This window comes from Serinus canaria, chromosome 1, assembly GCF_022539315.1.
Source record: "Serinus canaria isolate serCan28SL12 chromosome 1, serCan2020, whole genome shotgun sequence".
In the NCBI taxonomy this organism is placed as follows: domain Eukaryota; kingdom Metazoa; phylum Chordata; class Aves; order Passeriformes; family Fringillidae; genus Serinus; species Serinus canaria.
Window position 1 is genome coordinate 34,567,994 of NC_066313.1, and position 56,892 is coordinate 34,624,885.

Below are 56,892 nucleotides of genomic sequence, written 5' to 3' on the forward strand. Positions count from 1 at the left end.
GTTTATTTTTTTCATTTTCATGTCTACTGTTCTTCCTATTTAACCAACCAGATTCTGCCACGTCTTTATTTAACCAACCATTTACTCTAAAGCGTATAATCAAACCAGGAATTCTGAGAACTTACAATTGATTCAGTGTCCAAACTTTACTTTTACTTCCTCTCCAATAGCCAGGAGAGAGCAATCATGTGCTAGGCAGAAGATGAAAGTTTATAATAAATGCCTGTATTTTGAAACTTGTAGGGGGTGGGGGGAAAGTCACTTGGCTTTCACTTAAAACATGTGATAATGAGATTAACCCTGAAGTGTATTTTGTGTGTAAATGCATCTTGTGTAGGAATGGGGAAGGACATTGAAGGGTGCGCTGTAGCAGAAGTCAGCAGTGAAGCATTCCTGGTGGAGGGAAGGAATTCCTTTCATACACAGGCCTTTGGAGGGGTCAGAGAGAACACTCCATGCACTGAAGCATAACGCTGATGTTCTCCTGCTGCTCTGTCACTATGCTGCTATTTGCCCTGGCTTTTCTGCTCGTCATCCTTCAGCCGTCCGCTGGGCAGTTCCCCAGAGTCTGTGCGAACGTGCAGAGTTTGCTGAGCAAGGAGTGCTGTCCCCCCTGGGATGGAGATGGGTCCCCCTGTGGGGAGCTTTCCAGCAGAGGGTCCTGCCAGAACATCCTTCTCTCCCAGGCTCCTCTGGGACCACAGTTCCCTTTTTCAGGAGTGGATGACAGAGAGGACTGGCCCTCTGTATTTTACAACCGGACATGCAGATGTGAGGGCAACTTCATGGGATTCAACTGTGGGGAGTGCAAATTTGGCTTCTCCGGGCTCAACTGCACTGAAAGGCAAGTGAAAACAAGAAGAAACATCTTCCAGCTCACCGCCAGTGAGAAGAACAAGTTTCTTGCCTATCTTAACTTGGCGAAGAACATCCCTAGCCAGGACTACGTTATTGCTACGGGCACGTATAGCCAGATGAACAATGGCTCCAACCCCATGTTCAGAGACATCAATGTGTACGATCTCTTTGTGTGGATGCATTATTATGCCTCTCGAGACACGCTCCTAGGTGGGTCCAATGTGTGGCGGGACATTGATTTTGCCCACGAAGCCCCCGGTTTCCTGCCTTGGCATCGTGTCTTTCTGCTGATGTGGGAACGTCAGATCCAGAGGATAACGGGTGATGAGAACTTCACCATCCCCTACTGGGACTGGCGAGATGCAGAGGACTGTGAGGTCTGCAATGATGAGTACATGGGTGGCAGACATCCCACCAACCCTAATTTACTCAGCCCAGCATCAATTTTCTCCTCGTGGCAGGTAAGAACCAGGGAAAGGGAATGACCCCATCTGATTTTAAGCACCTAGATGAGGTGCACAAGATGGGGGTTTAGCCCTACTGCCTTCCCTTAGATACTCCTGGAGAGAAAGGAGGCGATACCAGCAAGCAAATCAGATTTTTAACAGTTCATTTGTAACTTTGTCTCATTTCTTTCTGACTGTAGGATTTAGGTTGTTTAATTAAGAACATAAAAGTGAAGTTGAAGGGGGAAAGTTATGCTTTTGTGTCCAAACATGGCCTTTAGCAGGTTAAACAAGCTTGACTCTGGTGTGCCAGTTAGGTGAGAGAAGCAGGATTTATGCACATAAATTTCTAGCACCATTGCAAAACAGTGGGTGACTGAATGATGGAAATAGAAGCAGGTGCTTCAGAGGTTTTTCAGGCACTCTACCCCTCTCCCACTGTGTTCCTCCCATCCATGAGTTAAAAACTATCAAATTTAACTAACCTGCTTTCAATGTTAAACAAACAGACAAACAAGTAAACCAAACGTTAAGAGCAGAGAAGAATCAGCTGTATAATTCACATCAGTAGTCCAAAGAAATAGAGAAGAAATAATATCTGTTGCTCAAAGGAGCTGAGAGGCAAATACAAAAGGGAATCTTGGCAATTAAAAGCACTTCAAATGAGGCCATAAAACACGGTGACATTACATCTACATGTAAGTGATAAGGTCCCATATAGCTGAACTATGGTGTCCTACTGTAACACTGTGGGCTTTTTTTGTCTCTTGCTCATCCCTGCCACGTTGCCTAAAATACAGTGACAAAGGTCTATCAGCTTTAATAGACACACTTCATCATGACAATAGCAACAGTTGCTTCTGGTGTTGAAGTCTGTGATTATGTTCATCTAAATCTGCCTTCCATTTATTTCTGCAGCAGCAGCCCAAATGAAGGTTGGGCAGTTTTAGTGATTTAACAGAGTGAGAAATTCAAGCGGCTCTGGGATATTCTGGCATATTACAAATCAGCACCCAACTGGGCTTACTGGGCTGGTTGTGCTGTATTTAGTCTTGATTTGTGCCCTCTGAATAATATAGGGTGGGAAGACCTCTAAATTCAAGCATTTGGAGATAGGGTAACAGAGCTATTTAAGCTATTCTGTGGCATACCTTTTTCTCCCTCAGACAGGAATCATTTCAGAGACCATTCCCAGGAGAATGTTTGCATAGAGACACCCTGTAAAAATATTTTATTGACATAAACATGAATTATTGGGTGTCACTTGGCCTCAGTGCCTGAGAAATTTCCTGAACACTTTTAACTTAGTGTAGACATAAAATAGATAAGAATACAAATATGCATTTTCATCCCATTTACTAAAATTCTTCTTATTTCTAACAAGTTGAATCTGGATCAACCCTACTAGCTTAAGTAGATTGTATTGTCAGAAAGAAGTTGATTTTATGCTGTTCTGCACTGAGCTGAATAAATGGTTGTGTGAAAAATGTACATGTGGGGAAGTGGATAAAATGAAACCAGAATTGCACTGGTTACATGTGTCAAGCAGAGCTATCAATACAGTATATTGGATGAGATAACCAGGGTAGGAGGAGAGAGGTAATACACAGGAATCAGCAAATTTACTAGCAGGATTTTCTAAAAGACATGCAGTTATCAGGGAGTTGTGTTTAGTTGTTTTTTGGTTTTTTCCAAAGGCTTTATTGTGCCTAGAATCTTAAGTTATTTTTATCTTGGCAATAAATACCCAGAACATTTATGATATATTTAAGTAATAGTCAGGTTAAAATTTATTATTTAAAATTAGTTCCCACTAATAAAGTCTTAAAATAAAGAGGGGTTTTTTTTATGGAACAAGTTGTTCAAACAGATATTTTTGTATAACTTTAAGAGGTGCAGGAATAAAAGGTATGCTATGTTTAAAACACATTCAGTGTCAGTGTACATAGGTAAGAGCACTTAAGTTGTTTGCTGACGTTTTCCAGGTATTTTCTGGAAATGCTTATTACTTATATTTTTCAGCAATTTCTGGAAATGTGACAATTTTTTCAAAATTTCCAAAATATGTGATAACTTTACCTTCAAATACTAATATTTCCCTCTAATATCTTCCATCTATTATGGCTCTCCCAGCTTATCCTGAGAATGAATGAAAGAGTTTGAAGAGATCAGCATTTTCAGTCATGAGTTTGGGCTAAAGATATTTCTTTATTAGCATTGAATCCAGATTTTAACAATTGCTTAATAGGGAATAGCAGTCAATACAGTAACTTTGAGTAGCACAAAGTAAGAGATCAAAATATCACTCCAGAAAATAAAAAGAGAACAAAAATAGCCTTAGCTTGAACCTGAAAACAGCCACAGATCTGCTGCAGAGTGCTCTGATTATCTATGCTCTGTAGCTAAACAGCATGAGGGGGAAAAAAAAGAAAAAAAGAAAAGAGGAGGATCCAGAAATGTGAAGGAATTTGAAGGAGTTTAACAAGAATGCTTTCAGCAAGCATTCAAAATAAAAAGAGGGCAAGAGTAACCTTGGAATAGCACATCAATAATATGGTGTCCTTTTTAGAATTTTAAGTGTCTTTACAATGCCTGCTATGTTAGGAAATGGTTTAGATTTATTTTAAAAAAGGTAAAGTGCCTATTTGCAGAAAAGCATCTCTCTTTCTTTCTTTTTTTTTTTTTAATCCCAAAGAAAGGAGAAAATACTTTATTCCATTGAAAGGTTGCCATAGCAACATGGATACCCATGAATACATGCGGAAATTCTTGCTTTCACCTTACTTTTTCTTCAACATGCTGCTGTTACCACTTGGCTGAGTAAATTATCCATTGACATTTTTCTCATATTTGTCATCTAAGTGACACTTCTTATTCCTGCCTCTTTTTTACTAGCAAGACTATAAGGAATATTTACTGGTTTTGTTTGTTTGCTTAGCTCATGTTTTAGGGTGGGTGGGAAGGGTTTTCTCATGTTTTCAGTTACTTGTTTGTGATGATTCAAGTGTTACACTCAGCATTAGGACTGCATGAGACATACTAATGCTTTAGCAATTTTTGCAATTCTATGTCAACTTACCAAAAAAATATACAGGAATTGGAGATATTCCATTACCTTTTTAGAGGGTGGTTTTTTTTGTTTCAGTGCTCTTTTCTGTAACTATTCAAAATAATGTATTTGCAAAAAAAACCCCAAACTAATTGAAAATGTCCCTGCTCATGGCAGGGGTGTTGGAGTAGCTGACCTTTAAAGGTCCCTTACAACCAAAACTGTTCTATGATTCTAAGTAGTAGGAGGTTAAATTTTTCTCTCTTCTATGCTAGAAGAAACGACTGAAGTCAATGGAGTTGCAGATGCATAAAAGCCTACTGCAAATTAAAAGCAGAATCTTTCTTCTGGCAGTTAATGTTAGAGTCTGGGAATCCCCACCATGTGCTAGACATAGGATGAAGAAAATACAGTTGGAGAATCTAAGTGCTGTTTCAGTTTGCTGTTGTGGTAAGCAGGATACACCACCAACTTCAGCTCCCTCTGTTCTGTCTCTCCTAAGACTTGAGAGAAGCAATTGCATAGCATGGAGAGCTGGCTGCTCTCACATGTGCTGGGGTAAGCCTGCTGCAAATTCTTTGTTGCAAGCATGGAAAGTTTCCCTTAGCACTTCATTCCATATCACCCTGAAGAACCACTTACACAAAAGCAAAGCTACTACAAAAGAGAAACAAGTTACACAAATAGAAAATTGATAAAATGCTTCTGAACTAATAATGACAGTACTTTAGATCCATTACCTGAAAATATGGCTTCATAAGAAATATGAATTCAGCTATTCAGACACAGTTATTTAATTCTAAGTACATTTTATCAGGAAGCTGTATTGCTAGGTGAATTGTCTGACAGCGTTATTTGAAAGATTATTCTACATCTACCTTTAAAAACAGCAGGAAATTTTCAGATATACAAAGCCAGAAGCCAGCACTTCTTGATTCTTAGATCAGAAAAAGTCTTACATCCATCTGCTTATGGACACCCAAAGAACTCAAAAACTTTAGCTTTTATTGCAACTTAATAGATGGTGGTGCCAGCTACGGGCTGGTACATTAAAAGCAAGAGCCCAAATAAAGCAACTATAAAGAAGGAATTTATGAAGTGTGTTCTCAACGATATGCTTACAGGGATTATAAATTTGAAACATTTTCTGTTAGGAAGAGGTTCTTCTTCACATGCCACCTCAGGGCTGCAGCAGGAGGGTATCACAATTTGTGCACAGCAGAAGCAGCCACTTGGGTTCCCTCAGCCTCTGTGTCCCTGTGACAGGCTGTCCACAGGATCAGGTGTGGGTGACAGTGGAGCTGGGTCCCTGGATGCTTGGCTTTTCACTAGTGTACAGCCATGCTTCCTCAGGAGTCACAAAAGGTAAAAGATAAAGAAGATACACCTCTAGAGGTGTGTAAATCAATAGCTAGGTCGATTTTGTAAAAACTGGGGTTTGTTAATAATTCACCAGCAGAAGAATCTTACCATTTCTCTCCAGAGAGATGTGTCTGAGTGATTTCACAGTAGACATGGAGACAGCAGCAGTGATGGTACAGCCTGGAGACAGCTGCAGAGCTGTCAGACCAGGAGGTGCTAGTGAGTGCTTCATCAGTAATTGGTGACAGACTCCAGCCCAGCACCATTTAGAGGTGCTTAATCAGCTATGGGTTGCCCTTCAGTTCTGGGCTGCCTTCATGCAAAAAGGTGAAATTCAGCCAGCTTTTGCTGAAGGCTTAGAAAATACCTTGAAGTCACCAGGTTTGTTTTAATGCTGTCAGTTCATGTTTGTCTTATCTCCTTTTAGTTTGAGTTTCACAGCTCCCCCAGTTTATGTATGCACCATAAGGGGAAGAAAGAAAATTAAGGACCTCACCCTCTTAGATGTTTCTTAGAATTTCTTCAAGGTTTTGCTTTGTGTATTTTCTTTTCTTTAAATTCTCTTTATCCTTTTCTTTTGATTCTCTGCATGTTTAACTTTTCCATTCCTGCCAATATTCAGCAGCATATGAAGAACCAGATATAAGTATGCACAATCTCTTCAAACCCTTTTGGTCTGCTACAGATACAGCACCTTTCAAAGTTCCAGCTGTAAAAACAAGGTCCCAAGATACAGCTTGTGTCTGGGGATTTCCTTGCATTTTCCCAGTTTGGGGAATAAATGGCTTCTGGATGTCACTTAATTAGGATTAAATTATGCCAGGCCCTAATGCAGCCAAAAAAAGAGAAAAAATTAAACCTCTTTATAGCTGCCAACTGTTTTAAATCCAGTGTGAGAGCTGTGCTTTAATGAGATTCCCAAGCAAGGTTGTGAGAGTAAGTGGAGAAAGATAGAGAAAGATAATGAATCAGTAAAAAATATCTTTTGGTTCCATAACAAATCTCCATTCTGGACTCCATCTCAGGAGTCCAACTTCATGTGGGAGAAAAAGGTGAGGGGAGGTGTGAAAAAAGGCAGTGAAGTGCCTACATCACATCTCTGTGGCTGACACACACCAGCAAGTCAAGTGGCTGCTCTGACTGCAGTCTGAAGTGATTCTTTTAGGCTATCTAATCTGCAGCACAGCACTATGAAAATGTGCTCCTACAGCTTCTGGAGGGGGGCTCAGTGGCCTCAGGGGAGAGGCAGCACAAGGGATCAGTTCTGAAGGACACAGAGGTGTGGATTAGCCCTTTGAGTAGCTCTACTGCCCCAATGAACTGAGGAACTTCAGATCACTTCGGGAGTGAGCACCTATTTTGACACCACAGAGAATCCTCTTTTCCCAAGTTTAGGTATATATTACCAGTGTTGAATGCCTTTGTAAGCACAGCTCTAATAAGCAAAAGTAACCCCAAGAAATCTGTCACAAAATTTCACAAAGCTTTGAATTTAAAGATTGCAGTCAAAAGACTGAACATCACTGAAATCTTCTGTGAGGCAGTTCCCTTAATTTTGGCACAGGGGCTGGTCTGTGCAAGCAGTTGCAAACTAAAAGACAAAAGGCTTTCCCATTTGCCAGAGGTGTGAGACAGTAGCCTCTACAGTCTGTTTTCTTAGAGAGAAACACACAGAGCTGTGTTCAAGATCTCAGCTGCAGTGCACAGAGGGATATTTTTTGCTGGGTGCCACAAGGTCCAGAAGTGATGCTGCATATTCTGGACTGCCATCTACTGGTGTTTGCTCTGCTCACTACTTACATAAGCTTTTTCTCAGAGTATCTTCCTGACAGTTTCCCTGGGACTGGCAAATTCACACAAGCGGGTCCAGCTGGAATTTGAAGATGTGTCCAGGGTGAACTGAGAACTGAGAAATTTGATCAGGGAATAAAATACCATGTTTTAACCAACATGTTTACACTAGAAAGTATTCCTGCTGAAGCAAAATAAGGCAATGGTGTGACCTATTTTATGTGTGCTTTATGCAGATTACATCCAGAAAGAGCCATTTGACTGATCTATTATCACTCACACATCACATGACTGTTAAAACAGCAAATTATAGTTTCAGAATAGGCCCATAATTATATTCACCTAAGTTAAATATTTCTGGTTAAATTTATAACCAGGCCTTTATTTTTAGTTCACAAAAAGGATTACAGGCAAAAGGTTACAGACAAGCACTTTCATTCCTGGGACTTGTGTTGTGGCATTTCTTGACTATGACTTTCCAAATGCCTCTTAGCATCTGGCTTCTGTTTAGGATGAATTTGGTTAGTCAGACAGTTAATGAAGGGTACACTGAGAAATAAATGGAAAAGAACATTAACACTCTAAAAATTTATAAGCCTCATGATATTACAATTACATTAAATCCCACTGAAATGGATAAACCGAACAAAGGGGAGAAGTTTTTTTGTTTAGAGATATATTTAAGTTCATTCTTGAAGATTCCCTGCCTGAATATCTGAAAACTGGGTCTTGAACACAGCATGTAACTCCTCTTTAAGACACAATAGAGATACATCCCTAGGGAAGAGGGAAAACGATGGAAGATAGGAGATGGCAGGATGGAGAACCCAGGAGATATGAACCTAGATAGAGCCCATAGGAGAGGTAGATACAAAATCCACACACAGGAAGCTTCTGAGCCAAGAAATAACAGAGAAACAGGTTGAGCTTCACCAGGCAGGACACATTTGCCTTCATCACTAATGACTTCTAGGGACACAGAATGGTACTTTTTTAAAAACAAATTACTACAGCTTCTCCTGAACCATCCACCTACTTTCCTGCTAGTGGGAATCAACTCAGTAACACAAACTAATCATAAAACCAGCATAAACTATGGTTTGTGTTTATCACTGTGGGCCTCTCCTTTCTTGGTGTGGATTCTTAGAAGAGATTCTTTAGAGACACACTCCTGACCCGAGTCCCTCTTAGAGGTGCAATCCTGACCCATTTGGTGAGCTTCTGAGGGAAATGTGCTCGTGCGACTCTCTGCTGGAAAACTACCTACAGCCTCCAAGGGCTCCTCAGTAGTTTTAACAGAGATGGACAGATTGCAGTTAACAGAGCAGGATCTAAGGGTAAATTGCTCTGATAAGCTTTCTTATATACTCCCAAAAAAGAGGAGAATAGTTTTTTCATCATATTCATATTCATAGAAAATTTATCATTTAAGAACTCCAGGTTCTTAAGGACTCTGTGTTATATCACCAGCTTCATCAAACATTATCTATGAATTTGTCATCAAATCACTTACAAAAGGATTCATCTGATCTCCTTCCACTCCTTCAAAAGTTTGTTCAGCAGCACATCCACTTGCCTTTGGCTCTGTCTTTTGTTAGTTCAGAAGCACATCTGAGCCTCCAGGGTGTGATTCATCCCACCCTAATGCAGAAATAGAGCATTAAGTTGAACACTCTTAATTTTGCTTCCCTTGCTAACTGCAGTTCAGAGACAGTTTCAGCATTGATTTTTTTTACTCATTTTATTTCATTGACTTAGTCAGTGGAGAGAGTTAGGCACCCCTAGAGGTAAGTACATCTTACCTACCAGACATCTGGTTTGGGAGAGCTGTATCACACTCAGGAGATGCCTCCCTCTCCTCTGACTGCAGAGGTCACCCTGAAGTGTTGCTTCAATCTCACGCTTTCTATGTAGCTAGTATGTGTGAAATGAATCTCCCACCCACTTCCTTCAACAGAGAATTCCATGTCTTCCTTTTATCTCATTCAAAGCAGAGATGATTGCTTTCACTCACCTTCTTGTTTATTGTTTTGGTCCATGAAATAGAAATATACCTTCAGGATAAAAGAAGTTAAGGTTTCAGTGTTAGGTGTTTTCTCCCCTATGATGTTTCACTCACTAATGAGACCTATTCTTTCCCTATCCCAATTTCTCATTAACCACATTGATTACTTGCTAAGTGCAGAGTCCTGTGTTTTAAAGGGGTCTCTGGTGGTTTGGAGTTTTACTTGTTTTGGTGTTTTTTCCAAAGGAAAGCAAAACAATAGACAGAGTTTGATTCAGAGTCTCAACATTACCTGCTGATAAACAAAATAACTTCTGGGAATTCTGAGATGTCGTTGTTCTATGTCATTCTCATAGACCCACCATTGAACTACCTTGCTCTTCCAGGAGACTCAAAATGGACTAGCAGCTTCTGCAGATCATCTGACAAATGATGGCTTTGTGTGCCATTGTAATTGGACTTTGTCTATGAACCCACAACATTTATATAAATTATGCTGGATTCTGGCAGTATTTTACATCTTTCTCCATCTCTCTGTTTAGGATCCTTTCTTAAAATCCTTCACAACAATATTTCAGTTGGTGTTACAAGTTCATCTCCACAACACTTCTAGGAAGTACAGCAGCAAATTTTCCCATTTAATACATGTAGCAGCATTGACACATAGAGAAAGTAAGTGTCCATTTACCCTGAAAAAGCACACACAGATATTTTCATAATATTTTTTTTTTCATATTTTAAGTCAACATTTCCCACTCTTACTATACTGGGTAAAAAAAAAAAATCTGTGATTATGGCTTTGTTCAGTAGCTTGCTGAAGCCAAAAATCCTCCATTTAGAAAATTCAGTAGCAGATTTACCTCTGTGTCTTGCTGCTTTGGTGGGTAACATTGAATTTAGCCTCAGTGAGTTTTCAAGAGCATGAATGATTTGATGCCTTTGTCTATATGGGTAATTTCAGATCCAGATCAGTGTATTACTTCAAAATGTGCACTGTATTAGAGGGCTGTTTTCTATTAAATAACCATATTATATTTAAATCATACACATAAAACATAAAAACCAATACATATTCTTGAAACAAACTTCTTGCATTGTACACTTCTTTTGTTCTTCAAAAAAAAAATCATCCAAGTACCTCTTGTTTTTTTTATAATTGAAACTCCTCTAATAGAAAGTGTTTTATCCAGGTAATCTGCACTCGGTCTGAAGACTACAACAGCCAACAAGCTTTATGCAGCGCCACAAGCGAGGGGCCTATAAGGAGAAATCCTGGGAACAATGATAAATCAAGGACCCCAAGGCTACCATCCTCAGCTGATGTCGAATTTTGCCTTTCTCTGACTCAGTATGAATCTGGACCCATGGATAAAATGGCCAATTACAGTTTCCGAAATACTTTGGAAGGTAACGTGCTTGATTCTGTTACACCATTTCCAGCTGTAAATTGATTCTCTCTGGGCTTAGAGTCTTCAAACTCCGGGCAGTTTGAATTGATTTGGTGAAGGATAACTGTAAATAAAAGAAAAAGTTATGCTTTCACCTGGAATAGCAGAAGACAGAAAGAACCACATAAAAGGCATTTGATAACAAAGTAGACACTAGACTGGATCAGCCCCTAAGCCTGTTAGGAGATACTGTCTCCTGCTACAGCCAGCGCCAGGCACTGCAAAAAAATACAGCACAGCAGAAAAGGAGAACATCCAATAACCTGCTTGTGCACAACCATGGGTAACCCCCTAACCATGGAGGGTGCATGTTTGCCCTAGAATTCACTGTCTTCCAGGGACCAGGCTGGATAAGAAAAGTGAAAGAGAATGTTGCCAGCTGGCATGTTATGTCTACATCATTCCACTGTGAACTCCACAGCAGACTTTTTCCCAAACTCTAAGAAACATGGGTTAAGTTATCCCTCAAAAATGACACTTCGTATAACTTCAAAAAGAATTTAGTGGTTTAGTTATCCAGCTATTTAACCTGTTTTGAATTTTCCTAATTGGCTAGTAAGCAAAAGTTCTTTACTAAAAGAAATTCTTAATTATCTGTCCACTAAACTCTTTTGAATCTTGTAAAATTACAAATAAGCAAGGATAACATGTTTTACATTTAACAATAAAGATATTTCTACAATATCAGGTATCAGCTGAGTTAAAAGTGATCTACTTTTGATCTCTCAGAGCTTTTGGTTTTCAAAGAACTGCAAAAGGGCATACAATACAAAATAGGAGTGGGAGTGAGGATAAGAAAAGAGTCATAAAGATGATAAGAGGGATGAAGCAACTCTTTTATGAAGACTGAGAGAGATGAGGTTCAGCCTGCAGAAGAGAAGTCTCCAGGGGTAAATAACTGGGATCTCCTAGTACATTAAGGGGACTTAAAAAAGAAGGGAGAGGGACTTTTTATATGGGCAGATGGAGAGAGGACAAGGGGCAATGTTTTTAAACTGAAAGAGTGAAGGTTTAAATCAGATACTAGGAAGAAATTTCTTTACTCAGAAGATGGTGAGGCACTGGCACATGTTGAATGGAAAAGCTGTCCCATCCCTAAAGTGCTCAAGGCCAGGCTGGTTTGGGTCCTGGGCAGCTTGATCTAGTGAGTGGCATCCCTGCCCATGGCAGAGGGGTTGGAAGGTCCTTTCCTACCTTCACCATTCTATGATTCTAAAAAAGTTTCAATATGTTCCATCTAAGTCTTAATGCAATGTGGAATGCCATAAAGCCTTTTTGGGAAAAGTGGACCATTTTCTTTTTTAAAAATAATCAGAAATTCAGATTTTGTCCGTTGCAGCCTAGAAAGAATCCAGACAGTAATTGTCTACATCTCTAAATGCAGCTGCATTTTCTGTCCCTGAAAACAGAAACTACAGGAAGTATTGGAAAGAAAAAGGTGACCTAACTAAGTAGAGGTTTGCTTACATTTTACTCCACAAAGTGTGTGAATAGATGCAAAGGATTAGAGAAAAAGGAATCAAAGTAAACAAGCAATGAGTTACTGAGGACCTACCATCATACTGCTGGTATTGCAAACAAAAGCAAAAGCAGTCTGTAAGAGTTTTTTATTTTGTTTTTTAACCTGAATTATTTCAACACAACTTCACACCACAGGACCACAAACATTTCTGCAACCAGCTTATTTAGATAACAAGATACTGAATGGCACTGAAGTCATGGCTAATGTTGAAAAAAGATGGGGGAAAGTTTTAGAAGAAATTTTACTGAAAAAAATCCCTTATAATTGCATTAAATCATTCCTTAGAAATGGCTAGTTTCGTTTTTTGTTGTGTAAAAATGCCAAGCTTATATTGGTGACTTGCATTTACTGTCTCTGTGCCTACTTCTTCATTGTGTTCTTACAAATGTGTTAGGACCTTTGTAGATCCTAACATTTTGTTCCTTTTCAAAGCAAAACATTTTTCAACCCTTCTTTACTTATTTGCACAATCTTGTGCCAATACACCTAAGGTCAAATTCTAATTCTTTTTAGATCATAAGGAAATCCAAAGTGCATTGACCTTAATAGAGTTACTCCAGGTTTACGAAAGGTGAACAGAACTAAGCCAGTGACTGTAATTGAGCAGTTCCTGATTTACACCAATATGAGATTTACACCTCAGTTTCAGTTCTGTAATGAAAAATACTTGTGATCACATAGAACATCCCCTTCTGGGCAAAACTTAATGTTTTTTCATTCTTCAGTGCACTGGAACAAAGGCTGAAACTTTTAACCTTCAAAGGGGCAAGTATCAGCATCATTGTGAGCAGATGACAACAAGGCAGATGAAATCTCTGTTTGACTAACATAAAGTGCTGCTGCAGAGACAGAAATTATGTCACTGAAGAATTTATAGCGCAACGTCCATAAACAGAAAAGGTCAATATTGTTCAATAAAACACTCCCATGAGGCTGTGCCCATGAATTGCTCTCTCTGTGACTGACCAGATTCTGCTAGGAATGAAAAACAACAGGTTAAGAGCAGCTTACACTTTGCCCCTGGAAGCAATTATTTTAAATAGGATTCTTTGATTCGTGGTCCTAACTGGGGAACATGGCAGAAGAACATTGAAAAATTCTAAAACCCTGTATCACTCATTATTCATGAATTAACTCATGACAAATGGTATCAAGCCAAACCATGTCATAGCATACCATTGTCTGTCACAATTATGTATTGTTACTGCTATTTTGTCACGAAATAACTGAATAAAACATCAAACATTTCAAAATGTAATTTCATTTCAAAAGGACATTTTCCCTTTTTTTCTGAAATGAGAAATTTTCATCTGGAAAACTTTTCTCCGTATGCTCACAGTGATCCATAAAGCTATAGAAAAAATGGTTTCTAAAAATGAAGTTAGCCAACAGAAAACTTCTAATCGAAAAAGTTTCAGGCTACAGCCAACATTCCTCACCCAGCTTGAACCTCCACCCCTAGGTAAAATTATGCTGTGCACTGAGAAAATGTTGTCTGGTTGCAAAGAGTCATTGCTAGAGAACTAGAAAGATTACTCAGCACAGATCACATTGAAACTCTACCAGAGAAATTTTAAGAAAAAATAAGTAGATGGTGACATGATCTAAATTAGATAATCACAAACTTTGATTTACTCCAGTCACATGGGTCAAATTCCATGGATCTTGCAGCTAGCACACTCTAGAGAGATTACAGTAATAACACCACCTGAGAAAGTATGTAAGATTTAACCCTGAAAAATTTCCTGTGAATTTGCCAATGGCATAAATACTGCAGAATTAGAAGCTAGAAGAACATCACTAACTTCAAAGAACTTCGAAAATACGGCCTTAAAATTCTTATACTCCTCCTGTTTTAATGCAGATGCATCTATCTGGTCTGAACTTCTCTAAAATGGGAAAACTTTATTAAAGAAAAAAATCATACTCAGGGAGAATGGGAAAAAGTTGAACTCAGAGAACCATAGAATCATTTAGACTGGAAAGATGTTTAAGATCATTGAGTGCAACAATAAATCCAACACTGTCATGTCCATCACTAAACCATAGAATCACAGGATCATTAAGATTGGAAAAAGTGTCTAAGATCTCCAAATCCTGCCATTTTCACTATTAAACCATATTTCCAGGTGCCATATACAGATGTTTTGCAAACACTTCCAGGCATGGTGTTTCTGTCACTTACCTGGACAGCCTGTTCCAATGCCCAGCCATCCTTTTCAAGCAGATATTTTTTCTAAAATCTACTCTAAACTTCCCCTGTGGCAACTTGAGGTAACTTCCTCTTCTGTTGCTTGCTGCCTGTGAGAAGAGGCTGACCCCCATCTTGCTTCACCCTCCTTTCAGGCACCTGTAGAGTGATCAGGTCCCCTCTGAGCCTCCTTTTCGCCAGGCTAAACACCCCCAGCTATCTCAGCAACTCCTCACAGAACTTGTGCTCCAGACCCTTCCCCAGCTCTGTTGCCTTCTCTGGACACGCTCCAGCCCCTCAATGTCCTTCTTGCAGTGAGGGGCCCAGAACTGAGCACAGGATTTGAGGTGAGAACTCAGTTGTGCTGAGTACAGGGGAGAGTCACTGCCCTGCTCCTGCTGGCCACACCCTGGCTGATCCAGGCCAGGATGCCATCGGCCTCCTTGGCCACCTGGGCACACACTGGAGCAGCTGCTGTCAACCAACAGGTCTTTTTCCAATGGTGGCTTTCCGGCCACTCTTCCCCAAACCTGTAGCATTCATGTTGGGAACCACCATTTCACCTGGATGAACCTCATACAATTTTCCTCAGCTCATCAATCCAGCCTGTCCAGATCTCTCTGCAGAGCCTTATTCCAGCCCAGAGGAGGGCAATGGGGTAGTGAAGGGTCTGGAGCTTCTGAGAGAGATGAAGTTGTTTAGCCCGAGGAAAAGGAGGGTCATGGGGGACCTTAACACTCTCTGAAAGTAGGTTGTAGCAACGTGGGGTTGGTCTCCTCTATCCAGAAACTAGCAGCAGGATGAGGGGACACAGCTCCAAGCTGTGCCAGGAGAGATTTAGTTTGGTTATTAGGAGGAATTTCTTCACAGAAAGTGTGGTTAGACATTGGAATGGGCTGCTCAGGGAGGTGGTGGAGTCTCCATCCCTGGAAGTGTTTAATGAAAGACAGGACACGGCACTCAATGCCATGGTTAAGTTGACACTGGATATTTGGTTGAATTGGATGATCTCAAAGGTCTTTTCCAACCTCATTGATTCTGTGATTCCTGGCCTCCAGCAGATGAACCATCCAGCTTAGTGTTTTCTGCAAATTGACTCGGAGTGCAATCAATCCCCTCAACATGCAACAAACAAAGCAGAATTTGACCTTTAAAGTACCAGCTGTCCTTTCCACTGGCCTAGAAAGTCTCACAAAACTAAAATTTATTTCATCAGAAAGACTGTTTTGCAGTTGAGAAAACCACTTGCAAAACTGTTATGGATATCTAAATGATGCTAGGGATGCCAGAGATGCTAAGCAGTTCCCCAAGATAATTAAAGCAGATAGGATTGTTGGAATGGATCCTCCATTTGCAGTGCTAATGCTCTCCAGGCTCTGCATACCTGCTGTTAAGTGTAGTTACAGCACTTCAGCCAGTGGCAAAGGAGCAGCTGAGGAAAACACTACCTGCTTTCTACATAAAGTTCTGCACTTGACTGATGGTGCATGGATGTCTATGGTCCCTGATAGCAGATTGAAAAATCCATAGTTAATGTAATTAAGTGCTCTTTTAGAAGACATACACCTGAGCTAATTGCATGCTGAATGAGAACCACCTATATACCATCCTAAAAACTATCAGGCAGCCTTAATTTTTGAGTGGCATCATTATTTTCTATTATAATAAACTTTTCTTTAAATTTCCACCTGATTTAATTCAGCCTGGCTCAGTAAAGTTACTTGAAATGCACTGAATCACTGTTGCTGATCAACAGTGTTAGGAGCAGGAGCAGAACAAGGTTTATGAAGCCCTAAAACTGATATTTTTCTTTTCCAAATCACTGGAGAAACTTCACTTCAGTGATGCATGTCCTGATAGCTATTTCTGATGCACCATAATCAACCAAAGGTTTATAAGAATGTCTCAATGTTACAGCTTCCTATACTGGCCAAGATGATTTAACAGCTCACTGCAGACTCCTCCATCCATTTGTCAGTCGCCCTCCCTCCTTTTTTTGGTACCATCACTTGTCTTCATCATATCCTTATCTGTGAGTCTGCATTTTAGGGGCCTGGGATAAAAACCTGAGATCCCACACTCCAGGGTAGTTTCCTGCCAGAATAGTCAGTGAAATCAGTTCACAAAAGGACTGACGAGGTAAAGTTAGTGCAGAGGAGAGGAAGGCACAGCATGGGGCAAGGCAGCTGGAGGAAGAAGAGTTCCCCTATACTGAGACGAAGAACTCTTCTTTCAGCTCGCTGCTTGTATCTGTAGTTTCACATCTGCTTTAGAGGTGATTTTACTGCAGCTACCTCAGCTACCCTGTACTCTGAGAAAACTTTGAAGTTTTCACATGTTCTTTTTGGGCGACTCCACTCTAGCATGTCATCCTGCATAACTGATTGTACTGAAGTGTTTTAAAAAGCCTAAAGAATAAGACCCAAGCTAATAAGTCACAGTGACATCGCATCATGGCTTTATTCCTGCTAACTTACAAATTTAAAAGGAGTTAAGCTATATGGAGTTGAGATCAGATGTTAGAACTTCTAACGTGTGGGGTTAAACATGACATCAACTTTGACACTGAGTGGCTGCACCCCAATTATCTGGAGCTGGAGGGTGGGGTTGCTCAAGCTGTTCCAGTGCAGAGATTTTGATGATTAAGATAAATTACTTATGTGCAGATGGTCCATGAAAAGCTGTCCAGAGCCAAAATGAGTATTCAGTGTATTTTTATGAATGATTAGATCAAGTGTTTAAACTGCATTAAGAAATGTAAGAAGCATCCAAAGTCTGATATCAAACATATAGCTGTCTATCCAGACCCTGCAATAAGTTTTTTCCCCTTGAACATACTTAGATACTTAATGCAGTAGAACATAAGTGGAAGAATTGCTTCAGAATGATACACAGATGTATGCTATCCATACATATGTTAATGTTCACAGAAATGTCCCAGTATTGCCAAATTGACTGATTCCAATAACCATGTGCAAGAAATCCAAAATTGTGGCCACTTCTTCCTGTGAGTTCTGGACAGACTGTCAGACTGTACATACATTCTTTATAAGTAATATTTTACTCTGGTTTTTCCCCTGATTTGATAGCTAAAAAACATAGCATTCACCATCCTGCAGATTTCTGTGGGCCCAATTTTCACTTTGAGAACTTCTGTCCTTTGCTGTTTAAGTGACCAAACAGACTCTGGAATCCTGGTCCATATCTGATGTACTTAAAATCTGCAGGTGTTAATGTGTTCTTTGTTTCCCGAATCCAGACATGCTTTGCCCTAAAGTTTACAATATTCAAAGCAAGCCAACTCTACCTTGTCCAAATGTCCTAATTATATTTTCAACTCTGATTTCCCCTGAATTTTTCCAAAGCTTTGTCATATTATAGACTCAGAAAGATGGATGGCTATTACTGGATTTTTGGTTCTTAGGTGCTATAGTTATTATTTGATTCTTCTTATATATACCAGTGGGTTTATGCCAGATGCTCTCCCCTTGTTTGAAGAAGTTGACTGACAATAAAAGGCCCAATGAGGGGATTCAGACTGGCAAAGCAATGCAATAATTTCACACAGAAGATCAGAGTTGGGTGTAAAACTCAGGTTTCCAAGTTCAGAGTATGACCCTACTCATAAGGCAACTCTGGCCACATCTCAATCAATACCTTGTCTGACTCAGAGAGGAGCAAATCCAGAGCAAGATAGATGAAACTGTGGACCCAAATTCCATGTTGCAAGTTAAGGTTTTCACAGGGAAGGGGTTTTTTCATACTGGCTGTAGTTTAGTCTCCTGAACTGAACACCCACTGATAGCTGGCGCATTTTAGATTTTCTCCAAAGGGAATCCAGCTAGCAAAGTCAGCAATTGCCCCGTGGTGTGAGTAACAGTGTCAAGTAGCAAGACTGTTGGGAAAGTCGCTTCAACAGTATATTACTGATTCTCATTCAAATGCTAGTTCTTCATCCAAATAAGTTAATAAAGCAAGTGTTCAAAGTCCATTAGGAATTTCCCATAGATAAAAGCTAATATCTTTATTTTCTCCACCTTGCAGATATGATAAACTAAAGCAATATTTGGGAAAGACTGAGGATCAACACAATGACCATATTGTTCACAGTTCTTTTTATTTGATAATTAAATTGTGAAGAAGTTTTAATGTGCCTCTATTGAGCTTCCTCTTCCTACAGCTTATAGAAATTGTGAGAAGCAGACAACTTCAGTAACCAAACAAAAAAGACAGATATGAGAGACTTTGTGGCACGGATTAAGTATCAGAACTACCATCAGGTTCAGAAGCAGACTGGGAGGACAATATTTCATTCTCTTTCTATTCTCTGGGGAAATCCCAGAGAAGGATCAGATGGTTGAGTTGACTTTTGCTAGGAGTCCTTGCAAGTAGGTTGGAAGCATGGCTGATGGGATGGTGAGTAGGGCTGTAACTTCGGACTTAAATATAGACATGCTATCAAGATAAAAACTAATGCACAAACTCATCTTCCAGTATTTCCTGCTTGGGAGTTGGTCTGTGCAAACTCTTCCTAAAGCCCATCTTTTATGTGTCCTCCAAAATAACAGCAGTCCACAGACTTCCATCCTGCAAGTCTGACTGTAAAAAATGATTGATTACTCACCAAATCCTTCTGTAGAGGTTATAGATTGTATTGTGTTGGCTCCTATCAATAAAAGAACGTGTTCTGTAGAGGCAAACATTAATGGATGACTGAGTATATTATGAGATAAAATAGCCTGTTTTATCTTAGGAGCCTGTAAGTACAGAGATTAAAAATGGAAATAAAGCAAAAAAGTTTTCTCACATAAATAAATGTCCATACATAAATGTCTGTAGGGATTATGTTGCATTTTATCAGCCAGACAAAATAGAGCAAGAAATTTAAAAATATAAAGCAATTAAGCAGTACATTTGCTGACATGCTGCATTAGCTACACGGCAGGAGTTTTAATTTAGCTTATTTTAATTTCATCTTTGCTATGCCTTTGAAATATATTAGCACTCCTCTACAAGTTTTCCTAAGCTCTTGTCTAAAAAGCTGAATATAAATGAATGGAAAGCAAGCACTTTGATCTTCACTGTTACTGGAAAAGGAATTATACACATTGTCATATCAGCATATGATTTTCTCTGCAGGCTTTGCTGATCCTCAGACTGCGATATCGAACCCGGCACAAAGCGGTTTGCATAACGCCCTTCACATCTACATGAACGGCTCCATGTCCCAAGTACAAGGCTCTGCAAATGATCCTATCTTTGTCTTACACCATGCATTTGTGGACAGGTAAGTTTCATTTTCCTTAGTAAAACAAATTCATTATGTGGTGGTTTTTTTTTTTTTTTTTTCAGTGAGGTTTTCACCTGCATTTCAAAGAGTGCAAACATTTTACATTTTTTTGCACACACATTTTCAGACATGTAGAAAGGAGCTGTGCTGTTATTTGGAAGGATGTGTCTTTCCTAACCAGTCTGTATGTTCACTGGATTAAATATGATTTGATGAGTTGACAAATGCACTCAGCTTTTATTAAAAAGGTAAAAATAGTCCTTCAATGATGTCACAATGATTAATATATATGAATGTGTATGTCAGGAAGTTTGGATCAAAAGTGAGTGACTCATTTTAACACGACTATAATCATTTGGAGCAATTCCTTTACATTCTAAATGTCAGGGCTGTTTCAGTTTCTATTCCATAAGGAAAATCTAAGCCTGCTATTCATAAATAAAGGGGAAAAATTAGTATTTAAGTGTGACAAACAAAATTCTGACTGTTTCTTGATGAAAGACAAGAGTACAGCTGTGCATAATGAAAGGAGAGCAAACAGAAGGATATCATGTTTATTAATAAGAAAGGGTAGGAGAACACAGCTTTGCAAGAAACTGTTGAAATTGCTACATTAAGGGCAACATTCCCAGATTTCATTTCTGTGCCACTATAGTACATGTGAATGGCTACAAACAATTTACTCTGGACTGCATTTACACCAAATTGTGATGACTAAAGAGCAATTAAAAAAAAAAAAAAAGCTTAGCAAAGAACTGTAAAAGCCACACAAACAACACTTGCTCTGGCGCAGTTTATATTTTCTTATCTATCTTCTACTTTTTCTCCACTAATTACTACTTGACTACTGCATTGCTTAAGGCAAAAAAAAAAAAAAAATACAAACTTCCATAAATCTGCATGTTCGGAAACCTACTGTCTGAGACTGCCTGCATGCAGCAAGGTGCCTGTTGAGATGAAGACCAAAATGGTTTCTTCCTTTGGGCCACTGAGGCATGCAGCTTAGGAGGGATGCAGATTACAGCTTGCAAAGATCATCTTGCAGTCTCAGGCAGTTCACACTGAAACTCTTATATAAAACTTTATCTGATTTACTAAAAACCTAGTAGGTGTAAAAAGACTAAATTCAAGTTGGGCTTTTGCTCCTTATATATATTAAAATATAAGAGGACTGAAAAAATAATACCATTTATATCTAATAAAAACCTATTTTATATATATATATATATATATATATATATATATATATATATAGATATATATATAAAGTTATATTAATGAGCCCAATGATTATATTACCCATCCAAAAATGAGGCATCAAGTAAGGCAGGTCACCCAGGCATCAGTGGAATTGTTCCTTCAATGGCTGACTTACATGTCTTCTGCTCCTTAATCGTAGGGTATAATTAGCCTTCTGGAGGTGTCAGTTTTGAAAATCTTTTATGTGAAAAGCTTTTCTTGAGGACATTTTAAACCTTACGCAGTGTAGATTAGCTGTGATTTAGCATATCCATGCATTGACTACTTCACAGGATGGATGGATGAGGGTTTCAAGTGTGGTTACCAAGCTCAAGTTGGTGCCTGGAAATCAACTTTCCAGCATCTAGGCTATTAAAAAAAAAAAAAAGATCACTTGAATACTCAGAGAAAAGGAACACAGAAGAGAAAAATATTTTGGGCCATATCAAAATAATTGTTTTCTTTAGACATTGACACTTGCAGGAGACCTTTGCACCTCTTAGCTCCTACTCATTGCAGGCTTAAATAGCACCTTGGTCTTCATGCTGACCCTTTCCACTGAGGAATTCAGCCATAGTCATTATGAGTCTCTGGAAATAATTCTTATAACTGTAGTTGTTATCAATTTTAAGAGGTAAAATTATTTGTAAATGATAACCTCAATAAACTGTACTAGTGTTGAGAAAATAAACCACTGCACAGGCTCTGTGGGGACAGTGAGATATGCATGATGCAACCTCATCCCATCTGTGGCAGAAAGGCACCACCAGTGCTCTGCAGCTGCTGTGAATATGGGCCTTAGTACACACAGATGTAAAATCTGAGAATAATGCTGCCTTTTGTGTAGGTGACAGAAATGCATTAGCCTGATTCGGGTTACTTAGCATCTCTATCTGTGACAGATTAATCATGCTTTTAGTTATAATTAATAAGTAGGTGACTGATAGGTACATACAGTGCATATTAGAAAATCCTGTTCCTCTCCCACATAGACCTGAAGGGCTGCAAAGAAATTCTTTTCTGAGAATAGACAAAGAGGGAGACAGTCTCCAGAACAGCAGAAGCACATTTTTGGTCCTTATCAACTTTTTCTCATTAGGGCAGAATACTTTTGAGCTGACTGCTAACATTATATTGGGCCAATGGGCTTTTAACTAACTTTTCAAGTGTATCTTCTGATGAGAACAGCAACCACAGTTCTGCTGGGTTTGCAGAGGCAGGGAGCAGCTCTGTGTCAGGAAATCAAGAGTGGTCGCGCACTTTGAGCATCCAAGTAGGATCCCACAGAGAAATTTCTTCACCCCACTGCAAATTCCTTGGGTGAAACCCAGCATGCAGCTTTCTCTCCCAAACTTTCATGCCTTGGAAATGTGTTTCCTTCCCATTGATTTCAATGAAGCCTTTGAGGAGCTGTGGATCTGAGCTTGAGCTAACCCATCTGTACAGTGGGAGATATTAGTTGCCTACGCAGCAGGGATGCTGTCAGGCTTAATGTATTAATGGCTGTGAAATGCTCAGTTACATCCATAATAGGAGTGATAGCAATAAGGCAATAGATCATTGGAACTGATTGTGCATGGAAACATATGGTACAGAGGAGGATAAACAAGTGTATACGGAGTCTGCTGACAGGTGTGAGCCAAATGTTAGGAGCTGCTTTCTAAACTGAGCAACAGGCAGCCTACCATCTGCTGTGCCTCACCTTCCCTGCCCAGGCCTGATGCAGGAAGGGAGGGAAGGATAGATGAAGCAGAGGTGCAGTTGAGATGGCACACGTGAAAGAATAAAACATTGGCTTGTAAACACTTCCATTTTTTTTTTTTTTAGGTCATTTCCTCTCAGTAGTGCAGATGTGTGCAGGTACCCAGGCAACAGCTTTCTTAGCAATGATTAATCCAGCTCCTTGCCTTCCTATTTGCTAGAAGATGTAGGGATCAAATCTCAGTGTTTGGTAAAAGCAGGTGACCACCCTAAAACGTATTGTTAATTCAATTGCCTAAAAAAAAAAAAAAAAAAAAAGATGCAACAAAATATACATTCAGCAAAAAACAAGAGCTTTTTTAGCTCTCTGAAGCATTTCTCTTAATTGCAAATCTCTTCACTATTCAGATATGCTCTACAGTCAGCACAAGGGAATAACAAGGGAGGAGTCAACCCACACAAGCTGTAAGGAGCAGCTGCACAGGCCATGAAAGCACGAGCCCACAGTCCCACTTGAGATCACTGAGGTGTTTTCTGTGCTCAGAGAAGGAACTCTTTCCTCTCTGCTGGATCTTTTAGACATTTCTTCTCTAGAGGCATGTAGTATCTTCATCTGTTCACCTTGCACTTCTATCATTTGAATATTTCAGCTTTCTTCTCATTTATTTCACACCTCTATAACTCTGGGTTTCCACACCACAACCCAACAATTTCCTTTAGAAGAGCTAAATAGCAACAGGGAATAGAAGTTGTCATTAAAGATCTCCTTACAGCTTTATGCCCATGCAGCAGCTAATGCAATAGAGCCTCAGTCCTCTCTTGTTGCTAAGTTCTGCAGCAATGGGCAGGGTTTATTACAATAACGTGGATGGCTTCCAAAGGCCCTGCTTTTAGAACAAGCAATTTAGAAATAATTTGCTGAAGACACACAACAGAGGTGTAGGATATCAATCTCTCACCTCTCTAAAGCCGAGTATTTGTTAGACTATTTGCATATTAGTCTAGAGCTGGATCCAGATTGCCAGTTCTTGTGATGCCATTATTACAAGACCTGTTTTCTCCAGCTATCATAAATAACTGCACAGCTCAGAGTGCTGCTGCAACCACCATCACATCAACTCAATGCTCTTCTTAACTCCAAGTGTTCTTCTCTGTCCCTACCCTTCTGCTGCTCTCTTCACGTCTATCAGCTGGTTTCTGTTGTGAAGGCCCTTCACTGCTGAACCCCAAAACGTTGTTAAGGAACTCATGTACCCCTCCAAAGTGGTCATTATACCATTCCCCACTGCACAACTTTTTGGCAAGTCCCTCCACACTCCTCTTTAGTGAGTGGACTACTGCAGTCCAAGGTATGGGTGTCTGGTCCTCCTCTTGTCTGCATCTCTTTGTTGTTCTTTGTCCTGCATGCATGTTGTGAGCTCTGTCTTTAAGGGACCATGTCATTCCCCTGGTCTGTGCAGCACCTGGCACATCCTTAGCCTCTGACTGTGGCTCTCAAGTACCAAAGCAACAGGAGGTAACAATTGCTTCATTTACCATCACATGAAATAGCAAAGACAAGACACAGCTGGACATCCCTGCTCTGATCAGCAGCATCCCATTCCCTCAGCTAGCTTTATGGACACTTTCAGTCCTTGTGGATTCAATATATTCCCCATAATTCCAGCACCTTCTTCCACTTAAAAAAAATTAAATAATAATAATAATAAGAAGAAGCACTAAGGCAAAAAGTTGGAAAAGTGATTTTGTCGCAAAAAAATGCTCTAACAAGAGAAAATTTGATTTTCACTCCCAGATGTCAAAATAAAAGTTACTTATTTTTACTCTGTTTTTGAAACAGAACATTTTCGTTTTCTCTTGAATGACATCTCAGGGTTTTTAAACCAAAATAACGCACAAGAAATAACCAAGTTGTTCTCTTGTTTTGAACTGTTTACAGGAAACAAAAACTTATTTTAGAAATTAAAAACTATTTGCTTCAAGGATTTGGAACATTTGGAGAAAATGCATTCAAAATCAAACATCAAAAATTCTTGTAAGACAACGTTATGTTTCCAGACTTGTTTAATACATGAAATAAGAGTGATTCTTTACCCTGAAATGTCTCCAGTGGGAGACAGCACAGACAAACCATGAGGCTGAGGAAATATTTTCTCCCTTTGGTATTCAAAAACTTATAAACACCAAAACTTTTGACTGAGGTGCAGCTGATATGGGTATTGTAGTACAATAATATATCAGCTAACAAAAAAGCCGTCTAAAAATTTAAAAATCACATTATAAACATGAATTATCTGATTAATTTTATTCCTTCATATGGGCACAGCAAGGCTGTTACTGCTTTTTGAGGTTACATTTGCAAATGACACAGCCTAGAAGTCGTATTTTTCTGGAGCTGATGAGCTGCGGCTTGGAGCCACTTGAAATCTATTAGACAAAGGCAGGTCAAGAGGCTGCCATTAGCAATATCCTGGGAAGAGAGCTCTGATCAGCATGCACAGCTACATCCCACCAGCAGGTTCTGTGGCACAGCAGCAAGGCAGCCCAGCTCTCATCCTTCCCTGGTATTTAAAAAATTCACCTTGTTACAGCAGCTCCTGCATGCAGAAAACAGCTCTCTTCTTTTAAAAGGGACTTAGAGGGAGAAAACTGCTCTCCAGCAGAATATCTGAGATGAGAGTGGGCCAGGAATTACTCTGGGTCACAAGCTTTATTGGCATACACAAACTCCTACAACAAGTATGAGACAAAGACCAGGTAAGTACAGAAGGCGGGGATAAAATCGAGTATTTAAGTTTAAAGAAGTTTTTAGAAAGGAAATTTCTACATTTTTAATTTTGCTTCCCCTTGGGGATGTCTGCAAATGACCAGGAGGACACGTGCTCCCTCTTTTACCACAAGCCCTCTTTTGGCACTTAGCAGAGCTGCTAACCTTTCCCTCCTAACCTCTCAGGCTTTGTAGCATGTTAACCAGAGCTACTCAGCTTGTTTGATGGAGCTGACTCACTCAAAGTGGGCTCAGTATGTGGGCAGAGTGAGTTCACATCTCCTGTGAAATACCACATAAATATATCCATGGAAAGCAGAGTGTAAGTGGGAAGGATGGGGTGTTGCTGAGAAACAGCTCCCCAGTATCTCTGCTTCGATTTCGCTGCGTCTGGGGCTGAAAGGCAAATCATGCACCAAGGTACTGAGCTGGGCTCTGACATCCACTGCAGTAAGCCTGAGCAGTTGCAATTGCAAAGCACCCAAAAGGATGCAGGAACAGCCTTGGAGGGTCACACCATCTATCATCTAACACGTACCATGGCTAGAGGCAAAAGTGAAGGAGTACAGGTTTAGAGCATCCCTGCTCCAGTGGACAGAGGGGGACTGAGTTTATGTATTACATTTGAGAGTGCTCCTGTGTTTAAAGTAACATTAAATAAGTCCTCTGGATATCCACAGATACACCATACAGAGGCAGACACAGAGAGAAATAATGACAAAGATCAGGCTCTGGAGATAAATATTCTTTCTGTTGATTAAGCACACATATAACCTATAGTGCTGCTGCTCCACCTTGCTTTAGGGGAATGACCAGAGAAAGCTTAAACAGACATCTTCTGCATCATCTGTGAAATACAGCAGTTGGCAATCTCACCTGCCATGTCATTATTCAGGCTAGATGTTTGTAATGATCCATTCTGTTCATAAAAGTCTATTATATAGCAGGTTCAGTTCAAAGGGTCCCATTTAAAGTGCAGGTTTCATATCAATCCTACTGCAAGATTTTACTTCAACCAACACAATCACTGAATGGATCACCCCATACACCACATATTTTGCAAATAATTACTGGTTTTTAAAAGGAAAGGTTGCACTGCCCTGAAACTTCACAAGATCTGCATGGTTAGTCTTCACCTATTCTTTTAATGCTGGAGGAGGAGGAAGCTCCCTGCGGCACAGCAATCAAAATGAGCTCTGATGCAGACAGCTAGCATTTCCTTCCTGCAGCACTTCTGCAATAACAGCTGATGTAATTGTTCAAATTGTAAAAAATCACAAGAAAATGTGGTGCTTTTCTCACCCACATGTAGCTACCTCCTATTCATCAAAAGAAATTATCACTTCACTTCCATAGATGTGATTTATGTATTATATGCCCTTGTGAACCTCAATAATGACAATATTTAAGTCTCAAAAGAACTGAATTGCACAGCACAAAAGTGGGTTCCATAGTGTCAGTCCAGCTACCTCCACAGCTATCTATTTTAATCTGCTTGTTATCTTTGTCTTCAGGGAAAAGTAGTTATTAAACTTTGGAGCAGCTGGCATTTTTACTATCTCTGACTTCAAGTGATGTTTTTGTGCTAGCATCAAATCATGGCAAAAAATAAATCTGAGAAATTTAACACAGGATACACATTCCATCAAATGCTCACTTCTGTTTTCAATGCAGCACATGGTTGGTTGCATTTCTATTTCCTTATTTACGAAGAACACAGGACACCTCCATTATGTCTCATCTATGACCTGGGGTTTGCAGTGTTGGAAAATATTGGAGACCTAAATCTGAGTGGAAAACAAATATTTCTAGCCAAACATTACTCTGGGTTGTCAGTAAGGGGTGAAACTACACACATGATGACAGCCATTTAAGGAACAAAAATTTATCTCCTGTACCCCAGAAAAGTTATTTACAACATTGTGCTAAACAAAGGCTGACTTGACTAAGAAAAGCAACAGAGTTTAGATCAGGTATCTGACAGAATCTCAGTGCAGCTAATCCTCATTTAAACTAATTTCTTTCCAGCAGAGGTATGGACAAGCTCCCACAGGAATTAGATCATTTTGCCAAGAACAGAGTTAGGCTAAGGCACGACCTAGTCCTACGCTAGAGAATATGGACATTCCTCTGCACAGATTCCTACACCTTTTTTCCAACACTCAGCTCTTGTCTTTAGTGTAAAGCTTAGCTTATCCATTATCTTCCTCTTTAGTCAACATAAAGCTTTTTACATGGTAATATAACAGCAAAGTTGGGCTCAGCACTCGTTGTTTCATCCCACCCGGTTTTCTGATAAGGCAAAACCAGTAATATTTCAGTAAGGGAAAGTAGGCTACAGGACTGCTCAGCTTGTTAGGCTCTGTGGCAGGGGAGCCCAGACTTATATGCAATGGAGTTGAAGCCTCAGGTAGCTACATGACTTACCTGGGAAGGTTAAGCAGTTTGCAATGTAACCAAAGGATATTGTGATAGCAAATGGGGAATAGAACTGCAGGACATCAGCAACCCTCTCTGGGAGAGGAACAGAGAGCAGTCATCTCTGCTCAGGATCATTCTATCTGAATTCTCTGCAGGACTCTGGTGCTTGAGCAGCTACTTTTCACTAGAGAGGCTTGAGGAGCTGGTGACATTTTTTATTCTAGGAGAGAAACATTTGGAGGACTATATGATTATTGGAGCAATGAGGGGAAGCTATATCGCCCTCTGCAGCCAAATGAGCATGCAAAGCAGCAGGGAGAGATCCAATTGCATTTTCTCCAAATAGCTGTGGAAGCTCAAGTTGTTTAACATAAAGAGGAAAAGTGTCAGATGGAAAGTATGACGATACTTCTCTTTACTTAGTCCTACAGACATGTTGAGGGTGTTTGATAGATTAGGGGAAAAAGTTCTAAAACACATTGGCAGGGAAAATATTAAAAAATATCTCATTAATGGCATGGAACTGTGTCAGGCGAGATCTAGGTTCAAAAAGGAGAAGCTCAGGAAACAGGTCCCTATTTTAGGGAAAGGTTCTTCACCCATAGGGTGCTTGGGCATTGTGCAGGCTCCCCAGGGAAGTGGTCACAGCACCAGCCTGACAGAGCTCAAGAAACATTTGGACAACACTCTCAGGCACACTGTGTGACTCTCTGGGATGTCTTGTGCAGGGCCAGGACTTGGACTCGGTGATTCTTGTGGGTCCCTTCCAACTCAGGATATTATATGATTCTATGAATGCAGCAGCTGCAGTAACCTTGAGGTTTTCAAGAAACTGGGACATAGGCAAAGTAGCTCTGTTTTCCTCTTAGGTGGGATTGGTTGCATGGGATTGGTTGCATTGGTTGGCCCTTGCCAATTCCCTTCCTTTTGTTTCCTTTATCTGACACTTTCCAAACATCCAGTTTGTGCAATGAGAACAAAGGAGATGGAATGGTTGTAGTGAGATCTGTGAAGCAGAGCAGTGCCAAGATCCTCAGGTGACACATGGCTGCCCAGATCTGGTGGTACTCTGTAGTGGGTGGGAAGGTGTCAGCATCCTGGAAGTTCTCATACCTCACTCAGAGAATGGTACTTTAGGAGACAGCCTGCAACCAGTATCAACCTTGCTGAATAAGGAAGGGGCTTTATGTCATCTCCATGCTGTGCCTCCATGTTTCAGGTGGTCTATTCCATTCAAATCTGCCAAAAAAAAATCCCTACTTTTGGTTCAGAAGATGGGAAAAAGGGGAAAAACAAAGTAGGCCAGGCCTCTCTTGAAAATGAATATCCATATTTCAGATGCATATAATTGATCTACATGAGGAATATGTGCTCTGAGAAAAAAATATCATAAGCACAGCATTATGTGGGAAGACAGCTCCACCAGGCTGAAACATCCTATTTTTTTCTGTTTCATGCAAGTCTATCTTTTAAGTGTTGACAAACCTAGAAGCCCAAGCTGGTATGGCTACCACAGCTTCATGTCCTTGGTTGCAGCCAGTACTGAGGTTGAGCATGTATTCCCAACCTAAAACACACACACACACACACACACACACGTACGTACACACACAGAGACACACTAGATGTATATATATATATATATATATATATGTTTGTGTGTGTGTGTGTGTGTGTGTGTGTGTGTGTGTTTATGTGTATGCATATATGCAAACATGCTTGACCAGATATCCAGATATGCAGATCAATGCAAAAAATGCAGCACTGACACAAAATTCCAAAGGCACCAACAGCCTCATTCTGTTCACCTGTTTGGCTGACCATGATGAAAGCATGTTATGGGAAAATATCCATACATACAGAGGGATATACATGCACAGATATCTCTGGTGGCTGGCCCAGGGACTGGCATAGGAGTAACTTCACAGAGGTACTGGAAGGGTTTGGGGAAGAGGAAAAGTTGTCCAAAGATCCTTGCTGCATGCTGCAGCTTGGAATTGATGATGGAAGCCCCTGGATGTTCTCCAGCAGCTGGAACCAGACAGAATAAGCACTGTAACCCAGGGCAATCCTCAGCAGTGATTCACCAGTGGAGGATACAGCCTCAAAGGCTTTGGATGGGTTTGCACAATAATTGAGGGCAGCATCTTAATTTTTAATCAGACACTTGCATTATGACGGTGTAACTTGTTTACAACCTTCCTGAGAGTCCCTGTATAGTCTTTAGCCAACTTAAAACAAAAAGAACAAAAAAGAATACTGCAATATAACTGCATATGTTGGCAAACAGTACAGTGCCTTGACTTTACAGCCTCAGCATCAGCACCTCTTCCAGGACTGAAGCACTGATCTTTCTCCCAAATGCATGGGATGGGAATTACCTGAGGTGACTTTGCAATACTAGCTGACTAGTGCCAACTTTCAAAGTGATGACTACTGTGTAATCACAGTCCTTGGGCTGGCATTTCAGCTTTCTTTAATTTATTTCCTTTTTCTTTTCTTTCCAAATGCAAATACATATTGCTTGCCAGATTTCTTCTACAGCATGTCAGATCTCATGATACTGAAATAAATTGTACAAATGAGCTCTAAGCAACATTTTGTATTCCTTCTGGCATAGCGAGTGTGACCTGGCCTCAGTCTCACAACTGGAGATAAGGAATGAAAGTCTCCGTGACAAACCTGGCACAAAGTACATGGCTTTGGATTTGAACCTGGCAAATTTATAAGTGGATTACAAAGCAGATGTCTAGCAGCTGAGTGGTTAATACTGAGTGCAGGCTCACTGAGGCAAAGGTTTATCAGAGTGTTGAGAAACAAAGGGCACAATTTCAATGTTGCTTTAAGTCAGTTTGACCTAGTGCATAGGTTAGGAAGAAGAAAATCCTGCTTGGCAATTAGTGATGCCCAGAGATGCTCACCTCAGTTTCTCCCTTCTGTTGGTACTGGCCATCACACAAAAGAATAATGAATCAGATCCACTGCTTTATTTCACCTAAACTATACCAGAACAAATGAAAATAAAGGGGAAGTTTGGTTTTAAAGCAAATCAGTTCCTTTATCCTGCTTATGGTATCGTTGTGCAAAAGCCTACATGGAAAGTGAGGACAAGGAGCAGGGGGAAATCTGTACAGTGTCCCCTGCAGTGCAGAGTGACCATGAGCCTTCATCATAAGGTGATTGTAGTCCTCCACTGGGCATACCTGCAATGCTGCTCTCATTCCTTGTTGTGTGACAGAAATTCATACAGAGGAACTGCACCCTCTTCTTCCCCCTTCACCTCTCTTCAGCTGTCCTCCTTTGCAAGGTAAAACACACTGGATTAATTTTTTCTGTTAAATCTTCCTGAAGGGACAGTTAGTTTACATTATGATCCAGTGCCTCTGAGGTGGCTCAATGTTAGAAATAGGATATTTAAAGTCTGGTTTCTCCTCTACACACTCAGTCAAGAGTACCTCTGCCCATGACTGTGGTAGCACACTTGGGAAAGGGCCTTAATAAAGATGATCTGCAAAATGATTTAAAAAATGACAATTCCTATTTTTTTTACTTTGCTTTTTCTAGATTTTAGAATTCCTTCCTGTGAGCAGCATCTTTTTCAGAGTGCACAACACTATCTGGAACAGTAGGAAGGAGCCCAGCCTACATACAGCAATGCTTTTATACTCTGCCTGGTATTTCCCACTGGCAGCATAAACCCAGTTATTTCTTGGCTCATCCTTTCATTAGTTATAATCCCATTGCATATATTATTCATAAAATAATATGAATTCATATTTTCAGTAAGAAAATATATCTTGGTGGGCTTTTTTTAATCATCCTCAAATCAATCCTATTTTCCCACCACTCATTAAACTGAGGTGGGTTTGGTTTTTTGGGTTTTTAATTAATTTTCTGCTACAGCTCATTTAATTTCATTTTGTATAACTTGGTATGTATGGAGCAGAACAAAGAAAACACTTGAGTCTATTTATACACAATTAAATAGAAGTGATATATCTATGTCTTTTATAGATGGCTTTAATTTTCACCATATCACACTAAAATGTTTTGCAAAAGCAAAGTATATTTTCCCTGAATGAAAAATTTAAACTGACAAAGGATCTACATTCCAGGTGGGTGTCATTATTGCCTTTTCCCACACACCAATACTTTGGAACCTATTAGAGCTGGTACACACAAGTATTAAGCTCATCAGCAGTTACAGTGACCCTTACACAGATAAACAGAAAAATTTTAAATAAAATCGAGACTCCATGCTCTGCTGTGGTGTAACCTAACTCTTAGGGATGTCACAGTTTGGCATAAACTGGCCCCACAGCTGAGGTCCCATTCCCCTACAGTGTACAGTGTGGCTGGTATGAATTTAGGTAAGTTATTTTTACTCAGCACAAAATTGGCAGAGAGTAAAATGAGGCATGCAAGAGTCTCTAAGATTTTTCCATTATGCAGGAAAAATATTCTTTGCCTTTATGATTTTTTGGGAATCCTCTGACCTGATTACCTTCCTTAGCTATTTCTGCATCAAACATGGCTTCTGACTGAATCAGAGTTTAAGTGACAGCGAATTTATCATGTTCTATGATCAATTTTTCCAAGGTTTAAATACATACTTGAGCCTTTTTTTAATCTTCAGGTGTCTGAATCCAACCTATTCTACAATATTAAAATTCTGTTTCCTACCACAAAAATAATCTTTGCATAGGGTGTTGATTACCATAATCTAGTAATTACTTTGCTATTACACGCACTAGAAAATTATTTCTAGTTTGGAAATGCACTTTGGAAAGACTGAGCCTCTCTGAGCACTAAATGTGAGACAGGGCATCTTCCAAAATTCGAATTAGTCTCCAATCTCTTTCTGTTCTTGGACCTCTTATTTAGGACATTCAGTTTGGGCACTTTGATTTCTTCAAGAGAAGGAAGAAGTCTCTCAAATGCAAACAGTATTTTCTCCACTCTAGACAGATTTTTTTTTATCTGACCAATGCCTTTAAATAAAAACTACCCTTTCCAAGTCAATTTTGCTTGCTGCTGAGGAAATACAAAAGGTATTAGGGGCTATCAGGAGACTAACCTCTATTTAATTTAGTTACTTTTCATGTTTTAAATTTCTCTCTTTTAAGCTTTGATTGCCTGGGCACCTTCTAGGTAGATCTATCATCCTCAAGGCTTTATGGTTTATTGCTGCTAATCCCAGGCTGGGTTCTCTCCATTTCCATTCCCTGAATAAAATTCCCAAAATCTTTTGGTTAGCTCTTCTCTTCTTCCCTTTATCTCGCCTTGTCTTCCCACCATGTTCACATCCCATCTGCTCCCATAGCACTGCCAACATCTCCCAAGTGATGCCAGTCTAGCTGGAATTGCAATGCTAAAAGAGCCTCTGGAAAATATCACTCCAGCTATTCAAATAGCTATTGATCTGCTTGCTCTCTTTGTCTAGTTGCTGAGGAAGAAATAGTAACCAACCAGACTTCTGCAGCAGCCAGAGTGATTTCTCTTCTTTCCATTAAACTTATGTCCACTGCTTTTTTTTTCTTTTCCTTTTTTTTTTTTTTTTTCCACAGAATTAGTATGGAGATTGGATATAGCAGAGCCCGATCTGAACTGTAGATGTCCTTTTTGTTACCTTTAGTTAAATTATGTCAAAAAGGGAGACAATATGGAATAAAATGGACCTGAAGATGCCCTTACCTCATGGTCCTGTTTTGTTAGGCTCTCAGATCCAGAGAAGGATGCAGAGGTTCATATGAAGAGAACACAAGAGCAGTGGTTTGCCAAGATAGTGAACAATCTGAGGGAGTTAAGGTCTGCTGCTTTGCCACAAACCTGGCTTTGCTACCAGGAGCTTTGTCACTCCATGAAGGGACCAACTAATTACCCCAGCATTTTGTCTCTGCATGTAGCAGTAATTCTGCAGACCTAGGCTCTTCCAAGGCTGCAGCTACTGAGAAAAGAACAGGAAACAACCACACATTTTCAAGGTGCTAAAGGGAAATAACTTACATGACTGCGTAGAGGAAGAAAAGAAAAAGTTCTGTCAACTGTAAGCAGATCAACATCTGATGATGGGAACACTGATTTCTTTCTGTCATGGAAACCACATGCCTGTTATTGGATTAAACAACTGTAAACAAGGCACATGGAAGAATTGCAGTAATCCATCATAGCTGTTCAGATGTGTTCTCTTTGTCTTCAGGAAAGGACAGCGCTGCATGACAGAGAAAACATTTGGTGCTAACTGCCTTAAAAATAGCCATGGCTGGAGAAAGCACCTGATTTGAAGAAAAAGGTATTCTACAGTGTTTGACTCAGTGGTCACAGTACTCTGAAACAAAAGAGAGTGTGATTACTTTCTCCAAATAAAGGGGGATTTTTGCCCAAGTCTTTTCAACTAAGTCCCCAAGGACAGGAGCATTGTGCCAGTGTCACTACCTGGCTGACAGCAAATTTCAGTTTTCCTTAACTTCAGGATTTCAGTTTTCCTTACAAATGTATGAAGGGAATTAATGGACTTGGCTGGGGAGTCATAAAATGTAACTCTCTGATATGAAATGGCTTATGGTGCCCAAGGAGAACCATTTGTACTTTACCTATAGAAATACAGCTGAAGTTGTGCCCTGTCCATGGGCTTTTCTCCCCAGCAGGATGCCATTGGGAGTTTTCTTTTTCCATTAAGCTGGGAAACTGCTTGTGAAAAGCAAGAATAATGTTCTTCTTCTCTAACTCACAAAACATGAGTAAGGAATGGAAAAAGCAGTGTCCCTGGAAGTGCCCCCTTGAAAGGAGGAATACAAACAGATGAAGTACATATAAAAAATATTACTGATATACTGCATCTGTCAATTTTCTCACACAAAATGAAAAAAAAAAAAAATAAACACTTGAAAATACAAATCACCATCCATTATCTGGCCAGGAAAAAAACAGTGGTTTGAGTCCATCTTACTGAAAACCTGGGAAGAAGCCTTTAAATTGGAATAGTAAATGCGACTTCACCCAATCATTTTATTAGCAAGCAGAATATGATCCTAATCTTTCAAAGTGTCATATAAAACCCAAAAGCAAAAAAACAAAGACTACTACAAGATAAATGCACATGACTAGCTGTTCTGAAGAGAGTAAAAGAAAATGTGACTCCTAAACCTTTAAAGAGTGTTTCTGAGATGCCTGTGGTGGCATACAGATTTGTTCAATGAAAGAGATTTCAGCCAAGGTGATAAGATCTTGTGCCAGCTGACGGAGAGAACTGTTCCCAAACAACTCAATGAATTGTGAAACACATCATGTGCATCAGCAAGACTCATCCCATCAGGATTTAGAGGCATAGGATCACATCTGAATCTAAAGATCAGCTGCAAGGGCAGGCAATTCAATGCTCTGCTACTGCTAAGCAAAGCTTGATACCTCATGTGAGAACCACTCTGCAAAGGAAGGAATCCAAAAGAAGGAATCCAAAAGTACATATGTTCATTTCCATGGAAATGCTTTGCATTTGCATTCTGCTTGAAAGATTACTGGCCTAAGGATTCTTATTAAAAGCTCTTATGCAACAGCAACACTTAACTCATGCAGCAAGATTGCTGGATTTCAGGGCATTTCCTATAACCACGTTCCCACAACCAGAGTATCTCTGCACCTCTAACAACCTTGTGCTGCAGAGAAGAGCTATCTCAGCTCCCATCTGCAGCTGCCAGGGAAATAAAGCTCTGATAGTCAGGATACTTTACCCAAGGCAGGTAAAGTAAAAGACAGGCAGGGAAAAGATTGGAGTACAACAGTTCCCCACATCCTACCTCTCCTCAAGCTTAATTATTCCTTATATTCTATGTCTTTTTTAGTGATTACTGAATGTCTTCATGCTGTTCCCCAAAGATTACAGAGTTTCTGTTCAAAATTTCTTGAGGTAACCAGCTGAAGTCTTCATATTGTTTAAACTTATCCATCTGAAAGCCTCAACTAAACATTATTATTCAGATAAGAGTTTTTCCAGACAGGATTGATGAAATTAACTGGAGAGACAGAAATGAAGATTTTAATCAAAATTAATACCTGCATTGTAAAGGGTAGACAAGGTATATGATCACAGTCATGTTTTCACTTATTAGAGTTTTTGATCCTAAAAAAACCCCAAAGATTTTGGCCCTACCTCTATTTTGATGAGTATGAGAGGGCTTTAATTTCGTTGACTATGCAGTGTGCATATCAATATTTCTGTCCAAAAATAAGAGGTAGAAATCTGCTGGCAGAATTCCTTGCTAACCTGCAGAGCTCCTCATACCCCTGAGCACTTGCATTTAGGAACTGTATTTCTGAGACCACCTGAGTCCCTGAACAGCTGGGGGTGGAACATGGGAGGGAAGTCCATGTCCTTCAGTCATGGCCAGTGTTGGGTAGGAGCTACTGTTGAGCTAAGATCTCCATTAAAGCACAATTTACAGGTCTCTTTAGAACATTTCTATCCCTTAAAACTAATAAAGGAATCCAGAGATGCCTCCCTGAGCCTAATCTTGATAATTACCTCCCACCAGTATATGTGGATTTAGTATGGGGTCCTCTTTCCTCATGCAGAAGATATCTGCAGATGCTTGCCCTGTAGCATTTTTCCACCTTCCCTATTCCAACGTGGTACATTCAGGTGAATAAACAAAAAGGGATCAGAGAAAGGGTTTGAGGATTGAAAGTGAAGAGTTGACCAGAAAAAAGCTCAAAGGGAGGAGAACTGAGAATGTTTTGGAAGGCTCTTAATTTTGCTTTCCAAACACATTCAGTAGTTAAGTTGAAAATGCCACTATACACTTCCCCTACGGCAGCCTTAAAGCTTTCTGCTTCCAAGTTAAAGAGCAGACACACAGCCCTGTGGTGACAGGCAGCTAATGGAAGAAATTCTGGAACAGAAATATAGAATGGAGCAACTGAGGCTGGAGGCATGGGGAGCAGCTTCTCTTGGGTTTACATGGCAAGGTTCTGCCCATTAAGGGGCTACAGGGTTGACTTCTGCCAGAAGGTGACAGAAACTGTCCCCATGTCAGATGGAGCTTGTTCCAGCTGGCTGCAAGATAGACCTGACACTGGCCAAGGCTTGATGCTGGCAGTGCCTCTGGGATGACATATTTAAGAAGAGGTAAAATAAAGCTGCACAGCAGCTGGGGGAGAGGAATGTGTTAAACAACAGTGCAGACACTGAGGTCAGTGAAGAAGCTGTGGCTGAAGAAAGACACTTTACTGACAGCTGACTTGCTTTGTCAGCCTATCACTTCTTCCTCAGGTGTTTCCACTCTTCTGGTGATGTCCATAGGATCCTGATGTAAAACCCTTGCTAAGAAATTAGAGGAAGAGGAACAGGACAGAGCAGCTAGAAACAAGACCATTCAAAACTAGCTACAAATGTTTCAGAGGGTGAGGAGGAAGGGCTGAGGTCTTTAATCCATTTCTCTCTATTCCTCAAAACTACATGAATTGCTGAGCTCAGAAAGAGAGTGATTTACCTTTATGGAATTTCAAAGCACATTCAGACTCTTTGCAGCAGCACAGGCATTTGCTTTTTTTAGGCTTGCATAGGAACTCAGTACTGAATTGGATAACCCCAAATTTGGAAATTTAGAGAGCATTACACACACAAACACAAGACATTGCACACATCTCTGTCTCCAGCATTAAAAAAAAAAAAAAAAAAACACATCACTTTATTTTAATCTTCAAGAAGAAAAATTCTGCTAATCCCCATCATTAGTTAACATGCTTTTTCTTCCACAGCATTTTTGAACGATGGTTGAGAAGACACAGGCCCATGCTAGAAGTGTACCCAGCAGCTAATGCACCAATTGGGCACAATCGAGAAAATTACATGGTCCCTTTCATCCCTCTTTACAGAAATGGAGAATTTTTTAAACCCTCAAGAGAGCTGGGGTATGACTATGAATATCTGCAAGAACCAGGTAACGTCACAATTTTGGGTAAAAAGGGAATTGTAAAATCCATCGCTTATAACCTGGAATATGTCTGTCTTATGAGAAGATAAAATATCCTTCTAATTTCAGATTTTTTTCAAAAACATTAGGAGACTGGGCAATCACTAATCTTATAAGGTTCAAAAAAGGGGAAGTGTAAGATTCTACACCTGAGATGGGGCAATCCTGGATGTATGGACAGATTGGGGAATGAGATGCAGAAAATACTTAGTCCAGGTGCTGGAATATATACTCATGAAACAGCCAGATCAAGACCAGAAATACATATTCATATTTCTTAATCAGACATTAGTTTCCTCAACTCCTCCTATTGCTAGAATTGTACAACTCACACAAAGTAACAAATACCATGACTTTCAGGAATTCTGAATCCTGAAATTGTACTGCAAGAAGAAGGAAGTGATAAAATAATAACCATCCAATAATTAATTCCTGTTGCCTCTTGGACACTTGCCTTTTCCCAGGGGAGAACCTAGACCTCAGAAAAAGGAAATCCTATTAAATTCTGCCTATGTTTTTAACAGAGGTAAGGAAAGTAGTTCCTTAATTATTCTGAAAGATCAACACAATGAATGACCTTCAACCTTGTTCAGAAAGCCCAGATAATCCTCAGATGTGGCTCAACCCCTTGATAATCTCTCTGAGAGGAAGCAAGCTTAAGCTATTTCTTATCTGAAGAGAAGAACTGGTTACAAACGGAAAATGGTTGGGCTCTCAAATTACAGACACAGATTCTCTCTCTCCAGTGTAAAAATATAGACTTTTCTTTAGAAGAAAAAGTCTGTGATTGGCAAACAGGAAGTACTGGACAAGTAGGAAACATTTATGAAATTTAAAAAAAGTCAGTAAAAAATATCTAGGTCATCAAGAAAAGGCAGCATTTCTGCAGATCTTCCAGATGAGGAAGAGGAGGCGAGGCAGAGGAAGAGAACAAGAAAGAATGAGGAATGAGCACACAAGATCTGGCCCAATCATATTCTGAAAACCTGTATTGTTTGCTCCTAAAGAAAGTGGTTTGGGGTTATTTTGGTGTTTCTGGGTTGGCAGGTGGACTAGGTGGCCTTGGAGCTCTCTTCAAATATTGAAGATTCTATGACTCTCTGAAGAGGAGCAGTTCTGAGTTACAGTACCAGCAACTTAGAAGAGATGAAGTAGGATTAACTGAGCATGATGAGGCTGGTTACAAGAAACAAAACTTGGAAAGAATCCAATGACAAAATGGATTTTTAATGCTAAATTATATTGTTGTTGTGTCCCTGAGGAAAAACTGATGCCTGTAGCTCTGCTTTCCACTACAAAGCAAATCAGTGTGTAAGAGTACATAGTTTTAATTGCAGTTTCATTTATTTTTATATGTATAACAGTGCTGAAGAGGAAGAGGTCTCAAACAGTGTGTATGGAAATCCATCCCTCGGGACTCCAAGGCTTATGTCAGAGTGTAGCCACTGGGGAGCTGCTCTGAGCAGAAGCTGGAGCAGACACCCAGCTTTCTGTGACATGAGAACTGGGAGCTGCAAAATGACCACAACCCGCACAGCTGCCTGAAAGCAAACAGGAGTTAGCATCAATAACAGAGATTTGGAAGACTAATGGCACCCCCTAAAAATAGCTGTCAAAAGAAGTTACTCTGTTAAGAGTTTCTGTTTCAAGGCTATATTTCAGCACCTGGACTAAGATTTGTCTGTATTTTTTTCCTTCTTCCAGAAATGAAAACAGATAAATTAACAGATGCAGTCTTGACTTTTGCCCAGAAAATCTCCCTCTTCCAGTGGGAAGAGTTTTATAGGATCACAGAATCATTAAGATTGGAAAAGACTTTTATGATCATAAAGTCCAAGCATAAAACCAGCACTGCCAAGCCCACCACACCACACCCTAGCACCACATCCAAATAATTTTTGAACACTTCCAAGGATGGTGACTCTACTACTTCCCTCAGCAGCCTGTTCCAGTGGTTGACAATCTTTCCATCAAAAAAGATTTTCCAAGCTGTAATAATGAGTAGACTGATGAAATGTGTAGGAGCTGGGAACAAAGACAAGTAACCCTGCCTTAAAGCTGAGGGACCCCTTGACTTGAATCTCTCCTACTCGTCTTTCTAGCTTATTCCTTTCAGGGCTTTCCCCTAGCACTGAAGGAATCAAGGAGAGGACTATCTGAACACCTACTCCTTTAACTGCCCTGAAGTCCCTTTGGATTACCCTGGGACTTCCTCCTTCATTCTCACCCTATCCACCTGGCATACTAATAGAGGGCAGACAGGGTGCCACACCAAACCAGGCAGCTTCCTGGCTACACCTCTTATCCAGGCCCTGGGAGGCAGCATCTTTTCAGAGCACAATGCATGTAACAGAATGCTTTTAGAAGTACCATGACCCAAGGGGATATATGGATTGTTTTTCTGGGGACCAGTGAAAATGCCAGATAACAGGAAGACATTCACAGCATTTGTGTGGGTACAACATTCTAAATATGGTTGAGGACATCTAAATCAGTCCAGAGGCATAAAGAGCATTCAGAAATAAACCACCATAGGAGAAGGTGCCCATAGAGGTGCTCTTTCTTTTCCCTACTAGCTAGTAATTACTGCTAACAATGGTCTTAGAGCTAATAATTGGGAGATGTGGATTCCAAATCCTCCTTGGCTCAAGTGGACAAGTATTCTTATTTTTCAAATTCAAGCCAGCACGTTGTTGGATGCATTTTGAACAGGTTTCTTTCCAGCCTCTGCTGTGAAGTGAGAGCCCTGTATGGCAGGGTTTTCATAACTCATTGAGCCATAGCAAGAAAAACAGACACACACACACAATTCATGTCACAAAGGCAGAAGGCAGCTGATCATCCAACAGAAATTGTCCTGGATCACCACAGAATGAGGATTTGTTGGGCAGAATGACCACAGAATACTTGTCTACTTCCTCTCCCCACAGAGGAACTGTCAAAGCAAGTGGAATGCAGGTTCACAATTAGTAAAAGGAAGCTTTTCCCCCACCCAATATGTAGTTATTGTAGTTAAGGCAGGGATATTTTTGCTGCTAAAAGTTGTGATAAAAGTTCAAAGAGCAGCTTAAAAAGATGATGGAAGGAGAAAAAAAATCCTCCAGTGACTATTACACACAACAACACAACATCTGGTTCAGGAAATCCCTGACCTGCCAACTTTTGGAGGCTGGGTAAGTATTTTGTGAAGGCATTGTAATAGACTTGACCTTTCCTTAAACTCTCCCCAGTGTTCTGCCTCAGCTATTGTTGCCAAAGGATGCTGAGCTAGCAAAACCTCTGGTCACACAGTATCACCTTCTTGGGTTAAAGTCTGAAGTTTGACAAAACAGTGAGGAGCACTGGGGACAGAGAACTCTGCCAGCTTTGGACATGAGGTCTGAGAAACACACTGTCAGGGCTGAAGAGATTTATTTGAAACTATTTGTGGCTCTCAGACAATTTCTACAACTCTTGTCTCTTTATACTCAGTCTTCCAGTGTTCTCTGTTATAGAACTTCCATAAACTGACAGTGTATTGCATCAAGTAAAATGATCTTTCTGCTTCTGTTTGATTTTTTCAAGCCCTTCAGTCTTTCCAAGACTTTTTGACACCCTATCTTCAGCAAGCCCGTCAGATCTGGCCTTGGTTGGTCGGAGCAGCTGTGTTTGGAGGCATTGTTTCTGCTGTGCTCACAGGACTCATCAGGGCCTGCCAGAAGAAAAAGGGAGGAACTTCTTCAGAGATACAACCCTTGCTCATAGAAAGTGAAGACTACAACAATATAAGTTATCAGTCCAATTTCTAGAGGCCTCCAGTAACTCAGTTGTGTTACTAAGGTGCTAATCAAGCATGCAGTGTTTGATTGATGTTTACAAATACCTTGTTGAGGTGTGCTGCAGAAGCAGGATGGGCCTTCTCAAGTCTCTTTTAATCTCCAGTGTCATAGCTTCATATCAGATCCACTCCTAAAAAAATCTCCCAGATTCAACATAAGCTATGATGCCACCCAAAGAACACCATGTATTTCCTGTGCTTGATTAAATAATGCTCCTATGAAACCAGACTGGCTTGTGTGGTGGATTTAATGTATAATTCTATTTTATTTGCTTTTTAACAACTGTAAATTTGGTCTAATTCTGCTGTCCAATCCATGTGTTTGGCACATGGATGTAGTGACAGGTGCCTGACTGCATAATTGGTGCTACATCTACTTCGTGTTTGAATGTAAGAGCAAAAAGGACCCTTTAGTTCAGTTAGCAAAATATACAGTGACTGAGCAGACTGACTATCCCACAGACAAATTTTCTTCTGGTATAGGAGTTTTCCCTCCAGCTCCTATACTGTCCCATAATGTTTGTCCTTGACTGAATGCCATCAGCAGAAGAAAGAAAGGTCAGAATTCACTTCTCACTTGCTTTAAATGCTCATTAGCTGCAGTCTTCTATACTGCCTTGAATTTATCTGGAGAGCTGGGTGATTTTTAGGAGGGGAAACCTGGTCTCACATTGCCCACCTCTGTTCCACTTGACCTGATGATTGCTCACACTATATCTGACTATTCAGCATGCATGGATTCCACAATGTGATCCACTTGTAACAAAACAAAGTGGGGTGGGTTGACCCTGGCTGGAGAGCAGGTGCCCACCAAAGCTACTGTATCACTGCCCTCCTCATTCTGCATGGCACAGATAATATATGGAAATGCTCATGTGACAAGATAAGGACAGGGAGAGATCATTCACCAAATACTGGTATGAGCAAAACAGACTTGATTTGGGGAAATTAGTTTAATCTTAATTTCCTGCCAACCAAAATTCAGAATAGGATAATGAGAAATATTATTAATATTTCTTCCCCAACCTTCCCCCTTCTTCCCAGGCTCAAATCCAGATTTCTACATTCTCCATGCCAGCAGTACAGAGGGATGGGGAATGGGGGCTGTTATAGCTAAGATCTAACGACGCATTCAGGTCTTTAGAGGGAGGGAGAATGAAAATCCTGTAAGTTCCCAGGGGCTTCCCAGGGAACACTTTTAAGGTCCCCAGTCCTGTAGTTAGAACATGACCAGAATACGTTGGAATTGGGTACCTTAAAAGTCCCAAATGTCCAGCTTTGAGACACTGAATGGCTGTGGCAGTCTGGGACTGACTGGCAGAGCTGAGACCCCTGGTTGAGTGCTTGCCCTGACAGAAATGCCACTCCTGTGTTTCATCAGGTGCTTGGTGAAAAAAGTGCCATGGTGCAAATATTTCAGTGTCAGTAAAGCAATGTCATCCTTTGAAAATTTGTTCTGTAGAAAAATCATAACTGTATTAAGCAAGTTTATTTCAGTCTTTTCAGTATTCCAGGGTGATAGCATTTCACTTTCACACAGATCAAGTTAATTTTTACCAGATGTCACCCACTTGCAAAAGACATGGCCAACAAGTCATTTCTGATTCAGCTGTACAGCTCTTCATGTCTTCTCCACAGATCATGAGTGTTCTCTGGGCCTCCTCTGGCCATGGCAAATCACCATGTGTGAAAGGATCAAAGTGAAGCTTTGGCTCCTCAGGCCTACTTTTGGCACCTCTCCTTCCTCAAAACCATGGATTGCATAATTTGTACTTGTGACCAAACTCACGACCTATTACTGAAAGTCTGTTTATGCTCTTGAAAGTCTGTTTATGCTCTGCCCAGATCATTTACCAATTCCCAGGCAGGCTTCTTCCTTTCCCTTGTCTTCACCGAAGGATATAACAGCCCGTTTTCTTCCCCTGGAAGTTTCAGCACAGAGAATTCAAACTAGCTCTAACTGCTGAAAGAGAATTTTTATCCCTTTCACATTTGTAGGCATACCCCCGAGCAATTTTCCCACTCACCATATGACCTGGAGACCACATCTGCTTTGAGAGGGAACAAAGAACACAGGCCAGCTTCCAACAGTCGACATGGTCCGTGGCCAGGAACAGACAGCACAGTGTATATTCATCTTAGTAACTAGGACAGGATTTACACACACAACACCTGCTGGCTCTCTCCATCGTCGTGGTGTTTCTGCTCAGACCAGTGGCCTGATGCCAGCTGGGAGTCAAACCCCTTCAGAGGGGTATCTGACTCTGAGCACATGGAACCCCAGCTGCTTCTCTTTTCTGAGCAAAGCTGTTTAGGTTCCTTAGGCGTGGGAAGCAAACACGGCTGTGCCAGGTGTGGACTGACAGCACCAACCTTGAAGCAACTGTTCTGGGACAGGAGAAACTGTCCTGTAGACATGCCTTCCCTTTGGCTTTTGGGGACCCAGCATCTTAGCTTGGACCAGCCACCTATGTTTTGGATGGGACAGAAAGAAGCAGAGGCCTCATTTATCACCATGGCACTAAATGCTTTCTTGGCCACCAGCACTGCCAGGAGACATTGTGCTTTCTTGTCTGCAAGCTGCAAATGCAATGGCACATTCTCTGTCTTCTCAGGGTCATGCTTAGGGTGGCGTTGCTCAGATACATGTTGAATTAAATGCTGAAGGACCTCTTTTCTTCATAAATGCTTCCCTGAGAAGCTGGAGCTGCATTTTATTTTTAAATTGGGAATGAGGTAATGCCACAAGCCTGTACTTGCAATGTGATCTCACTGAATCAGAATGATCAGAGTTTAAACAAAATCCCGCCTTTACCTTTTTCTCCGTCTTGGCCAAGGTATCTTGGAGCAAGACACTTCCCATTGCCATTAGGCAGATGGATCAGGCTTGGGGAGTTTGTCCTGACAGGATCAATGCCAAGGGCATTACAGTACTTGGAGCTTGAAAATCTAGATCCTGTGTATGTACACCAGGCAACAACATAAACCTTCACCCAGTGGGCACTGAGGTCAGGCTTGTACAAAAGTACTTGTTAAAGGAGGAGCCCACCAGTTTCAATGTCCAGGGAAGTATTTGCAGCATCATCACCATGTTGTTTCACATTAAAAAAAAAAAAAAGAAACCTAGAGCATACCTGATGGCTTCATTTGAAGGTACTCACTCATCTTTGCATGTCTCTGTCCTTTGCAAGAAACAGTTACCTCTGTCAGGTTTTTAATTTTCTAGCCTGGTCTCTTACTTCCTCAGACTGTTAAGAGTCACATTTAGTCAAGGCAAGACAATAAACAGCTGTCAGTCTTTTTCATTCTGCTCTCCCTTACACATTTTACCCAAATCCGTATTTTTAGCACCTGGCCTCTCCATTGAGTTAAATCTGTAATTCACCATCTGTGCACCCACATGTGTATGGATGTAAATTTTGAATCAGTCTCCATAGTGAGATGAAAATTGGCAGCAATGAGACCTTGTCATTAAAAATGGCCTCTAACTGTAATTTTTGTAATAAGCTTTGAATTAGATATGAAATAACTCTTATAACTACAAAATCAACTTATTTCTGCATATTCATCCTCCACCCATTAGGGCTTTCTGGTATCCCATTTCATAAATGGGCATTTCCTCAGAGTTCTGTCCATTATCTCTTCTCTTGAGAGCATTCTTCAGTTATGCAGAATTCACACGATGCCAAGGAGTTCTAGAAATCTGACCGGTTAATAAAATTTGTAGAAAAACAAGCACTTTCCCCATATACAGGATAAAAAATCCTCTTTGAAACAAGAATTTGGCAGCAAACAACAATTCTGGACCCTTGCTGTGGCTGAGCACTTCCAATGACGTTCCTTCATGAAACTTGATTCCCTCTCCTTTCCTCCCAGACTGCACTGTCTTATCCAACCAGAAAAGGGATCCCTGGGGGCTCAGGGGTGGGACTGTCCCCCAGTTCTGAGGCTGGTGTAGAAGTGGTGATGACAGGCATGGTGGTGAATGTACAGCAATGTACACAAGCATTTTAAAGGAAAGTCAGTTTATAAAAGCACCTTCCCCACTTTTCTTCACTGTTTTCTAGAAAAAGAAACTTTCTCAGGCAATAATAAGCAAATAAGGAATTTTCAGGTCAATTACATATTGTCAACAATTTTTCACACATTTTCCCATAATCAAAACAATGTTAGAATGCTTCTAGCTTGAATTTGCTTCTGGTTTCTTGGAAAACTTAAGCACAACCATTTCAATGTGCTACATTTTCAAACTGGTGTACATCTTCCCAAGCTCTTTTGACAGCAATGTCATAAATATAAATAGTCTTCAGAGCCTCCTAACTCCTAGGGCAGAGCCATGAACAAGTCTTTCGTTTGCCTTGCATACAAATACAACTTTCCTTGTAATCAGGCTATGGTTTTCCCCACCAGTGACTAATGATAGGAAATTTTCTACAACGTTAATGTCTTCACTCACCTTCATTCCTTTGTGCAACCTATTACAAAGAAAGTCTCTACACACCACAGGAAAAATAAAATAAATTGGAAGAAGTGCTAAAAGCTTAAGTTCTTTGCATATGACACCTTCATGCAAAGGCAATAACATAAAAAAAAAAAAAAAAAGCTGGCTATTTTGTTTTATTTTTATTTTTATTTTTTGTTTTATTTTTATTTTGTCACAGAGCTGAACGTATCAGGAAGGTGCATTAAAAGCTTAAAGGCCTAGACCATTTTCTCATAAATTTATGGGAGATTGGCAAGGTGGTGCTCTGCTAAATTTCCTATGGACTGATTACATTGTCAGATCACCTGTATGAAATAAACACATGATTAAACAGCTTGAAAAATACCAAGTTATCAAAATGACAGTATTTGTACACAGAAATACTTAATGGTGCAATTATGAGAAAATACTATTTTTAAAAAAAACTGAAGCATCACACATATCCCCAGAGTAACAGAGCTCCTACAGTTATTAGCTGATAGCAAAATACATATACTGAGAGCAAAAATAAAAATACTAAAATAACTGTATACTCACTATAATAGTAAAAGTAGTGCAACATGTGTGCATATGTTTGTAGACAGGCACTATAAGAACTTTTTCCAGCTCCCGTTTCATCTGGATGATGTTACAGTCATTTGTAACAAAAGCAAGGGAATGTAAGTCTTCTGAAGTCAGAACAGTGGCAATTTGTTTTAAATTTCATCTTGCCAGTTAATACCAGTGACCACTGAAGATACAGACCACTAGAGAATTTAGTCTCCATGTCCTCTTTTACACCATCAAGGACTTGAGATGCTATTTTAAAATGAATTTTAGTCTTTTAATTCTATGGTCTGTGGTCTCAATTATTTAATCCAGAGGGCTGACTTTCAAAGCATCAGCCTCCTATTAATATTCAGGGAGAATCAGACTCTTAACAACTCACATTTGAGAGCAGAAATGAAAAACAGGCTTTTCTGTGCTCCTCACAGCTACTTCAGAAAATCAACTCACTTCTAGTCAGAAAGACTCCTCCCTTTTAGGGAAACAAATGTGCTTAAATCTAGAAGTCTAGACACCAGGTCTTAAAAGTGGTGGCCTTTTGTCTCATCCTAGGAGCCATGGCACTCTAAAGCACCAAACAGGGATGTCTGCAGGGAGGCTGTCACTTCAGAAATTGTGTTTAGCAGTCTGGGCACAGACAGATTGCAAAAACTCTGCAGTCATCCTCATTAAGGTGACATTCTCCTACAAGAAGACATAGTACTGTAAAAAGTTGCAGGAAGGCTTGTTTGCAAAATTAATCTGTAGAGAGATGAGAAACTGTGGTCTAACAAAAATTAAGTTTCAGGTAAACCAGAAAACAGCTTTGGGAGGAAGACAAGCTGCTGGTTACTCAGACCATCAGTCATCAATTCACAAAGCACAATTTCAGATTAGAAAGCACAGGGTTATTAAGGTCAGTCTAATGCTTATGCATATCCTAACAAGAAACCTGAAAGGGAAATGAGAAATTATGGAGCCATTAAATTAATAGGAATTAAATTTGGGAGGAGTCAGAAAATGGATGAGAAATGCAGATTATTTGTAGTCATCTTACAAAAAATGATGATGGGTTTTTGGGAGAAACAATCCAAGTTGTTGCATTGATTAAAAATTATTCCCATGTGCCACTCTTCAGCCCTCCTGTAACATCCACATGCCTGCAATGCACTTTTGGGCACATTTCAGGCAAAGCATCAGGTTCCCTGCTGTGAACAAGGCTGTGGCTGCACTGCACAGCTGCTCCCCAGCTTTCAGAGGCTGGTGGGACCAGCAAGGGGTTTTATTCTTTTTATTCCTGTATTAGAATCAGGAACAGATGAGGAATCACCTACGTGTACTCCTCAGTTGGTTTCAATTTTTCAAATGTTCAAATAGTATTTTCAAATGGTTCCTCAGCTGAGATAATTTAGGACAGGGGAGCCAGTTCATATCTAACCAGTACCCACGCTTACAGCCCATGTCATGCTGTGTTCTCCAAATAAATGAGTGTGTTCCCTGTAACTTCAATGGAGAGGACAAAAAAATCACTTTTGAAATGACTTTGTGACCTGAAAGACAAAAATCCAAGACAGGTGTATCAGATCCCCCTGGAGGGTCTTCAAAGGTTTTCATATCTGCCCCCTGACAATGTGAGAAGGGTGTTCATTTACCTGAGGAGATCTGGTCCATTAAATAAGTCAGACCCATGTAAGTTTGGTGCCCAGGTCAGGCAGACAGAAGCTGCTGAGCCCACAGCTGCTTGTTTTCTCTCTAGAAAATCTCACAGGTTACTGGGAGCAGTCTTTGCCTACTATTACCCATCCTTCTGCTCACCTCCTTATCAAGAATTTGTCATGCTCCATGATGCCCAGATAGTGTTGTAGTGGGGAGAAGGAAGAAGTTTTTCTCTTCCATCAGGAAAACAGCAGACTGCAATACTTACTTTGTTGTCTGCTGTAAGGAGAGTTTACTATTTGCATCAGCATTTTCAGACAGGTTTTGCTAAAAAAAAAATAAAAAATAAAGCGTTCCCTTTTCCATAATCTTCTTGCATGAACATTGAGATTTCTCTTTTGACCAAATGCATTTGTGAAATATATAGTTTCCCATAAAACCTCTCCAAATATCAGACAGAAGATCAAAGCTCAAGAGCCAAAACACACTTTTGCCAAACCTCATTACTTGGCATTGGGAAGGTGAGTAGGAAAGGACATTCCTCTTAATGAAAAACACCATCATAATTTTTGAAAATATAAATTTTTTCCTCTGATAACTCTGCCCTGCCTGCCACTGACCCTGCATTTAGTATAAGTAAACACCTTTTGTAGTTGCACAGATCAGGAACTTCTCTAAATTGCAGCTGCTATCTTTCCCTGTAGGCTTTTAATTTAATGACCAAAAATAAATGAGAAGGAATATACAGGGGTTTGCTATTTTTTTTTTAATATTGCTGCTGTTAAACTCCTTATTCTGAAGGGATGGTACCTTCTTCCATCATTGTATCACCACCACTCTGTAATGAGAAAGTAAAAAACTCTGAGATCAATATATGCAGTTTAACTACATATCTTTACTATTCAAAAATAAATTACCCAGAATTTTTATCAATTCTGAAAAATCTCAGAGAAGTCTGCATACTTGCATTAATCTATGATGTGCAGTTTTCCTATAAAAACCCACAGCCCTGCAAAATGCAGGAATGATTAGGCAGACAGCCCCCAGAACATTCAATATCTTGTAAGAAGTGGGGGCTTTAGTCTGCAGTGCACCCAACAGACCCCTAAACACATCACTGGGAAGTGAATAAGGAGTTTTAAACCAGTTGTTGCAGATTTGCTGTAGAATCAGCAGTGTCTTGAAGATCATAACAAAATGGCAGCTCTCAGATTAATATCTATCAAAAGCAGCATGGTCTGAGTACACTGTGAAATACTTCACCAGAGCAAGCAGAGCACATTTCAATGTCAGGCACTCAAGTGTTTGGCACAGGTGGGGAGGATTTCTACACACTTCTGGTATGGGAAGGAACTTTTCCCCTCACTGATTTTGATAGGTCAGAATCAGGCAGATGCTCCTTTCTCCTTCCACTGTGCTCTAAACAGACAGAGTAGTGGAGTGATATTCTGCTGAATTCCAGTGTGTGTGATGTATGATGAATGCATTCTGCTTCTAAGGTAGTCCCACAGGCACAGATCTATATGGAATAAGCACGTGCCTCATGTTCCAGGGTAGAAAATTACTCTGGGTGACTAAACAAGGGTGCTTAGTGCTATTCTGGTACTTGGGTATCCTACCCAACTTCCTGCTGTCATGGCAGAGGAACCTGGATCTCCTGCAGCATATCTGTGAACCCTGTGTGGATGTTCCAGCAAGTTTGGGGCATCACAAAGAGTATCAGAGCCTCTGCTAAGCAGTGAAATCCCAGCCTCCCCCACCAGCAGTAACACACATGCACACACACAATGCTTCCATGATTAAGACAGTATGTCATTGATTGAAATCAGGTCACAAACAGCAACTCAGCCATGTTCTGCTCAGTCTTGGAATGGTTGTTTATTCCAAAGTCATGAAGCTTCCTGTAAAGCAAATACTTTCAGAGTACAGTGCCATAATTACATGATGTATAAACATATGGTGCTTCGTCAAATACAATAAAAGACATAAAATCACATTAAGATGATCTGCTAATATAACAGAATGTAAAAGTAACATCTGAACAGCAAAAGAACTCAGCAGCCAAATAGTTAAGTTGTCAGGACTGCCATTAAGATAAAATGGCTAATTCAGATGAGTATTTTGGGCAAGAAGCCTCCTTTCCATACTGCAACCAAGATTTTTTATTTTGACAAAACAAAATTTAAATGAAGGACTATTTGCCAGGCAAATCAAAACTCTTTTCCAGTGTGGCTGTCTCCATTTTACTGGTAGGCAAAAAGAAGACAGGATTTTAGAAAGAAACTTAATGCAGTTGGGTATAAAAATCTCAGTGAATTTGAATTCTTCTTGTTACTCTGAAAATCCTGCACAGAGTGACTGGTTTGTAGTGGAACTCTGCAACAACATGGGATAAAGCTCAAGAGCCATGTCTGAGTCCTTTTTTTAGCCAATGGATTTCATCTACCCTCACAACACTTGAGTAATTAAGGAAGGCACACAGAGGGAAAAGAGTTCTGATCATAACTCATAAAAAAGAGAAAAATAAATAAACCCCAAAAAATAGGAAAATAAAAACCTAAAGATTTTTTTAATGATCAATTTTCTAGTTCTGCCTCATTATATAGACAACTGGTAAAAATGTTCCTTTGTCTTAGTGGAACTAACAGATTCAGAAAGCTTACTGCTTACTCTTTGAAGGTTTATGAGGCATGCAGGTACAACAGTGACGTATTTAAGTCCTTCCAGTCAGTGAAACACAGTTCCTCTGTTGTGCTGGGGGGGCAACAAGCTGAAGCTACAAAATGGGATGTTTCACACAGCAGGAGTATGACTTGTTATAGACATGAACCCAGTATTCTTTTTCTTAAAGTCACGCTTAGGGTGAAAAACTTACAAATAAAAGTTCAGGGCCAAATTTTGCTTTCTGCTCTACTTGGAAACTAAGCAGACATTTCTCTTCAAAGAATTGTACCACATCCTGATCTATAAAAACATAAGAACAGATTGAAATTACATTAATATAAACAGGCACCTCTGAAAAGAACACTGAGTACTCAAAATTGTGGACATTTATGTGAATACTTTCCAAAATGGTTATCTTGCACACTGTAAAGAGATACAAAAAGTAAATGTCCCCTTCCTTTTAATAAATAATTTTTATTTCACTTCTAGTGGCAAAGAGATATAATTACAGAACTGGAAATTCAGAAAGAATTTTCTGGTCTCTTCCTTTTGGGACAGGAAAGAGTGAGAGAAGAATGTGGTTAAGAATTGAAAAAGTTAAGACCCGCAGCTACAGAAAAGACAAGACAATTTTTCAGTCTCATTATACATGTTAACTGTAAATAACTACTTTCATGGCTCATTTCTTAAAAGAAAAATTTGAAAGCCAACCTTAGTTTAATGCTTTTTCCAAATTTTAGGGATGGCAAAAAGAATTTCCACAAAGAATTTCCTTTGCGGCCCACATCTTCCTTCCTGAGACTGGATTTTAATTAATTTGACTAGTGGGATAAAAGCCTAAGGTCTTTTCAGCATACTCATACTTGTAGCAGGGGCTCCAATTCCTGTCTGTTTACCACATCAAACTCTCACGTGGCTTTGGAGTCCCATATACACACCCAAAGGAAGACAAAAATCGATCATGTCTCCTTGCTCACAGAAACCCAAGTCTAGACCTGCTACAGACATTGCCTGGAAGGGTCAGATGACAGTGTAGACATGACCCTAAAGAGATGCCTTGCTTCAAAAGGAAGACACTGAATTGCTGAAGCTCAGACTGTGGTATTTTGCTTAGTTTGAACTGTACATTTTCACTAATGAAGGTTGGAAAGGAAAAAAAAAATCAAAACCAAATAATGCTTTGCTATTAGAAAATAAGAGGTTTCTTTGAGCTGGTTTCTACTCTTCTTCTAAGCATCTGGGAAGAATTCTTTTAAAATAGACATGTTTTGGACATACAAGCATTTTCAACGTAAAGAAGATGTTTCGGATTTTTTTGTTTGGCTGGTTCTGAAAATGAAATTAGATTTACATAAAAAAATTTAAAATCATAGATCTTAAAAAACCTGCACACATACACATTATGGAACTAATATAGCTGGGCCCTTCAAAATACTTTTTTGGATATCAGTTTGAGGGGAGATACCACAATTATGACTTTTCTTCTCAACTACCACAAACCAAGAGAATCATTTCTTACCCAAACATGTTTCATCAAATTTGCTCCTGCAAATGATCAGAAGGAACACAGAGAGAGGAAAACTCAGTGTGAGCAAGGGTTTCACAACCTGGTACATTTGGACTAAGGGTAAGTGTTTCAGAAAAAGCTAAATAATTAGCCCTGAGCTTCATCAGTATAAAGCCTGCAGGAGGATCCTGGTCACACCTGAGTCTCAGTGAAAGCTCTGCCCTTCTGCACTCACAGCAGCATCAGAGCCTCCCTCTCAAAGATGCAGAGCTGAACATATGTGTTGGGAGCACAATACTTCTTTCCCTTTGCAAACAATAAGCTTTCAAGCTGCCAGAAGCAAAGAAACCAGGCAAGGAAATATTTAATCAGTGAAAGAATAAAATTATATGCAGCTGTTAAAGTATGGAAATAGCAAATGTAATTGAAAGAAGAAACCCTTTCCATCACTGCCCAGTGTCCTGAAATGCCTGTGTGTGAAAGCAGAAGCATGGCTTAATTTCAATGGTAGCCACAAGTGAGAGATCTGACTTTTTCAAAACCAAATCCCCAATTCTCATTCAGAAGATGATGTAATCTTTGCTCTTATGAGTTTCCCCATTCTCTACATATCTGTCCTTTTAGCACTGCCCCTCCTCTGGTTGCCAGAAGCATCTCCAGCACTGGGATGCTGCAACCCTCATTTTCCTGAAGTTAATCAAAGAGACAACAATAGTCCCATTGGATTGCGCACACCAGGAGCATTACATAGGTTGTGCATGCTGCAAATAAAATTGGGGCCCTCTGCATCTCCCAGAATGGCATTTTCCTAAGTTGTGGGAAACAAAGAGTGGAAAAAGCCTCCTAATACAATTTGTGCTATGGAGGGAGGAAGAGCACAAAAAGAAGGATTATGTGATGGCACTATGTGAAGGACATGGGTGATGATGTATCCAGTGATCCAAAGGTTCAAACACACCTCTAGATGAAGGCTGAGGTTATATGCAGAGAGGAAGAGAAGGCTCTGAAAGCCCAGCCCCCTCTAATCTTCCATGGTGACAGAGCAGACCAAGATGAATGAAGCACAAATGCATCCAGCTCCAGCAGACAATGACATTTCACTATCAGGTAGAGATCCCCTGCCAAGTTCCATCTAAGCTATATTTTAAAGCTTTGGGGCATTACTTTTTTGTCAAAAAGTGTGTATCAAACTGTTACTAGGGCTTAAACAGTCAGAAAGAATAATGTCATAAGTGAATCTTCACATTCATAGCAAATATTTTTTAGTAGCTAATTATGTTGCTCTGATACAATAAAAGGAAAATACAGCACTTGTGTCTTCTCTGCAGAGATTTTGCCATTTATTCCTCAAGAACACTACTGGAAAAATGAGCAGGGTATATTCAGTTGTGGGTGGAAGCTGGCATTTACCATCCTCATCTGTTCTAAGCAGTACATGGTTTCAAGCATCTAACACCTAATGAGGTACAATAACATAGCCTGCTTCCCTGGCCCTGAACAACATGCTTCTACAAAGCTAGAGAAGTACACAGGGTATGTCCATACCTTTGGCTAACCATGGAACTGTGACTGTACCCAAAGGTCAGACCAGCTCATTGCCTACACAATTCACCCTCAGGTATGACAGCTCTGAGCTCCAGGCTTGAAAGTGCACACAGGAGGTTCATCCAGCTCTGTCTAAAGCACCATTCATCTCGCCCTGCAGACACAGTCCAAGAGCCCCTGACTCCACCTTTGCCAAAGCACACCTAGGACTGGCTCGGGCTCTTCATGGTTCAGAGATGTGACAGGCAGTGTGGTGACCTGGCCTGCTTCTGAGCACAGACCATGTATCACTGACATGTTCTCCTTAAAACAGTTACACAGAATCACAGAATAATCTGAGCTGGAAAGGACCCACAAGGATCATCACTGAATGTACGGTCCATCAGGGGATCTAACCCAGAACCTCAGCTTTGCCTCTTCCCAGCAGCCTGCAGAGCTGCTGTGCAGCATTCCTAACCAGGCTGTGCCGAGTGCAGCTTGGGACACAGTCCACTCTATGTGCTCTCTGGTATTTTGCATTTCTCTCAGACTATTCAAGGCAGAAGCAAAAGCTCCAGGCGTTATTTATTCAGTTCGGAAGGAAGCCGTTATCACTTTGTTACACTTCTAACATGCAAACACCACGACACAGGAGGGAACCCGTTATCCCTGAAAAAGAAATGGCATGCTCTTTTGAAATCAAAACAAGTGCCCTGCTGTCGATGAATGTATTCTTGGTTACAGCACAAGGAGGAAGTTTTTGCTTTTCCTCCCCCATCTCTCTCATCCAAATTTCTTCCCCAGGGTTGCAGAGTATGAGATGAGCAACGTGACCTTGCAATGACAGAATTTTAATGAGTGACTGGTGCACCAAAAGTGATGCAGCAGCGTCTCCCTGCTCAGCGTTGCTATGTACACTAGACATTTATGTAACACTGCTTCTCATCCTCAAGGCTGTCCTTTCCTAGGGTCAGCAGCAACAAACACAACATTTATTTATCGAACTGTCAAAGCTACTTACAGCTGACACAGAGAACTCTACACTCCAGTATTTTGGTGAAAAGGAGTTAACAGGTAAAGCTTTTTCCCAATTCCACAGCTGCAGAATGGATGTTTTTCAGAAGTAAGTTAACTTAAAAGAGTAAAGGTTTTACTTCAAAGGAATTGCTTATTTCCAGGGTGTTTGCTATAACACACTAGCTTTCTTCTGGGCTTTAGCACTGAGTTGTGCATGGAAATGCAATGCATTTGCATACATTACCTCTCAACCCCCAGGGAGACTCGGTATACGCATCTAGAAAATGGGGTTTGGTTTTAATTTCTAACATTAAGAAGCTAAGAAGAATGTCTTCTCCTTCCACTTGGCTCCCAGGTACAAAATACTTCACCCTGCTTATTGTTGGCATTCATCATCCTCTCCTGCCCTCCTTGGGCTGCTCCTCCTCAGCTGACAGCAGTTTACCTGGAGCTCCAGGAACAGCCTTCCCTCTCATCCAAGGGCTCTGTTAAGAAGCAATCTGCAACGGGGACATGTGGCTTTTTCCAGCCTTCTCTATGTGACCATGTAAAAATGGGACAGATCCACCGCTCTTAGTACAGATCCAAAACCTGTCTCTTAGAAATAGGATCCCTCTAGAGAATACAACACTTCAGGCATGGGAAACCTTGAGGATCTACTGCAAGTTTAGAGATATTCATAACATCAGAAAGTACACAGCATTCCCTGGTACCAAAACAGATCTCATCCCTCTTACAACATGGGTGATACAATTAGCAGGATACTAAACCTTCAGGTAGTAACCTTCAGATATCCTCATCCAGTCCTTTAAGGAGAAGCATTTGTTGTTCAAAACCTTTGTGTCAGAGCCTTCATTATACATGTCAGTCCAGCAGAGGACTCAGGTTTTTTTAACCTTAAAAGATGCTAATTAATCTACTGTGCCTACAAAGGAAATTTCAGTTTCTAGGATTTACTATGCTTGGTACAGGCACTAAAATACCAGGCTCTTTATGGGAATGAAGAGTCACATCCCAGCTCCATACATTTTGCCAGTGCATCACCGTAGTGGTCTTAATGAAATACACCAGCAGCAGAAACAATGCAAATCCCAAATCACTGTTCACAGCTGAGTCATCAGTTGTATTACATACATATATATATATATATCCCTGAAAAATGTATATTCATAGCAGAAAACATCAGGTCAGCACAGGCACCAGTGGCATTTTGATTAAACCTTCCTGTTAAATCCTCTTGGCTAAAACAATAAAAACTGCTTGAAATTATGAGGGATGGGAAATAGGCAGAAAAATTGGATGCATAATCCAGAGAAGAAGAGATCCACCTTGCATTAGATCAAACTGATGAGTTTATGAAATGATTGCCAGGCTGAAGTGAAAATTAATCTTCCTAGAAGCGCTTTTATTTTTCAAAAGAGTAAACATTGCATTTTAATAACTTTGCCCCTTCTCTGACTTATGGTCCTCGAACTGCTATAGGCAGTGACTCTTTAGCCTCAGCTCTGCTTTCCCTAAGCCATGTCTTGTAGTTTGAAACTATAACCTGGTGTGTTAAACGTTGAGTAGAGGTTTTCCTCTTAGGCTGCTGTTCTCCAAGTCTTAATAAATCATTACTTCTCTGCTCTGTTAGGCTGT

The 56,892-nt window shown here is 40.2% G+C and overlaps 1 protein-coding gene across 1 annotated transcript; it reads left to right on the forward strand.

Annotated features, from left to right (window-relative positions):
* Nucleotides 1–280: 280 nt before the first annotated feature.
* On the forward strand, nucleotides 281–42,099 carry TYR (tyrosinase). The gene is made up of 5 exons (XM_009102738.4): nucleotides 281–1,319; nucleotides 10,702–10,918; nucleotides 19,812–19,959; nucleotides 37,847–38,028; nucleotides 41,626–42,099. Exons 1-5 carry the CDS (start codon nucleotides 477–479, stop codon nucleotides 41,847–41,849), a joined length of 1,614 nt encoding a protein of 537 aa, XP_009100986.1. The 5' UTR covers nucleotides 281–476; the 3' UTR covers nucleotides 41,850–42,099.
* The last annotated feature ends 14,793 nt before the right edge of the window (nucleotides 42,100–56,892 follow it).

Excerpts from the sequence above, each read along its gene's own strand:
- TYR (XM_009102738.4), top strand. The coding sequence starts at position 477 with ATGTTCTCCTGCTGCTCTGTCACTATGCTGCTATTTGCCCTGGCTTTT. Across the intron at positions 1,320-10,701 it reads CAATTTTCTCCTCGTGGCAG|GTAATCTGCACTCGGTCTGA; the intron begins GTAAGAACCAGG and ends TGTTTTATCCAG. Across the intron at positions 19,960-37,846 it reads CACCATGCATTTGTGGACAG|CATTTTTGAACGATGGTTGA; the intron begins GTAAGTTTCATT and ends TTTCTTCCACAG.